Source organism: Mauremys reevesii, linkage group 23 (assembly GCF_016161935.1).
Source record: "Mauremys reevesii isolate NIE-2019 linkage group 23, ASM1616193v1, whole genome shotgun sequence".
NCBI classification, from domain to species: Eukaryota; Metazoa; Chordata; order Testudines; family Geoemydidae; genus Mauremys; species Mauremys reevesii.
The window spans coordinates 991,275-1,061,203 of record NC_052645.1 but is presented as its reverse complement, the minus strand read 5'-3'; the positions used below and the strand labels follow the sequence as shown (position 1 = coordinate 1,061,203).

At 52.9% G+C, this 69,929-nt stretch overlaps 11 non-coding genes across 11 annotated transcripts; 5 read left to right on the top strand and 6 right to left on the bottom strand.

Annotated features, from left to right (window-relative positions):
• Positions 1-4,209: 4,209 nt before the first annotated feature.
• TRNAT-CGU lies at positions 4,210-4,283 on the bottom strand. Its single transcript has one exon. It is a non-coding gene; the product is annotated as a tRNA-Thr (tRNA).
• Positions 4,284-14,635: 10,352 nt separating this feature from the next.
• TRNAF-GAA lies at positions 14,636-14,708 on the top strand. Its single transcript has one exon. It is a non-coding gene; the product is annotated as a tRNA-Phe (tRNA).
• Positions 14,709-44,649: 29,941 nt separating this feature from the next.
• LOC120389483 lies at positions 44,650-44,841 on the bottom strand. The gene has a single exon (XR_005590957.1). It is a non-coding gene; the product is annotated as a U2 spliceosomal RNA (small nuclear RNA).
• Positions 44,842-45,613: 772 nt separating this feature from the next.
• Positions 45,614-45,806, bottom strand: LOC120389507. Its single transcript, XR_005590979.1, has one exon. It is a non-coding gene; the product is annotated as a U2 spliceosomal RNA (small nuclear RNA).
• A 2,310-nt stretch (positions 45,807-48,116) lies between these two features.
• LOC120389500 lies at positions 48,117-48,302 on the bottom strand. Its single transcript, XR_005590972.1, has one exon. It is a non-coding gene; the product is annotated as a U2 spliceosomal RNA (small nuclear RNA).
• A 739-nt stretch (positions 48,303-49,041) lies between these two features.
• On the top strand, positions 49,042-49,203 carry LOC120389494. The gene has a single exon (XR_005590967.1). It is a non-coding gene; the product is annotated as a U1 spliceosomal RNA (small nuclear RNA).
• A 1,911-nt stretch (positions 49,204-51,114) lies between these two features.
• LOC120389450 lies at positions 51,115-51,230 on the bottom strand. Its single transcript, XR_005590925.1, has one exon. It is a non-coding gene; the product is annotated as a U5 spliceosomal RNA (small nuclear RNA).
• A 4,970-nt stretch (positions 51,231-56,200) lies between these two features.
• On the top strand, positions 56,201-56,362 carry LOC120389505. The gene has a single exon (XR_005590977.1). It is a non-coding gene; the product is annotated as a U1 spliceosomal RNA (small nuclear RNA).
• Positions 56,363-58,279: 1,917 nt separating this feature from the next.
• On the bottom strand, positions 58,280-58,395 carry LOC120389453. The gene has a single exon (XR_005590927.1). It is a non-coding gene; the product is annotated as a U5 spliceosomal RNA (small nuclear RNA).
• A 1,508-nt stretch (positions 58,396-59,903) lies between these two features.
• TRNAC-GCA lies at positions 59,904-59,975 on the top strand. Its single transcript has one exon. It is a non-coding gene; the product is annotated as a tRNA-Cys (tRNA).
• A 5,592-nt stretch (positions 59,976-65,567) lies between these two features.
• TRNAA-UGC lies at positions 65,568-65,639 on the top strand. The gene has a single exon. It is a non-coding gene; the product is annotated as a tRNA-Ala (tRNA).
• The last annotated feature ends 4,290 nt before the right edge of the window (positions 65,640-69,929 follow it).

Here is a 69,929-nt window from a genome sequence, read left to right as displayed (position 1 = left end):
ACCAAGAACTTTGCCATTACTAAATGTGAAGGGTTAAAATCCATGTGCATTTTACATAACAACCTGGTCTATGGATTGTGCCAGCTCTTTTCCAGACCCAAAGTCCAGAGTATGGTCAAGGGACCAGTGGCCTAGCAAATCGTGATCAGCTAAGAGAAAGCTGGGGTAAACAGAAAGCCTTGCCTGCTAAGATAGTCCTGGTCAGCAAATTGCCAGGTGTTGGAGCTAAGAACTAAAGAATTGTGTCTTATTCAGAGTTGCAGATTGAACAAAGAATCCTTGTTCCTATTGTGTTAGTCCCTTCTGTAGGGAGACGGTCTTCCCACAGATCCAGCCTTGAGTTTATGAGAAGTTGGCACATGTCAGTATAAGATATGGCATACTTCCACCTCCCTTCCCAGGAACCATGTAGTAAGTTTTTTGGCAGAAGGGGGTTGTAGTGAAAGGACATTTGAGAAACTCTGGCATAGAGGAGCTCCATTAATGAGCTGCAGTGACATAGACTCAATGTTTTAAATGTTGACTTGTCCTTAGCCTCTGAATACGTCTAGACTTGGCGCACTGTGGGTGATCTGACACTGAAAGTACAGCCATGAAGATACCACACACCAGCCTTGCCTTGCCGGCAAGAATCAAGCCTCCACAGAAAGACACCCATGGTTTTCTAGCCCAGCTCCCTAAGACCTCAGCCACAACCACTTAATACAGGGGCCTTTCTACACTATGGTTCTGTTCTCACTGAAAGGTCATTTCCAATTGTTTGCTCAGAGCAGTTTCCCCAGCACACTCACTGCTGTGCAGCTCTGTACATGTGGCCATGGCTGAGCAGCAAGAATTCCTGCCCATTTCCCTACTGGCTGGATATGGTTAGAGTGTGTTTGTGGTTAAAGATGTTGCTGTAGATTGTTCATTCCCTGCCTTGGCAAATCAGACAGTCCCTTTTCCCGTCATATCGCCAGCACCTCTGTGAGTCCAATAGCAGGGCAGGTTTTCTCTGGGCACTGAGATTTTGCAGGGAGTTGGTGGCTCCTTTCTTTCCTCACCCTGGAGTAAACTCAGCTTTTTATTCCATCCTTGATGACTCATGGAACAACAGCAACATGAAGAGGAGAGGGAATATCTCACTGCCGGGGGTGGGGTTGGGGAGAAGGTGGACATATCCCCTCTGTTTGAGCATTGCCATTGCAGGAGAGAAGGTTTCAATGGAATCGAATGCCCTGGCTCAGACAAGAGACACAGGGAGGTTTTGCTGTTCATGGATCCCTGCAAAGGAAATTGTGTGTCTGTGTGAAAATGGGGAGGGAAATGAAATGCCCACAGGGTGGTGCCTAAGGCAGAAGAGACCCCTATAGGATTAGAACAGGATAAGTTCTCAAGCAGCATGTTTCTTACTTTGCCCATCTGTCAATTTTGATTATCGATGGAAATATTTTGCCATTGGGTTGTGTGTTTACACAGAAATTGACATTCACCAACAAATACGTAATTCTTCCAAGCCTGCCTAGTCTGCTGGTGGTGAGTTTAGAGGGACAGAGTCAGTCTTCCCACTCCTCATGCCAGGCCTGTGCTCTCCAGAGTGTCAACTTCCCATACAGCTGGGATCCTTCCCTGATCTCCCTTCAGACATCTGCCCCCCATCCCCACTTCTGGGATCCCCTCCCAACACTGTCCAACTCCCCTGCTGGCAGGATCCCTTCCCATTCCTTTCATTTCCTGCCTCCCCTCTGAGCAAAAGCTCTAGACTGCTGCCACACTAGGAATTGAACCCAAGGCATCTAGGTAAAAAAACCAGGAATCCTGACCACTAGACCATATGGGACTTGTACAAGCAATAATCCATTTACACATTCACTAACACATTCACATTCATTAACATTTAAAAGTAGCCTTTCAAAAAACTTCAAAAACAGACTTCAAAGAGAAATTGCAGAGTTACAATTTATTTGCAAACTTAACACCATTAATTTGAGCTTGAATAGGGACTGGGAGTGGCTGGCTCACTACAAAAGCAATTTTCCCTCTCTTGGTATTGACACCTCCCCATCAGTTATTGGGGGTGGACCGCATCCACCCTGACTGAATTAGCCTTCAGCACTGGTTCTCCCCTTGTAAGGTAACTCCCTTCATGTCATGTTCCAATATATATTTATGCCTGTATCTGCAATTTTCACCCCATGCATCTGAAGAAGTGGGTTTTTGACCCACGAACGCTTATGCCCAAATAAATCTCTTAGTCCTTACGGTGCCACCAGACTCCTCGCTGTTTTTGTGAAATAAAAGCAAAACGCATTCTAAGCTGATCTTAACCCTTTCAGTGCCCTTACAAACTTAGATGCTTCTCACCACAGGCTGGCTGGTTGCTTTTCAGCCGGGGTCTCCCCTTTGATCAGCTCCTCAGTCGCTTGGTGTGGTGATGGCTGTAGGTGGAGGTGAAAGAGAGAGTTAAAGCATGGCGAATGACTCTCCTTTTATCATGTCCTTCCTTCCCCATTGGCTTTGTGGCCCTCTTCAGAGTCAGGTTAGCATCACTGTGTCTCTCCAAGCAAGGTTGAGCAATTCCTCTCATGTGGCCTCATGCAGGTGATGGCTGATTCCCCCAACTTACAGCATAGTGACAACCATACTGCACAATTCTCATAACTTCATATGCATGAATGGTGTACATAGATGGGTAGAGAAATGACTTTCAGCAGATCATATCCTTTCCCCTGATACCTTACAAGTCATGCTCTATATGTAATATCACGATTATATGAAAATGAGGAATATGGGCAGTACAGCTGCTCCCCCAAAGGTCTAGAATGTCACACTGAGATTCTATTTTCATTTAAAAAATAAACCAATTGGAGATATACCAATCTCCTAGAACTGGAAGGGTTATCGAGTCCAGCCCCCTGCCTTCACTAGGAAGAACAATTTTTGCCCTAGATCCATAAGTGGCCCCCTCAAGGATTGAACTCACAACCCTGGGTTTAGCAGGCAAATGCTCAAACCACTGAGCTATCCCTCCCCTCAGTGACCAATTTTGACCTCTCTGCCTAACACTTATAATCACTTCCAATCTATCTTTCTGTAGTTAACAAACTTATTTTAATGTTTTATACTTACTTGTGAAATTGTCCAAAGTGCTTGGGAAAGCTGCTCAGATTAAAAAGGCTGGTGCATGTTCACTTTCTTTTTGAGGAAGCGGTGAATTAATTAATGAGCTTGCACTTTTCAAGAGGTTTTGAGCAGTGTAAGATGGTATATTTCTGAGGTGCAAGGCTGAGGGCTGGGGAGATATGATGGTGTCCCTCTATGTATAATTGAGGAGTGGCTTATAGAGCATTCATGCAACTTAGTTGGGTGCATTGCTGCATGTTGTTGGCTGAGTGATCACAGCACATGAAGGGGGTTTTGCTGCTTGTCACTAGTGCAGCATTGTAAGACACAGCCCAGGCTGGAGAGATAAGAGGACAGAGCAGTTCCACAGTTTGGGATTGTACCCCATGGATCCCACCACACAGAGATCCTGCTGTGACCAGTCATGGTAATACTGTGCTTAGTGCTCTGCTTTGTAGCTTCAACAGCTGCACATGCAAGATGAGTTACAGTGACCTTGACCTTGTTTCCATGTTTATCCAAAGCCTCCTTTTGACAGTTGTCAGCAAAAAGACCCGTTTCTTTTGCAAGCATTTGTATGGCTAGCCAGAGTCGAGCTTCTCCGTTAACAAAAAAGATTGACCAAAAGGGGACAAGAGGAGGCACGTTCAGCAAGGCAGCACTGGATGCTGGATCCTGAATCTGCTCTTTATCCAGCAGCTCTCCTGGCAAGCTCTGCCATGGTGCCACGGTCTGGGACTTCTCCCCAAACTGCTCCATTTTTCATCAACAATAACATGAAAAGTGAAAGGATAGTCATTCTCCATTTCCTGCAAGCCCTGCAGAGAACCCTCTGGAAGGGGCTCTGTGCACAGATATCCCCAGCGAATCGCATGGGTGCATGACACAGGCTCTCCTGTCACAGCAAATTGCAGCCGGAGCAACCTCCTTGCCAATGCCAATAACCTTTTCATCAACACCAGACTGAGGATTTGATTCTCTCCAATGCTCCGTTGGAAAGAAGCCTTTTCCTTCACAAGCAATTACTTGGATTGTCAAGGGAGGTCTCTTCTGTTTCCTAGGAAGACACAGGAAAATGTGAGCAGAGGAGACAAAAGCTATAGAACAAAGCACCACTGGGAGTTGAACCCAGGATCTCCTGTTTACGAGACAGGTGCTTTAGCCTGCTAAGCCATGGTGCCTTCCCCAGCAGGCCCTTTGCAACCTCTCCACTTGATGGTCCAGGACTACACCTTCAAATTCCAAAGTAAAAATGTGCCCCATTTCCCTCAAGACTTGCAGACCTTGAGCAGGCTGGCTCAGTGCACAGAAAGCCACAGCTGAGCTGACAGAGGGCTTCTAACATGCGCTTCTACCACAAGCTGCTGTGATCAGATACTGATTAGTGCTCTGTGTTTCAGTCACAGCAGCTTCAGCTCAACTCTGAGTCATGGTAACCTTTCCATCAGCTCCAGACTTACCACTTAACACTTTCCAAGACTTAGCTGCAAGGAAGGGTCTCTGTGTCTTGAACAAGGATTGTGCAGTGAGGTCTTTTCTTTTCATTAGAAGAAATAAAAGAAAGGAGCCTGACAGACAAACTAGGTTCAGCAAGGAAGAACTAGCAGGATCTCCTGGTGAGTAGGAAGGCTCTTCAGCCAGCTCTTCCCAAAGATCACTATCCAGAGGCCACTTCCCACAGAGACTGATTATGGTTACAGACCCATCCTGAAATTAGAGCAGGATATTTTAAAGCTTATTCTCACAGTAAAGTAACACAATTCAGCCATGTCGGCACAGAGGAGAAAGCACTCCTTCATTTCATAGTTATTGCTACTGATCTCACTGACAAACTTCCTTTTCTCAGGGCTGCTCCCAGCACTTTAGGGAGTTTTTCCTCTTCTCCCTTCCAGCTGTGGTGATGGGACTGCAGCAGCTCCCAGATGGCCAGCTTTGCTCTGTCACTTACATCCTTCTCTTCTTTGGCTGAAGCTGTGTTTGCCACCAGTTTAATCCATAGCTGAGACCTCAGGTACCAGCAGCTAGTTACAAAGGCTCAATTCCCATCGCCATCAGTGGGAGGTTATCCAGGGCTGCAAGATTTGGCCCATGGACAGTCAAGGTGCTACAGCAGCTACATTCTTACATGGTGAGTCCTGCAGCCTATTACCAAACTGCTCTGCCATAGTCTGCAGGGGGCCTGACTTTTTGAGAATCTGGCAGAAGAGAGACCCTGGAGCAGAGAAGGAAAATGTCCTCAGCAGTCACAGCTGGCAGGAGCAGCAAAGACTGAGTATCAGACACACTTTTTCACCAGGACAATAAATGTGCACAACCCCCTGATATATTGTCAATTCACACCCACACCCAAGGAAGCCCTATTCTGCTCTATTACACTCTAATGGGATGAGAGGGAAGGTCCTCTCATGGGTAAATAACTGATTACAAGGTAGGAATAAATGATCAGTTTTCAAAATGCAGAGAGGTCAATAGTGGTGCCCCCCAGGGGGTCTGGGACAAGTACTATTCAACATATTCATAAATGATCTGGAAAAAGGGGTAAACAGCGAGGTGGCAAAATTTGCAGATGATCCAAAACTACTCAGGAAAGTTAAGTCCAAAGCAGCCTGCGAAGAGTTACTAAAAGAGCTCACAAAACTGGGTGAAAGGGCAACAAAATGACAGATTTGTTGATAAATGCAAAGTGATGCACATTGGAAAACATAATCCCAACTATACATATAAAATGACGAGGCCAAAAATAGTTGTTGCCACTCAAGTGAGGGATTTTGGAGTCACTGCGGATAGTTCTCTGAAAACATCCACTCAGTGTGCAACGACGGGCAAAAAAGCAAAGAGAATCTTGGGAATCATTAAGAAAGGGATAGAGAATAAGACAGAAAATATCATGTATCAGAGGGGTAGCCGTGTTAGTCTGGTTCTGTAGAAGCAGCAAAGAATCCTGTGGCACCTTATAGACTAACAGATGTTTTGCAGCATGAGCTTTCGTGGGTGAATACCCACTTCTTCGGATGCAAGCAGTGGAAATTTCCAGGGGCAGGTATATATATATAAGCAAGCAAGAAGCAGGCTAGAGATAACGAGGTTAGATCAATCAGGGAGGATGGGGCCCTGTTCCAGCAGCTGAGGTGTGAAAACCAAGGGAGGAGAAACTGGTTCTGTGGCTTGCCAATTACAGAACCAGTTTCTCCTCCCTTGGTTTTCACACCTCAGCTGCTGGAACAGGGCCCCATCCTCCCTGATTGATCTAACCTCGTTATCTCTAGCCTGCTTCTTGCTTGCTTATATATATATACCTGCCCCTGGAAATTTCCACTGCTTGCATCCGAAGAAGTGGGTATTCACCCACGAAAGCTCATGCTGCAAAACATCTGTTAGTCTATAAGGTGCCACAGGATTCTTTGCTGCTTCTACAGAAAATATCATATTGCTTATGGCCGACCACATGCATTGGTCTCCCCTCAGGCAGGGGACTTAGAGGCCCTTCTGCCAGTTGGTGTTGGCAGCAGCAAGGGATGGGTTCAATGTCTAGGGGAGGAGAGCAGCAGAGAGGGAGGAGGAGAGAGAGTCCCAAGAGCAGAGTGCAAACCAACCAGCTGAGGGTCTCACAGGAGTCCTGAAATAACAGTAGCTCCAGGTCCCATCAGGGCCGCCCAGATGGTGGAGTAAGTGGGGCAATTTGCCCTGGTCCCCGCAGGGGCCCCCACAAGAGTTTTTTTGGGCTCCTGGAGCGGGGTCCTTCACTAACTCTGGGAGCTCTGGAAAACTCTCGTGGGGTCCGGGCCTCCGGAGATTCTTCCACTCTGGGTCTTCAGCGGCAATTCGGCGGCGGGGGGTCCTTCATGAATGAAAAGTGACTCCATTGAAGTGTTGAAGTGCCTTAATGGAGAGAAAAGATTGGGTATGAAAGGGCTCTTTAATCTCGCAGAGAAAGGCATAACAAGACCCAATAGCTGGAAGGTGAAAAGAGACAAATTCATATTACAACTAAGGCACAAATATTCAACAGCGAGGATGATTCACCACAGGAACAAGCTACCAAGGAAAGTGGTGGATTCTTCATCTCTTGATGTCATTTAATGAAGACTAGCTGCCTTTCTGGAATGTGTTTGCCCCAAAAGTAGCTATTGTGTCATACAGGAGGCCTGTGATATGCAGGGGGTCAGATTAGATGCTCTAATGGTCTCTTCTGGCCATAAAGTCGACTAATTTCTGAAAAACTGAGTGTAACATTGGGAGCAGCGTCTGATGTTTTCCTGTCTAGCCGGCTTGCTGCCTAGAACGAACGCTCCTTGAGTGGGGTGATCTACAGGGAGTAGCTCAAACCTCCAAAGTGCCTGGCCAGGGGCAGGACATTAGCACAGCAAGGGAGGGGTGTGGCAGTGACATCACAAAGGCTTTTTGCAGGACCTCAGACTATTGGCCAAAGGTGGTGGGGAGGTGGTGACCTCACAGAGAGATGCTGACATGAGCCAGGCAGGACAGGGGCGAGGGGCCAGGGAAACCTCAGAGACCCCTGTGGCTTTGCTTCAGCAAGTCTCCTTCTCCAGGTCTCTCTTTGAGGACTGAGAGAGTATTCGGGTTCACGGACGTGAGCGCCAGGAGGAACCTCTTTCGAGTTTTCTCCTTCCCTCTTAGTGATTTTACTAGAAAACAGCCGTCCCTGTTTAGAAGGTAAGAGCCTCCTCGAGGGAAAGGGTGTCATGGGGGTGTCACAGTTCGGATGCCGGTGCCCCCCCCCCAACATGTAAGGAAGTTCCCACCACCCTGTTCTGTGTTCGCAGGGCGGGAGAGAGCAGCATCCACGGCAGTGATTTGCTCCTGGCTGCCGGAGCAGAGCAGCAAGCTCAGCTGTCAGAACTTCCCAGAGCGATGAAAGGGGAGGGGCCATGGCTCTGTAGCAGGAATGCAGGGCAGGCGAGTTCACGGCGGGCATTGTGGGATACTGGAGGAGGCCAGTTATGGTGATATAATGAACAGCAGCATCTACAGTGACACTCTGTCACTTTAAGTTTGCTGCAAAAAGCTCTAGACCTCTCATCGAAGTTGTTTTATTTTGTCAGTAAAACAGGGCAGTTTTGTCGCCAGACGTGGCATTGCAGTGTGTGCACCAGCCACAAGCTGCCGACCGAGAGAGCGTTGTGTGTTTTTCACACACCTGAGCAATATAATTCTGATGAAACAACTTTGTAGTGCAGACCTGGCCAAAGATTCACTCACACACAACTTGCAAGGAAAACCTCACCTGCTCCTCCGCTTTGCAGAATGCAAACACAAGCAAAGCTTGTCAGGCCCCGGTAGAGATGGCAGGGAGTCAGGTGTGGGCAGGGCCGGCTCTGGCTTTTTTGCCACCCCAAGCAAAAAAAAATGGGGTGGGGCCACCGGAGCAACAAAACAGGGGGGGGAAACGGCGCGGCTCGAGCGGCAAAGTGGGGGGGACATAGCACAGCTGGAGCGACAAAGCGGGGGGGTCACGGTGCGGCTGGAGTGGCAAAGTGGGGGGGCAACACAAAAATGGCAGGGCTGGAGCAGCAAAGCACGGGGCGGGGAGGAAAACAACGGCGCGGCCGGCAAAGCAGGGTAAAAACAAAACAAAAAACCCCACAGGGCGGCCGGAGCCAGTGGACTCCATGTGCTGCACAGTGCGCGCCCGGTCTAGTGGGGGGGAAGGGGAGGGAGCGGGGGGAGAGAGAAGAGGGGCGGCCAGCGCTTCAGCCGGACACTCACCACGCGGCCCCGACCGCTGCGCCGCCTGGTACCCTCACTCCTTCTCTAGACTAACCAGTCCTAATATACTGTAACATGGTTATATTCCACCTCCTTCACTGGTTTACACCCAACATAATTAATTATACAGCAGACAGAAACAATCACAGACCCAGACAGAGACCATGCAAATAAACATACAAAACAATACAGAAGGGAGGATTTCACAACTACATCTGTACAGACATAAGGGTTTTCCAGCTGTGTCTATTGATAAGTGAGTTCTTGCCAGACAGGATGCTACCAAACTAAGTTTCCCTTTCTCTGGAGGTGATGGAATATCAGGGCAGGATTGTATTCCTAACAGCCCAATAGCACCTTATTTCAATGTGACTAGTTGGGAATGTGAGGATGTGACCAGACACTTCCCACCTTATGGCTGCCTTTGCTGCTCAGCCGAAGAACCAGGCCTCAGACTGTCACAGTAAGAGAAGGCCATTACACAGACAGACAGTGATTTTTTATTCTGTCTTTTATATCTTTATAACTAGCTAAGTGATAAAAATACACCTAAATTCTTAAAGTACAGGCATTTGCAGACAGGCCTGAATCTCTGTATCCTAACAGTCCTCGAGGTCAGGCAGCCTCTGGGTAAGCGGGTGGGGACTCAGATCCTTCCACAGGCCAATTCCACCAGGGTCATGTATAAACCAGGGAAGTTCCCCACAATAGCCAGACCAGATGCCCCCTTTACACTTGTGCTCTGTCCTCATTGCTTCTCTGTCTCTCTTCCCCTCATCTCTGCTGCTCCCCCTCTGGGCTTTCTCAGCACCTGGCCCCACAGCGCTTCCTGGCAGCAAGAGACTGCGCTATCTGCAGCCTCTCTCCTGCTTGCTAAGGAAAGGAACATTTCCAGGAAATGGCCACAGCTTCTGGGAATCCCTGTGTGGCTGTGAACAGCGTTTGGCTCCTGGCACACAAGGCAACTTAAAAGCCGAGTACCCAGACAGGGGCTTGAACCCGGGACCCTCAGATTAAGAGCCTGATGCTCAGCCAACTGAGCTACCTGGGCTTATTAGAAAACAGCTTCACCATTCACCACAACAGTGATTATCCCAGTGTTCAGGCAAGAGTGAGCAGGCAGGCAAAAGAGAGGCAAAAAAAGTCCCAGGAACCCCTCCTCTTTTTCTGCACAGCCACTGCCTGTCAGAAGGATTCCTCCTCCTCCTCCGGGAGACTAAATCTCTGTGCCTAGACAGCCGGTCCATCTGCTGCACCACAATCCCCCATGCCCGAGCCTCCCTGCCAAAGCCCTGCCCCTGGCCCCATACAATTAAGTCTCACGTGTCGCTGGGAACTTAACTTCTTGTGCCCAGAGCGTCTCGGCCCCCTCAGCAGATGACCTGAGAAACACAGTGTCCGGCTTTTCCAAAGAAGTGTTTAGACCCCCTCATCATGTGGCCTAAAGGATAAAGCATCTCCCTGTGGATCGGATGATTCAGGATTTGAGTCCCCTCGTGGTTGTGCTCACTTTGTGCTGAAAGTCCTGCTCCCTTCAGGGCTGGAACCTCTTCTTGGCCGCTCAGGCCAATGCTCCGGCTTCAGCTAGAGCCCCGGGAAGGAGTTGGGGGATGGGTGTCACAAAGGCTGGGGCATGAGTCCCAGGTGCTTCCAGTCTCGCCTTTGCCCTTCCTGACTTGCCAAAGAAAATGGGCGGCTCCACTTCCAAAGTCAGCACCATGAGTGGGAACGGTCAGAGGCCCCACCAGGGGGCTGGCCCTGCTTTCCTACCCTCTTCTGATGTTGGCCACAGAGCATCAGCAGCCGCCCTGCATGCTGGTCTGTGGGTGGCCTTCAGTGGGGTTCAGCACAGCAGGGAGCAGGCTGGCCCTGTGGCTGTCTGCTGGCCACACACAGGCATGGTCCTCTCCTCCTCTTGCCCTGACCTCCGCTGCTTTTAAGCCTTCCCTTGGAGCTGTCAGCACCAGCTGCCTCTGCTCTAGGTGCGCAGAGGAGGAGAGGTGCTGGGCTCCCACCTGCCCAGCCCTGCTTCCTTCAAGCACAGTGGCAAGTGCCAGACTTGAGGGCACCAGGTGAAGCCGTGAGAATCCCAACCCTCAGGTGTCAGTTCTAGAGCCCTGAGCCATCCATCAGGAGGGGAAAAAAAGTGCTCTTGCAGAGCTGGAGACAGGGAAGTGGAGCAGTGTGAGCTCCAGGGCTTTACCACAAGGTCCCACGGAGATTTGAACTCAGATTGCAGGACTCAGAGTCCTAAGGGCTGCCCATTACACCATGGGACCAGCTCCTGCTGCTTTCTCAGGCCATCAGTGACCCTTACGGGGCTGGCTTGTGTAAGGGACTGTTGGCCCCTTACTAAAGCTTAGTGGGGGTTTTGGTTGTCTAGTTCCTAGTCCCAATAGAAGGGGGAAGGGCCAATGGGAAATCAGGACCCTGAGACTGACAGTCCCCTGGGCAATGGGGAGAGGCCAAAGCTCCAAGTTAGCCACACTGACAGGCCAGGCAGTTTAATGAGGGAGTCACCAGGCCAGGGGGTCCCATCCTCCGTGGGAGCTGGAACTGCCTGGGCCAGAGTGGGGCAGAGCTAAGGAGAGAGCAGGAGCCTGAGAAGAGCCGAGGAGCAGAGCTGCTCAGGTGTAGTGCCAGAAACTGCTCCCTGTAGGACTTTGCTACCTGCAGCAGTTAGTGAGACCTGAGCTTGTTCTTATTTGCTGACTTGTCCAAATTGGCTAAAACTTGACAGTGGTGGGAGATGGAAGCATAAAGGCTTCGTCCTCCAATCAACCCTGCCTGGTGTCCATCTGTATCTATTACCTCTTAATACCGAATTGTAAAAAATAGAGTGAGGTCATTTAAACATCATTTATTTTGCAGCTTCATTTACTGCGCTAACAATGTAGCATCCTGACACCGATACTTCTGCCCACGTGCCCTGTGGGTTGGATTCATTTTAGTGGGATGTGGGACATATGGAGGATAATTTAAACTCTTAATTTCCTTAGGGTTTCCCTTTAATATACTTCTATGCTGGTGCAATTTCTGACCATTGCACGTCTATTGTATTTATTACAATAGCACAAGTAAGTCACACAAGTGACATAGTCTAGGGGCTTGGCTACACTTGCAAGTTAGAGCCCATTAAAGCAGCCCCGGGTGCCCTAACTCCTGAGGTGTCCACACTCGCAAGGCACATGGAGCACCTGGGCTCTGTAGGTGGAGCGCTCCTGGTAATCCACCTCCATGAGAAGCATAAAGCTTGCTGAGCCCTGCTGAAATACCCGGGCATCAGTGTGGATGACGTGTTGCATCACTGCACTGTGTTTGGCCTCAGGAAATGTCCTATAATCCCCTGAAGTCAAGTGCCCACTCTGGTCATTGTTTTGAAATCGGCTGCAGGCATGCGGATATCCCCTTTCGAAGCTCCGTTTCTGACAGCCGGCTGCTTATCTGCTCTGGGACAAAGCAACCATTAGTGTGGAGTGCTGCTGTTGTGAGTGTGTATGAGGGGAGGTGGGGGTCTGCTGCTGTCTGAACACACAAGACAGCATGCTGACAGACTCTCAGCCCCCCCAAACACACTGTCACTCCCCCCACGTACACACAACACACTCCCTGTCACACTCCACCCCCGTCCCCCATTTGAAAAGCACGTTGCAGCCACTTGCACACTGGGATAGCTACCACAGTGCACTGCTCTCTGTGGCATTGCCAGAGCCGCTAATGTGGCCACTCCAGTGCGCTTGCAGCTGTCAGTGTGAACACACGGCAGCGGTTTCCCTGCTGTGGTTTAACTCCCAGCGCTCTACCTCTGCAAGTGTAGCCAAGCACTAAATTTCCCAAACCAACCGAACTCAGTAACTGCCCTCCACCACCACATGCAGGGAGTAGGGGCACCGTGGAGCACACGCCGCACTTACTGGCTCAGCCTTGTGCATGCTGGGGTGGCCACCTCCCCATTGATGAGACCTGGTCCCACCATCTCTGTGGAGCTCCAGTCTGCCCTGATGCCATCCCTGTCTGTGTTGTCTTCTCTAGCAGTTGACTGGAAGGTGAGCATTGGCTGCATGCCATGTAGCCGTGTTGTCTCAAAAGCAGGAGGAATGGTGCCTTCATAGCCCACCCAATATTCCATAACATAGTTAAGGAAAATATTTCTCAATGAATTCTCAGTAAAAGATCAGAAGCAGCCACTGTCCGCATCAGTCTACGAGCATTGGTATTTTCTTGAAATTTGTCAGACCAACCTAACTAACACCTAACACACATTTAAAGTTCTTCTTTTCACACTGTTGCTCATTCTCAGGTTCTGCTTTGTCTCCAGACAGATCCATTCTCTCTCAGGATGGCCTTGCTCTTTCTGTCTGTTTCACTCACTGAGGTGTCGGAGTAAACACTCCCCTTCCTTCTATTCTCAGAGAAACACTAGTATTAAGTGTTTGCTACTGATGGGTCTAGAAAGCATTTGTCAAGTGGAAGATGCTGTTTCTGGGGGATTGCTCCCAAGCTCCAGTACTTTGTGTTCAAATGTCTCCCAGCTTCCTTGGTGAAAATAACACCATGTTTCTTTGCAATATACAAGAAGAAAGGAATTTTTTACCCCAGATGGGACTTGAACCCACAATCTCTGTCTTATGAAACCAATGCCTTGTCCATTAGGCCACTGGGGCCCTAAAGAAAGGGGTGGAAATTCCCTCTCAGGATTGTACATTCCTCACATTCACTCAGAAGCCAAATACCCCATTTAATCCCCTTACAGAAACGTCTGCATCCCCTGGCAGCGAGGCAGCTGGGCAGGTCGCTGACAGAGCTGAGCACCACCTTTCTGCCAGCCATCTTTAGAGAAGAACCCCACCCTGGAGTCACCCCTCCCTCCTTCAGCACCTCCACGGCTGTGGCTCTGAGCGGCAGTAGGATGCTTAGGGGGAGAATCTGGGGCTTGAAGGGGGGTAAGGTCGGCCTGTAAGGAGGAACCAGGTGGGGCAGACCCAGGGGGAGGCTGTGGGCTGCTGGTTGGTTGTTAGGATCCGAGCTCTAGATCAAAGCTGCACAGTGACCTGACACCCAGGGTTATAGGGCCGACATAGTGACCCCCTTACTGGCCTCGGTGACCCCCAAACCCTTGTTACTAAGGGCATTGAGGAGTCTCTGTCCCTTAATAACTTCTGGGAGCTCCCAGCAGGCTGCGGGCGTCTGCCGCCTCCTGCCTCACAGGTTAGACTCTTGGTGCTGTGCCAGCCGCCCCCTCGCTTGCAGGCCCAGTGTAAGAAGCAGGAGGTGCGGAGCTGGCAGAAGAGGGTTTTGATTAATCGACCTCTGTGTTCTGGGCACAGGACGCTTCCACTCAGTAGCACAGCATGGGGGGGAGCAGGGGGAGCAGCTAAGGGAGTCGGGTTCCTCCGGTGGGGGTGTGGAGCAGCCGTTCGTTTTCCTGTTCGCACTCCTCTGCGGTGTGTGAAAATCGGGGAGGGGAGGCAGAAGCCCCACTTCCCTCCCGAACTGACGCCCAGTGGGGGAAGCCAGGACAACGGGGGCGGGAGGTGGTGGCCAGACTCTCACCCCCAGGGTCTAGTCTAGCTCAGGGTCCAGCTCAACTTCCTCCCCGCGCCACTGGCCCCCAGTCCCCTTCCACCACCAGGTCAACCCGGGCACTAGGGCAGGAACGGGATGAGGCAGCAAGTCAAGCTGAGCAAGGCAGGCAAAAGCGAGTCTTGTCTTCATGGGCACCTCCCAATGACGTCCTTTTTGTGTGCAACTGCTGCAAAAACATCCCAGACAGAGAAGCAACAGGCCAAAACACTAGCATGCAGCTGCCAAAGTAGCTCAGTTGGGAGAGCGTTAGACTGAAGATCTAAAGGTCCCTGGTTCAATCCCAGGCTTTGGCAGGTGCTTTCATCCTCTTTGTGCAGGGGCAGCTTGTTTTCTAGAAGCCCAGTGGTGCCTGCATCCAAGATGAGCAGGGTTTCCCTGGGGTAAAGCAATTTTGGGGGCCCCTTCCATTAAAAAAAAAGTGGCAATACTGTATTCTCACGGGGCCCCTGCAGGGCCTGAGGCAAATTGCCCCACTTGCCTCCCCTCTGGGTGGCCCTGAAGGTGAGTCTCTGCTGTAGGAAAACATAGAATGGGCTTCTGCCCCTATTTGGCCCACCTGACCTTTAAGGATGAGAGCTGTCTTTCCCAACATGGCAGGAAGAGAGCAAGGCAGGGTGACCCTCAGGAATGGTGCCAGAGGGCTGCTGGGCAGTGACAGGCAGGAATAGGGGATGAAAACTCCTCTGTGCAGCTGAGCAAGGGCAGTACCAGGGAAGGGGCATCTGTAAAAGTGGCCGTGTGGAAGGTGGAAGGGATTTGGGGGCCCAGGAGGAGGTGCTTGATGTTCAGTGCCTTGGAGCAGCTGGACTTAGCCATGGTGAGTGTTCAGGAAATGCCCATTAATAACTCTAGGGTAGCTCAATAGGCAGAGGGTGATTGGAGGAAGGGCCTCCTGGCCAGGGAAGAATGATGGGGCTGGAGTCACATTCGTGGTGCGAGTACAGAAGGTGGTGGAGCTCCAACCAGGGAGGGCATTACTGGTGGGCTTTGTGCTCTGTGGCACTGGTTACTGCTATATTAGTGTGTATGGTCCCCAGTTAAGGCATGAGAGGGAAGATCAAAGGCTCCCTTCCTCTGGACTGCATGATGTTCGTTGTTGTTGTTGGGGGGGGGGTTAATTATGTCAGCCGGCCTGAGCACCGCTGGTCCCGTTTTCCCAACCGTCAGAGGAAACATTTTCACAATGAGCACTACCTGGCGCAGGTCGGCTTAGAGGAGCTCACTCCAGCCACAGAGGGGGTTCACCTTTCTGCGGGGACAGACCAGGACTCACACTGACCGGATTTATGCTTAGCTTTTGTGTCTTTAGCATGTTGCTTCTCAGATTCTTTCTTGGCCTGACTTGTTACACTTTGACACTTAACAGGCCAGAGTTTGTGCACCTTCCTATTATCCTCACTAGGATCTGATTTCCAAATTTTGAGGAATGACTTTTTGCCTCTAACAGCCTCCAGTACTCGGCCGTTTACCTAGAGTGGCGTTCTGCTGGTCGTCCTATTGTCATTTCTGATTTAGGGCAAACGTTTCATCTGAGCCTCTAATTGCAGTGTTTTTAAACGGTCTGCATGCTGCTTGCAGGCACCTAACACTTGTGACAGCAGCTCCTTTTAATTCCCATCTAACCATCTGTATTTATGCCGATAGGTCGACTTTAGGTCTTTAACTTTGAGCGGTAGCTGAGAAGATGGTAAATCGGGCAGAAACCCGTTCGACAAACATCTTCATTTCCTTGTTATTTCCTGACTTCTTCATTCATCCCCTTTTCCTTATTTCCTGGCTGAGGCGGCGGCCTGCTAGGGAGCTCCCCGGCACCTCTGGCTGCCTGGGCTGAAGGCAAGAGGCAGGCCTGAGGGTGGTGAGGGCCTCCTGTCCTGGAATGAGGCTGCAGTGCTTCCTGGTCCCCTTTTCCCACCCACACCAGCAGGCGGCTGCTGCGGGAGAACACGAGGGAGGCTCTCGGGGCGCTAGGCAGCGCTGTGTGGCTGTCAGGGAAAAGACCCTTCTTCTCTAAAGATGCCTGGCAGAAAGGTGGTGCTCAGCTCTGTCAGCGACCTGCCCAGTAGCCTCACTGCCAGGGGATGCAGACATTTCTGTAAGGTGCAGAAAGAGGGTATTTGGCTTCCAAATTAATATGAGAAATATGCATTTAGGAGATGGAATTTCCATTCTTCCATCAGGGCCCCAGTGGTCTAATGGACAAGGCAATGGCTTTCTAAGTCAGAGATTGTGGGTTTGAGTCCCATCTGGGGTGAAAAACTGCCTTTTTCCTGTATATTGCAAAGAAACTTTGGCCTTATTTTCACCAAGGAAGCTGGGAGATGGTTGAACACAAAATACTGGATCTTGGGAACAATCCCCCAGAAATGGCACCTTGACAAATGCTTTCTAAACCCATCAGTAGCAAACAGTTAATACTAGTGTTTGTCTGAGACTAGAGGGAAGGGGAGTATTTACTCCAACACCTCAGTGAGTGAAACAGAGGGAAAGAGAAAGGCTGTTCTGAAAGAGAATGGATCTGTCTGGAGTCAAAGCAGCCCCACGTGCTGCCCCGATACCGGACGGGCCGCCCCTTTGAACTGGCCGCTCCAAGCACCTGCTTGCTATACTGGTGCCTGGAGCCAGCCCTGCTCCCGTGACAAGCAGGTGCTGGTGCAGAGCGTGGCAGGGCAGGGAGATGACATCTCCCCTAATGGCGGGGCCTTTTCACAGCAAGGGCAGCACCTCCCCGCAGGAGCACAGACCCCACCTGCTCCTCCTGCTTTCTCCTGACACCAGCACCACCCTTCCCAGCACCGCCTCATGGCAGCATCTGCTTCTGGACTCGCACCAGAAATGGGAAGTCTGGGCCGGGCCTGGCAGCGGCTGTCAGGAAATGGAAGCAGGAGACATGACCACTCCCATGGTGCCGTAGGGTTTTCAGGTGGGATGCCCCCCCCCATGGGTTGGGCTCCAGGGGAAGTTTGTCAGCTTAAGGGACTGGGTAGGGGGGTTGCTTGGAAGAGGTTTGAGGACCAACAGCGAAGGGGAAGTTGGACACTGGCCAGAATACCAGGGAGACAAGGCAGGTGAGGTGATACCTGTTACTGGACCAGCTTTGGAGCCACACAGGGTCTTCTTCATGCAGGGGAAAGGTGCTCAGAGCATCACAGTTCAATAGAGGGTGGAACGCTCTGCCCTGAACACCAGACATTCCCCTACTTCCTGGAACGGGGGGGCCTGTCCCCATTGTCCTGTAAACAGCCCCACCATGTAACCCAGAGGTGGCTGCATCTTAGCACCAAGACACCAGTGGTCACTGCTCCAGAGGAGATGGTACATACAGGCCACTGCCCTCCGTGGCCCCCAGATGTCACAGACTGTGCACTGTCTTAGCTGGTCCCACAAGTTACTGCCCCAAGAGGTGAGGTACACACAGGCTACTACTCAAACTGGGCACCTGGGGTCACTGCAGCAATGGTTGGGGGGGATACATGCAGGGCACTGCTGCACATGGCCAACAGGGGGCACTGCTGCAATGGTGGTGGTGGTGTGGGGGGATGATAAACAGGCCACTGCCTGAAGTGGCCGCTACCACAATGGTGTGGGGAGAGGGGGAGGGAGATACCAATAGGGCACTGCCACACCAGGGCACCACGGGGAGGTCACTGCTCCAATTAGTAGAGATACACATGGGGTAGTGCCCCAACTGGGGGCCCTACCCCAGAGAGAGAGGGGGCTGGGGAGAAAAGAGGAAATCAAAGGCCACTGCCTCACTTAGCCACCAGGGGTCACTACCTAAATAGGGGACACACACACAGGGCACTGCCCCACCTGACCAGCAGGGGTCACTGCCCCAATTGGGGGATATACAGAGGGTATTGCCCCATGGGGATGCCAGGGATCAGTGTCTGCCATACCTGGCACAGGGGTAGAGGGGATAGGGTGACCAGATGTCCTGATTTTATAGGGACAGTCCCAATATTTGGGGCTTTTTCTTATGTAGGTGCCTATTACCCTCCACCCCATCCCGATTCTTCACACTTTCTATCTGGTCACCCTGGGTGGGGGGGGGGAGAGGGAGGCGGCTACACACAGGGCACTGCCATACTTGGCCACCAGTACACATCCCTAATGGGGGAGTGACTCACACCAGGACCAGGGCTCACTGCCACAAAGGGGTTGGAAGATACCCAGGGCACTGCCTGACACGGCCGCCCAGGCACCCTGCCACCTTGGGGGAGGTGAAGAACTCACCTCAGGCACTGACTCCTCTGGCTACCAGTGGTTACTGGCCCAATGCAGGGGTTGGGGGGAGTAAATACACATAGGGGACTGCCCCACCTGGGCAACACGAGTCACCGAGATGAGAGTGGGATACGCAGAGGGCACTGCCCCAATGGCTGATATACATACAGGGCCCTGCCTCACCTACCCACCAGCGCTCACAGGCGCAATGGCAGTGGTGGGGTCACATAGGCAACTGCCCTCAGTGGCCACCAGGGGTCGCTGCAGCAATGCTAGGGGGGATACAAGCCAGGCATTGCTGCCCCTCGCCACCAGGAGTCTCTGCTCCTAGAAGAAGGCACCTACAGGACATTCCCGTGCCTGGCCAGCAGGGGTCAGTATCACTGGGGAGGGGCTATGGGGAAGCAGAGAAAGAGCAACTAACTGCAGTGGGGAAAATAGTCATCTACAGGGGAGAAAGAACGGACTCCGCTAGGACATCGCACCAACTCCGGCCAGGCTGGATACCAGCAATTCGGGGCTGGAGCAGCTCCAGCTAGAGGCTGGGCGGAGGCAGGTGACCTCGGTCTCTGTGCTGAGCAGGCAGCGAGGAGGGACAGGGAACCCCCCGGCCAGGGTCTTGCTGCCCAAGGAGGGGGAGATCTGTGGCAGTTTTGGAGTAGCTGGTTCAGCAGCCGTGAGCCGCATGCTTGTCCCCGCCTGAGCTCTCCAGGAGCACATAACACACAGGTGTGCACTGGATGTAGGCACCAGTGTAACGACAGGGCCAGACTCTGCTGAGTGCTGCCTGCAAGAGACAGGGGCAGAGTCAGACGGGCAGATGGGGGCAGGAGATGACAGGGCCAGCGGCCATGAGCTGAACCCATCACAAGTCCAGCCTGTGATGTCACCATCCGTCCCTGCAGCTCTCCATCTGTCCCGCTGTCCGTCCAACCCTCAACCCCCCATCCGTCCCCAATGTATGCCACACACCCCCCTTCACCCATCTGCCTCACACACTCATCTATTTCCTCATGCATCCTGCTGTCCCTCTGATTGTCCCTGCAGTGCCCAGCACAAGGAGGCATAGTGGACCCTGAGCGAGGCTTTTGGGTGATGCAGTAATGGAGCTAGCGGGTGATAAGGGGGGTTCTGGGCATCTCTAACCCTGTGCCCAAAGCCATGACTGCGAGCCCACCCCTCTCAGTCTCAGACCCCACAGCCCCAAAGACATGACTGGCCACTCACGCTGTGACCCAGTTACAGCAATGAGGTCTCCCTGAAGATAGGGGGTGGGAGGAGCAACCCCCTTATCCTGGCAGGCAGGACACATCCGTCCCAGTACAGCAGAGACCCTGCCCGTGGGCAGATAGACCCAGCTGAGCCCATAGGAGACTGGGGGAGGAGGAGCAGAGGAACATAAGAACATAAGAACATAAGAAAGGCCGTACCGGGTCAGACCAAAGGTCCATCTAGCCCAGTATCTGTCTACCGACAGTGGCCAATGCCAGGTGCCCCTGAGGGAGTGAACCTAACAGGCAATGATCAAATGATCTCTCTCCTGCCATCCATCTCCATCCTCTGACGAACAGAGGCTAGGGACACCATTCTTACCCATCCTGGCTAATAGCCATTTATGGACTTAGCCACCATGAATTTATCCAGTCCCCTTTTAAACATTGTTATAGTCCTAGCCTTCACAACCTCCTCAGGTAAGGAGTTCCACAAGTTGACTGTGCGCTGCGTGAAGAAGAACTTCCTTTTATTTGTTTTAAACCTGCTGCCTATTAATTTCATTTGGTGACCCCTAGTTCTTGTATTATGTGAATAAGTAAATAACTTTTCCTTATCCACTTTCTCAACATCACTCATGATTTTATATACCTCTATCATGTCCCCCCTTAGTCTTCTCTTTTCCAAACTGAAGAGTCCTAGCCTCTTTAATCTTTCCTCATATGGGACCTTCTCTAAACCCCTAATCATTTTAGTTGCTCTTTTCTGAACCTTTTCTAGTGCTAGAATATCTTTTTGAGGTGAGGAGACCACATCTGTACACAGTATTCGAGATGCGGGCGTACCATGGATTTATATAAGGGCAATAATATATTCTCAGTCTTATTCTCTATCCCCTTTTAATGATTCCTAACATCCTGTTTGCTTTTTGACCGCCTCTGCACACTGCGTGGACATCTTCAGAGAACTATCCACGATAACTCCAAGATCTTTTCCTGACTCGTTGTAGCTAAATTAGCCCCCATCATGTTGTATGTATAGTTGGGGTTATTTTTTCCAATGTGCATTACTTTACATTTATCCACATTAAATTTCATTTGCCATTTTGTTGCCCAATCACTTAGTTTTGTGAGATCTTTTGAAGTTCTTCACAATCTGCTTTGGTCTTAACTATCTTGAGTAGTTTAGTATCATCTGCAAACTTTGCCACCTCACTGTTTACTCCCTTTCTCCAGATCATTTATGAATAAATTGAATAGGATTGGTCCTAGGACTGACCCTTGGGAACACCACTAGTTACCCTCTCCATTCTGAGAATTTACCATTAATTCCTACCCTTTGTTCCCTGTCCTTTAACCAGTTCTCAATCCATGAAAGGACCTTTCCTTTTATCCCATGACAGCTTAATTTACGTAAGAGCCTTTGGTGAGGGACCTTGTCAAAGGCTTTCTGGAAATCTAAGTACACTATGTCCACGGATCCCCTTGTCCACATGTTTGTTGACCTTCAAAGAACTCTAATAGATTAGTAAGACACGATTTCCCTTTACAGAAACCATGTTGACTATTGCTCAAGAGTTTGTTTTTTCTATGTGTCTGACAATTTTATTCTTTACTATTGTTTCAACTAATTTGCCCGGTACCGACGTTAGACTTACCGGTCTGTAATTGCCGGATCACCCCTAGAGCCCTTTTTAAATATTGGCGTTACATTAGCTAACTTCCAGTCATTGGGTACCAAGCCGATTTAAAGGACAGGTTACAAACCTTAGTTAATAGTTCCGCATAACTTCACATTTGAGTTCTTTCAGAACTCTTGGGTGAATGCCATCTGGTCCCGGTGACTTGTTAATGTTGAGTTTATCAATTAATTCCAAAACCTCCTCTACTGACACTTCAATCTGTGACAGTTCCTCAGATTTGTCACCTACAAAAGCCAGCTCAGGTTTGGGAATCTCTAACATCCTCAGCCGTGAAGACTGAGGCAAAGAATCCATTTAGTTTCTCCGCAATGACTTTATCATCTTTAAGCGCTCCTTTTGTATTTTCATCGTCAAGGGGCCCCACTGGTTGTTTAGCAGGCTTCCTGCTTCTGATGTACTTAAAAAACATTTTGTTATTACCTTTGGAGTTTTTGGCTAGCCGTTCTTCAAACTCCTCTTTGGCTTTTCTTATTACACTCTTGCACTTAAGTTGGCAGCGTTTGTGCTCCTTTCTATTTGCCTCACTAGGATTTGACTTCCACTTTTAAAGGAAGTCTTTTATCTTTCACTGCTTCTTTTACATGGTGGTTAAGCCATGGTGGCTCTTTTTTAGTTCTTTTACAGTTTTTCTTAATTTGGGGTATACATTGAAGTTGGGCCTCTATTATGGTGTCTTTAAAAAGCGCCCACGCAACTTGCAGGGATTTCACTTTAGTCAATGTACCTTTTAACTTTTGTCTAACTAACCCCTCATTTTGTATAGTTCCCTTTTTGAAATTAAAGGCCACAGTGTTGGGCAGTTGGGATGTTCTTCCCACCACAGGGATGTTGAATGCTATTGTATTATGGTCACTATTTCCAAGCGGTCCTGCTATAGTTACCTCTTGGACCAGCTCCTGCACTCCACTCAGGATTAAATCTAGAGTCGCCTCGCCCCTTGTGGGTTCCCGTACCAGCTGCTCCATGAAGCAGTCATTTAAAGTATCAAGAAATTTTATCTCTGCATTTCGTCCTGAAGTGAAATGTTCCCAGTCAATATGGGGATAATTGAAATCCCCCACTATTATTGGGTTCTTAATTTTGATAGCCTCTCTAATTTCCCTTAGCATTTCATCATCACTATTATTGTCCTGGTCAGGTGGTCGATAATAGATCCCTAATGTTATATTTTTACTAGAGCATGAAATTTCTATCCATAGAGACTCTATGGAACCTGTGGATTCGCTTAAGATTTTTACTTCATTTGAATCTACACTTTCTTTAACATATAGTGCCACTCCTCCCCCTGCACGGCCTGTTCTGTCCTTCCGATATATAGGAAGGACAGGAAGAGGATGAAGGCAACTGAACATGACAGGTGTCCATGAAAGGAGAGAGAGAGTTTGAGTGTGAGTTGGCCAACACAGAGAGAGAAACCTCGGAGAAAGAAAGAAACTCAGAACAGGGAGTCACCCTCATGGATCCAACTTTCTGCTAGGGAGCACACACCACTCCTGGCCAGAGAGATGATCAGCCCTCGCAAATGGCAACATCATCTCCCTTGAAGCCACAGCTAGTTTGGAAACCCACATCCAAGTAACGGGACGCCCCTGCCTGGAGCCAGGGGGGCTCACGCGGGATTCGAATCCCAACGGCCGCAGCGCGCGCCCGGGGTGGGGGGGGCAGCGCAGCCTCGGGGCGAGGGAACCGGGGCCTCCCCCAACGCGCCGAGTCTCTGTCCCGCGCTCTCTCCGCCAATCAGGGAGCGGGGAGGGGCGCGGCGATGTGACGAGTTACGGCCCCTCCTCCCATAGAGGCCGCGTGTGAGAGAGAGAGAGAGAACTACGCTTCCCAGAGTGCACCAGGAGGGGGCGCGTTGTCTGAGCAACCGACCGTCAGTTCCGCTCTGAGACGAGCCAGGAACTACAACTCCCAGCCTGCCCCGGGGCGCCTCCGTCCTCTCCAGCCCAGGTGAGGGCGGGTCCCTGGTCAACCTGACACCTCCCCCCCAACGCAACTCCTCATCCCGCCCCGCCCCCAGAGAGCCCCGCCCCCCTCCAGCTCCTGAGGCGACTCGCGTGTCCCGGGGTCTTGGCCCGGCCCTGCCCTCCCCGCAGCGCAGTGCCCCAGCGCCCCCCCCCCCCCCCGGCCTGCTTCTCCCTTGGCCTCGTCTCTCCCCACCGGGGAGGGGGGCTGTTGGATGGAGCCATATGGAAATAGGGGGAGGGGCAGGGCTGGGAGCCAGGACTCCTGGGTTCTCCCCCAGCTCTGGGAGGGGAGTGGGGGAGGTGCGGGGCTCAGAGCCAGGACTCCTGGGTTCTCCCCCAGCTCTGGGAGGGGAGGGGGGTAGAGTGGGGGAGGGGCAGGGCTGGGAACCAGGACTCCTGGGTTCTCCCCAGCTCTGGGAGGAGTGGGGCGAGGGGGGTAGAGTGGGGGAGGGGCTGGGGTGCCTGCTGCCCTCGCGGTGACCAGCGGAGCCCCCCCCCTGCAGCTTGCCCCGCAACCACACGCTGGGTGTGCTGGTGCCTGGAGCCGCCCTGGTTCCAGCCCCTCTGCCCAGGCAGCTCCCCAGCCTGACACACACACACAGCCCCTGCACCCAGTGAGGAGCTACCCACGTCCTAACACCCGGTTCCCTCCTCACCCCAGGAGGTCTCATGCCGCCCCACCCACTGCTGCCCCAACCCACCCCCGTGTTCCTTGATGCCCCCAGGGACCCCTGCCCCATCCACCCCTTCCCTGTACCCTGAGTACCCTCTGCCGCCCCATCCAACCTCCTCTCATTCCTGATGGACCCCAGCACCCCTGCCCCATCCAACCCCTTCTCTCTGTCCCCTGACTGCCCCTGGAACCCTTGCCCTGACTGCCTCCCACCGCCCCATCCAACCCCTGCTCCTTTCTGACTGCCCCCAGGACACTGGCCCCGTTCAATCCCCTGTTCCCTGCCCTCTGACCCCACCCCCAAACTCCCTACCCTCTCCCCAACACCCCTCCCTGCCCCCTTCCCGCGCTGCCTGGACCTGGCTGGGCCGGGACAGGAGTCGCGCGGCCGGAGCCGGAGGATGCGGCGGGAGCCCGGCGACCGGAGCCAGGTGGCTGGCCGGGTGGAGCCAGGGAGGGCTGCGGCCAGAGCTGGAGCCGGGCAGCCGGGGCCGCCGCCACGCCCAGACCCGCGCTGCCGGAGCCCAGCCCCCTGGCAAAACAGCAGGGGCGGCTGGAGCCACAGAGCCAGGCTGGGCCGGAGGTGGGGGGCCGTGTCCAGAGCCGGGCATCTCGGTAGGTGGGGGCACGGCAGGGCCGGGGGTGCGGCCGAGCCGGGCAGCCTGGGGGGTTGGGGTCGGGAGGGTCGCGGCCGGGACGGACGCTGGCCTTGCCGTGGCCGGTGAGGGTCGGGCGGGACCCGCGTATGGGGGCCGGGTGGCCGGGCAGGGTGGCGGCCGGGAACGCGGGGGCCGCGGGGCCAGGGACGGGCGGGACCCGGGACGGGGTGGCCAGGCAGGGTCGCGCCGGAACGCGGGGCGGGGGACGCGCCGGGGCCGGGAGGGTCGGGCCGGGCGGGGACCCGGGGATGGGGTGGGGGCGGGGCCGGGTGGCCAGGCAGGGGCGGGGCCGGGAATGCGGGGGGGGGGTTGGGACGCGGCCGTGGCCGGGGAGGGTCGGGCGGGGACGCGGGGAGGGGGGGGGTGGTCGGGGACGCGGAGCCGGGTGGCCAGGGAGGGTCGCGGCCAGGGACCGGCCGGGGCACACCCCCCCCCTAGTTTCCTACCTTAGGGTCGTCTTCCTGGGCCGGGGAAGCCTGCCTGCTTCTCAGCCCTCCCAGGCTTCCCGCGCGAACAGCTGATTCGCGGGAAGCCCTGGGGGAGGAGAAGCAAGGAGGAGCTTCATGGCAGGAGGTGGAGGCAGAGCTGAGGTGAGCTGGGGCCGGGCAGCAGGGAGGGAGCGCTTGTTAAATTTAAATGCCCTTTTAGAACCAGTTTGTCCCACAGGTAACCGGTTCTAAAGGGGGCTTCTAAATTTAACAACCGGTTCACGCGATCCGGTGCGAACCGGCTGCAGCTCACCACTGCCTGCACCCGCCCCACCCCAGGGCTCCTCAGCCCAGAGGGGAGCCCCCCGGCTGAGTGGGGAATCAGAACCCCCCGAAATTACCCTGGGACCAGCATGATCTGCCTCTGCCCTACCCTGCTCCACATGTATTCGGAGTGAGTCAGTTTCCCTGTCCCAACATGTGTCCTGCCCTGTGTCTCTTCTCCTCCCCAGTTCCCTCCAAACCACCCCATTTCCCCTGCACCCCGGGCTGGGTCTCTGCTAACCCCCCTTCTCCCCTCCTGCCCCCAATATCTCCCTGCCCCTACAGGTCTATAGGGCTGGATCCCTCCCTCCCCCCTTCTCCCCTCATTTCCTGCCTCTGGGGGTCTATGGAGATGGGTGTCTCCTCTGCCATCCCCTCTCCTACCCCCCCATATCCCGCTGCCTCTAGGGGGTCTACGGGGCTGGGTCTCTATCCCCTCCATCCCCTCCCTGCCCCCAATATCCCTCTGGGCCTCTGTGGGGCTGGGGCTCTCTCCTGCCCCTGTGCTCCCCTGCACATGATGTCCTGGGAGTGACTCAGTTTCCTGGACCAACATTTCACACACACCCACCCCACCCCACATGTCTCCTCCACCCCACCCCAGTTCTCCTGCACCCCAGGCTGGGTCTCTGCTAATCCCCTTCTCCCCTCCTGACCCCAGTATCCCCTGCCCCTACCGGTCTATTGGGCTGGGTCTCTCCCTCCCCCCGTCGCCCCTCATTTCCTGCCGCGGGTGGGGTCGATGGGGCTGGGCCTTTCCTCTGCCATCCCCTCTCCTGCCCCCCCATATCCCGCTGCCTCTAGGGGTCTATGGGGCTGGGTCTCTCCCTCCCCCCGTCACCCCCCCTCCCTTCATCCCGTCCCCCAATAGCTCCCTGCCCCAGGCTGTCTATGGGGCTGGGTCACTCCCTGAAGCCCCGCCCCCAGCGCGGGGCTCACAGACAATCCCCGCCCGGCGGCTGTGACGTGCGCTGACGTGTTCACTCTCTGCAGGCGACTCATTCACTGGAGACCAAAACGACAGAAGGGGTCACGTGTGCATGGGCGGGGCTATGCAGATGAGCAGTGTCTGGCGGCAGGACGGGGAGCAGCGAGAGGAACCGAAGGAGCCCGGCGGAGAGAATTCTCTGCGTGTGGACAGAATCCGGTGTGGGGAGTTCGTGCTGTGGGTGCCTGCGCCGGAGTCACTTCGGGACAGTGATTGCATAGTGACCAAAGGCGTGTGACTGGGGTGTGGTGCCTGGCGGGGAGCAGCTCCTGGTGAAAAGAAAGCAGCAGATCCTGTCCTAGCAGTGGTTTGTGGGGGTTTCTTTGCAACCATGAGTGGGATTGTTGTGGGTGCAACTAGACCCCCCCCCTTCTCTGGGGGGGCGGGGCTTCTACTGTCTGCCTTGGGGAGGGAGGGGGAGGTCCATGATGTCACAGCCCATGGTGGAGGGGAGGTTGAATCATGTTTCTGAAGTGGGAGAGCAACTTCCCCCGCTGCCACTCACTCTCCACTAGGGTGCTGGGCTGGGATCTCTAGGGAGGGAAGCACAGGGAAAAACAGTCTCCCCTATGGAACCCAGGAGTCCTGGCCCCCAGTCCCCCTGCTCTAGACCCCCTCCACTCCCAGGACCAGGGATAGAACCCAGGGGTCCTGGTGCCCAGCCCCCTCCTGCTCTGACCACTCGACCCCACTCCCCTCCCAGGGTGGTGCAGGGGTCACTGGGTCTGTGTCCCAGCTCTGCTAAGGGCCTTGACTGATTTTCCCAAAGTGCTTCCTTCTGAATCCAGCACATCTGCCCCCCCGCCCGGTCACTGCCCACCCCCGTGTGGGGGCACCAGCACTGTGCCGGGTCGTGATGGGAAATTGTCCAAGCTGGCCCAGGAGAGACGTGTGTGTCCCTGCTGCCCCCTGCTGGTGGGGCTGAGCCACACTCTGTGTGTGTGTGTGTGTACACGTGTGGTGGCTTTGCAGGATTTTGTATCTTGCAGCAACTGACACACACACACACATTGACGCAGAAAGGGACTCTCAATCCCAAGAGCACTCACACACAACACACCCAGAGGGGCATGCTAGCCCAACCCCCAAAGAGAGAAACAATCACACCCCCAGCCACACTCACAATCACACACACACCCCAGAATATTCGCAATTGTGCTCAGAGACACAACCGCACACAGTTCATTCCCACTGCTCCCAACACAAGGACCTCCTGCCCCATATAGCGTGTGCCGAGGCCTGTGGAACTCACTGCCACTGGACAGCTACCAATGAGAATGCACCTTTCCAGGAGACCAATAGACATGGCCGTGGCGACAGAGGGGGCTGAGCTCCCAGGGTCTGACCCGGGCTGAGACTGGTTCTGACCTAGTGGGGTCTATCCAGCCGGGGGCAGCGTGACCCACACACAAACCCACCAGAAGTGCCTTTCTTAGCGGGTCTCCCAGGCCATCCCACACCCTGCCCCGGGGTGGGTAACAAAGGGGCAGTACGGGACTCTGGGCTGTGTCACAACCCGGCCCCAGCCCCCCACTCACACAAGCTGGTGAGTTGGGTAACTGCCGAGGGATTGCACGAGAGAGTCAGAGCCAGGGAGAGAACCCAGGAGTCCTGGCTCTCCCCCGACACACTCTAACCACTGGACCCCACGCCCCTCCCAGGGCTGGAGATAGAACCCAGGAATTCTGACCACCAAACCCGCCCCCCGCTCTGACCACTAGACCCCACACGCCTTTTAGATTTTAGTCTCGCTGCCTCTTCTATCCACCCACCCCACCTGTCCATCCCTTTGCTGCAGGTTTTTGGGGTGTCACCCCTGCTCTGCACTCCCCCAGTGCAGCCCAAGGCTTTTCCTCCCCCCAACTACACATCCTCTCCCCCTCGTGCTGGATCGTCTGCTTGGCCCCCTGCTCCCTCTCCGGGTGCGCTGTGCGGCATGGCTGGGGATTGTGCAATGGCCCAGCACCAGGCAACGCAGAACGGACACCACACACCCTGCCCTGCCTCACCTGAGCTGCTCTCCAGGTGCATCAGAGCCCAGTGCCCTGCACCTTGGCACTCCTGCCCCCAGGGGGTGAGCTGCAGCCCCCGCCACACTCCGCAGAGGGGAGAAGGGTCAGGCCGGCCAGCCCTTGTAACATGGGGAAATCACCACCGGGGTCGACGGTATGGGGGCTGTGACATACAGAGAAACGGTTGTTGCACCGGCAGAGAGCAGCAGAGCATGCACACACACACACACAATTGCAAACATACACAAACACATCCATGAATCCAGCCACACACACATACACAATTGCTAATATACACAAACACCCGCACAAATCCAGCCAACATCAACACAACTGCTAACAGATGCAAACACATGCACAAATCCAGCCACATGAACACACACACTTGCACAGCCAGAAACACAACACCCACAGCTGTAATACACACCCCCCCCACAAAACCCTTGCAGAAAACCACACATATACAAACACATGCAGAAATCCATCCATCCACCCCCCCACACACACCCCATCCCCATTCTGGGCACACACCTTGGGTCATTGTGACACTGAATACTTCAATTGGATGGGGGGCCCAGCACCATGGCTATTCCCTGCCCCCCAGGGCTCACAGGAGGCAGATTGGGGGCATAGGGGGCACGATCCAGTGCCAGCCAAGGGGGGATCAGAGGTGGGGATGGGGCCGTGGTTTCTGTACCACCCGGTTCCTGGCACAGGCTCCTTCTAGGATTTGCATTTCTTGGTAGTGTTCACCCCATCACCACTTCCTGCCCAGCCCCCTCCTGCTGTGCAAGATGGTTCGGGGGGGGGATGGGAAGAACCCAGGAGTCCTGGCTCCCTGCCCCACCTTTGCTAACGTACGAGACTCCACTCTAACCCCAGCACTGGGACTGGAACCTAGGAGTCCTGACACCCATCTTCCTTTCCTCTAACCACTAGACCCCACTCCCGCCCTTTTGGGGAGCCAGGACTCCTGGGTTCTACTCTTAGTGCTGCTGTGTGACACTGGGTCTCCTCCCACTTTTTGGGTATGGCGCCTGTAAACTCTCTGGGGCATGGCCTGTCTCTCGCTGTGTCTGGGCGGCGCCTGGCCCAACGGGGCCTAATGTCAGCTGGGGCAGGGACTGTCTCTGTGTCTGTGCAGCCCCTGGCACAAGCGGGGTTTGATTCTGCCCCGGTCTCTGTAGGTGCTGCTGTTGTTCAGATAAATAATCATGATACTAAAAGGTGTGGCAGTGCGTGAGTGCACCACCATTACCGTGCAAGGGCTAAATGTGATTCTTATCCCTGTGACCTCCGTGCACCCTTCCCCCCCACCGATTCTCCACCCTGAGCCCCTTGTGCCGCTGCCCTCGACAACGGCAGCGCAGGAAGCCACCCAGCCCTAGCCCTAAAACAAGAAGATGAGGAAAAAAAAAAAAAGCTCACACCAACAGGAAACCACCCCCAGCAGTTTGTGACTTCACTTCCTAAAATTAGATACACACACAGAACCCTGCTCAAACAGCCCCTTTGCCAATGCACCACCTCACCTCGTCCAGGAGGTCTAGGCGGGAAGCTCCATGTGGGAGCGGTGATGGACGGCACCATCAAGGTAGGTTCTGGAGATGGTCCTCCAGGAGCGGGCATCTCAGCTCCAACTGGCACTGGGCTCACACTGGGCTGTGTTCAGTTCCTGTCTCTGGTGTGCGCCCCGGCTCCACAAACGCCCCCGCCCCCTGCTCTTTCCTTCTGGTACAAAAAATATCCTCTTCCTTCGCCCCAGAGAGACACCCATGGTGCTGCTCAGCACACGCCTTCCCCTTCCCCATTCCCAGGAGCGTGCAGGAAGGAGTCATGATTGGGGAGGGGCGGGTATGGGGGGGCTTGCCCCCTCCTCAGAGCATGGGGGTGCCAATAGGCACCTATGGATGGTCCCCCCAAGCAGGGCCAGGATGGAAATGGGAGGCCTGTGCCCCCAACATGGAGAATCTGGGGTGCAACCTTGCTTAACAGGTCAGTCTGTCCTTTCTCTGACTCTCCCATTCCAGCTTCAACTAGCGCTTGTGGTTCAATTCGTTCTTTTTCATTCCTTTCCTTCTCTAGCTTGTATGTTCTTGCTTTCTTTTTTCCCCTCTACCTTTCACGCTCTTGCTTTCTTTCCTTCTTTTTCTAATATTTTTTCTCTCCCTTTATTTCTTTCTCTGCCTTTCACGTTCTTTTCGCTTGCTCGCTCACAAGTTATTTTTTTTTTACTGGCTCTTTTTCCTCGCTCCTTCCGAGCCAAGCAGGTTCTCCTCGCACACAGATTTTGACAAGTTTTCCTCCTGATCAGCAAGTGGATTAAGCACGTCTTCAGTGGGGGTTTGGCATAGCAGGAGCAGGCTGGCTGGGTGTCTTTGTGGCCGTCTGCTGGCCATGCATAGGCATGGTCCTCTCCTCCTCTGGCCCCACCCTCAGTTGCTCTGTAGCTTTTAAGCCTTCCTCAGAGCTGTCAGCACCAGCTGCCTCTGCTCCAGGTGCCCAGAGGAGGAGAGGGGCTGGGCTCCAGTCTCTGCCTCCCTCCTGCCTAGCCCTGACTATGAAGCCTGGCCCTGGCCCTCCTTCCTTCAAGTGCCAGGTGGACAAGAGGTAACATGTGTCTGCAAGCAAAATGGACAAACTTGTGGGCCTCATGTGAATCAGCAAGAATCCCAAGCACCTGGTCAAACCACAGGCATCAGGGTAACAAGTTCTAGAGTCCCAACCAATTTTGGCCATCACAACCCAAGACCTGGCTCCAGTGGGTGAGTCACCCAGCAGGAGGGGAAAGATTTGCTCTTGCACAGCTGGTGACAGGGAAGTTGAGCACTGGGAGCTCCAGGGCTTTACCACAAGCCAACACAAGGTCCCACTGAGATTTGAACTCAGATTGCAGGTTTCAGAGGCCTGAGTGCTGCCGGTTACACCATGAGACCAGCTCATGCTGCTTTCTCTGCACATTGGTGACCCTCACGGTGCTGGCTCATGTAAGGGACTGTTGGCCCCTTACTAAAACTTAGTGGGGGTTTGATTGGCTAGTTCCCAGTCCCAACAGAAGGGGGAAGGGCCACCTAGAAATCAGGACCCTGAGACTGACAGTCCCCTGGGCAATGGGGAGAGGCCAAAGCTCCAAGTTAGCCGGACTGACAGGCCAGGAAGTGTAATGAGGGAGTCACCAGGCCAGGGGGTCCCATCCTCCGTGGGAGCTGGAACTGCCTGGGCCAGAGTGGGGCGGAGCTAAGGAGAGAGCAGGAGCCTGAGAAGAGCCGGGGAGCAGAGCTGCACCAGCCGGGGAGAACCAGAGCTGATCTGTGCTGGGAGCTGAGCCGCAGCAGCACGAGCCATAGAAGCTGCCCAGGGAGCAGATCTGTGCGGGGAGAAGAGCTGCAGCAAGCGGAGCCAGAGGAGCAGCCCAGGGAGCTGGAGGCAGAGCCGCAGCAGCACTGGGGCTGGAGGTGGGTGCAGTGAGCAGCGTGGGAGAGCGAGGGGGACCCTGGGCAGAAGGCCCAGTGCAAGGAGATGCCACCAGTCAAGAGATCTTGCAGGCCAGACTTTTGGGGGTGGGGGGATCATATCCCCTACATGGGGGCTGACACTGGGAACAAGGGCCTGTCACCTAGAGCACGTGGCCACTGCCAGAGCAAGTGTCCAGCCCGCGGTGTCCCTGCAGCACAGCCAGGGCCTGGGGAGGAGGCCTGGGACATGTGAGGGAGAGACTGTGACCTGCCCTGACCCTCCAGAGACGCTGGTTGTGATCTCCCTGCGCCACAGAACAGGGTGACGTGTTTTCCTTTCCCATCTTTCCTTGTGTTTTACATTGATTGCTGGGTAGTAAATGGTGTTTGCTTGAAGCACATGCAATGAGGAGTGGGTCAGGGAAGTGCCCAGAGTGGAGACACTGTAGCCCCCGTTCAAGTGATCATGACAAGGTCGGGGGTCATCAAACCCCCCAGGATTCCTGGGCCCAGCCTTGTTGGGGTTACGAGGTCTCTGCCACACACCAGAGTAGAAAGAGCCTCCTTGGGGTCAGGCAGCCTCTGGGTAAGGGGGTGGGGACTCAGATCCTTTCTCCCGCCAATTGCACCAGGGTCATGTATAAACCAGGGAAGTTCCCCACAATAGCCAGACCTGAACCCCCTGTACACTTGTGCTCTGTCCTCATTGCTTCTCTGTCTCTCTTCCCCCCATCTCTGCTGCTCCCCCTCTGGGCTTTGTCAGCACTCAGGACTCTGAATCCTGCAATCTGAGTTCAGATCTCAGTAGGACCTTGTGTTGGTTTGTGGTAAAGCCCTGGAGCTCACAGTGCTCAACTTCCCTGTCTCCTGTTGTACAAGAACAAGTCTTTCCCATCCTGTTGGGTGACTCAGGTCTCTGGGTGGGACGGCTGCAGTGGGTCAGGGCTCTAGAACTGGCTACTGACACCTGAGAGTTGGGATTCTCATGGCTTCACCTGATGCCCACAAGTTTGGCACTTGCTACTGTGCTTTTCCTCTTGCCCACATGGCGCTCGAAGGAAGGAGTGTCAGGGCCAGGCTTCATAGTCAGGGCTAGGCAGGAGGGTGGCAGAGTCCCAGGCTGGAGCCCAGCACCTCTCCTCTTCTGGGCACCTAGAGCAGAGGCGGCTGGTGCTGACAGCTCCAAGGGAAGGCTTAAAAGCTACAGAGCAACTGAGGGTGGGGCAAGAGCAGGACCATGCCTATATGTGGCCTTCAGACAGCCACAAAGACACCTGGCCAGGCTGCTCCCTGCCATGCCAAACCCCCACTGAAGGCCACCCACAGGCCAGCATGCAGGGCGGCTGCTGATGCTCTGTGGCCAACATCAGAAGAGGGTAGGAAAGCAGGGCCAGCCCCCTGGTGGGGCCTCTTACCGTTCCCACTCATGGTGCTGACTTTGGCAGTGAAGCCGCCCAGTTTCTTTGGCAAGTCAGGAAGGGCAAAGGCGAGACTGGAAGCACCTGGGGCTCATGCCCCAGCCTTTGTGACACCCATCCCCCAACTCCTTCCCGGGGCTCTAGCTGAAGCCAGAGCATTGGCCTGAGCGGCCAAGAAGAGGTTCCAGCTGTGAAGAAAGCAGGACTTGCAGCACAAAGTGAGCACAACCACGAGGGGACTCAAATCCTGAATCATCCGATCCACAGGGAGATGCCTTATCCTTTAGGCCACATGATGAGGGGATCTAAACACTTCTTTGGAAAAGCCGGACACTGTGTTTCTCAGGTCATCTGCTGAGGGGGGCCGAGACTCTTTGGGCACAAGAAGTCGAGTTTCCAGCGAGACACCAGACTTAATTCTCTGGAGCCAGGTGCAGGGCTTTGGCAGGGAGGCTCAGGCATGGGGGATTGGGGTGCAGCGGACGGACCGGCTGTCTAGGTGCGGAGATTTAGTCGCACTGAGGCACAGGAGGGAAGAGGAGGAGGAATCCTGCTGACAGGCAGTGGCTGTGCAGAAAAAGAGGAGGGGTTCCTGGGACTTTTTTTGCCTCTCTTTTGCCTGCCTGCTCGCTCTTGTGGTGAACGGTGAAGATGTTTTTCAACACGCCCAGGTAGCTCAGTTGCTGGAGCATCAGGCTCTTAATCTGAGGGCCTGGGGTTGAAGCCCCTGTCTAGGTACCCAGCTTTTAAGTTGCCTTGTGTGCCAGGAGCCAAACTCTGTTCACAGCCACACAGGGATTCCCAGAAGCTGTGGCCATTTCCTGGAAAGGTTCCTTTCCTCAGCAATCAGGAGAGAGGCCACATCCACAGGAGCAGGTGCAGATAGCGCAGTCTCTGGCTGCCAGGAAGTGCTGTGGGGCCAGGTGCTGAGAAAGCCCAGAGGGGGAGCAGCAGAGATGGGGGGAAGGGAGAGAGAGAAGCAATGACAACAGAGTACAAGTGTAAAGGGGGCATCTGGTCTGGCTATTGTGGCAAACTTCCCTGGTTTATACACGACCCTGGTGGAATTGGCCAGGGGAAGGATCTGAGTCCCCACCCCCTTACCCAGAGGCTGCCTGACTTCGAGGACTGTTAGGATACAGAGATTCAGGCCTGTCTGCAGAGGCCTGTACTTTAAGAATTTAGGTGTATTTTTATCACTTAGCTAGTTATAAAGATATAAAAGAGAGAATAAAAAATCACTGTCTGTCTGTGTAATGGCCTTCTCTTACTGTGACAGTCTGAGGCCTGGTTCTTCGGCTGAGCAGCAAAGGCAGCCATAAGCTGGGAAGTGTATGGTCACATCCTCACATTCCCAACTAGTCACATTGAAATAAGGAGCTATTGGGCTGTGAGGAATACAATCCTGCCCTGATATTCCATCACCTCCAGAGAAAGGGAAACTTAGTTTGGTAGCATCCTGTCTGGCAAGAACTCACCTATCAATAGACACAGCTGGAAAACCCTTATGTCTGTATAGATGTAGTTGTGAAATCCTCCCTTCTGTATTGTTTTGTATGTTTATTTGCATGGTCTCTGTCTGGGTCTGTGATTGTTTCTGTCTGCTGTATAATTAATTTTGTTGGGTGTGACCAGTGAAGGAGGTGGAATATAACCATGTTACAGTATATCAGGACTGGTTAGTCTAGAGAAGGAGTGAGGGTACCAGGCAGTGTGGCGGTCGGGGCCATGTGGTGAGTGCCCCGCTGAAGCGCTGACCGCCCCCCTTCTCTCTCCCCCCACTCCCTCCCCTTCCCCCCGCCCCCACTAGACCGGGCGCGCACTCTGCAGCACAGGGAGTCCACTGGTTCTGGGCGCCCTGTAGGGTTTTTTTTTGTTTTTCCCCTGCTTTGCCAGCTGCACCGTTGTTTTTCCCCACCACCCTGCTTTGCTGCTCCAGCCCCACCGTTTTTGTGTTGTCCCCACCCCCACTTTGCTGCTCCAGCTGTGCCGTGTCCCCCCCAGCTCTGCTGCTCCAGCCCCACCGTTTTTGTGTTGTCCCCGCCACTTTGCCACTCCAGCCACATCGTGTCCCCGCTTTGCCACTTCAGCCGCGCCGCATCCCCACACACCCCGCTTTGCTGCCAAACATGCACCTTTGTATGCAACTGCTGAGTCAGTTGTGAACCTTGCTACCATTATCATTATCCCTTTGAAATAATGATGGTGATGGACACTTGGCTCTATATCCCAGAGTGCCCTGGACATCTACAGGCTGCATTAGCCAATCCAACCATTCGGCACTTACAGATGGGCACCTCTGTATTGTGCCTGAGTCTTGTACAGCTATGAATGGCTGGTAGATGCCGATATTTTCCCGTCTTTTTAACCAGCTCTAATACCAGGCCAGGCCAGGGCTGGGAAGAGAGAGAGAGCAGCAGGTTTCCCCTATTGTGGCCGTCTCGCTTTTTCTTGACTAGCTTCACCTCTGCACCAAGTTGTACTTTTCCTATGTGAGCCTGGCTAGCTCAGTTGGCAGAGTATCAGGCTTTTAATCTGAGGGTCCAGGGTTCAAGTCCCTGGTCAGATGAAAAACTTCTCACTGTGATAATAAAAGCCTGTCTTTCTGGAGTCTTGCTCAGTGTTACTCTTTCTCTCCAGGATTTTGCCTTTCCTAAGAAGGGCCTTTGGGGGGGGGTTGAAGAAGCAACTCCTTGACATCCCCTCTGTCCTTGCAGGCTGGAGGAATAAAGTCCTCTGGGCATATAGCATGTTCCTCCCCTGCACACACAAACACACAGAATATTCATAAGGAATTAGAATTAGAATCCACCACTTTCCTTGGGAGCTTGTTCCTGTCGTGAATCATCCTCGCTGTTGAATATTTGTGCCTTAGATGTAATATATGAATTTGTCTCTTTTCACCTTCCAGCCATTGGGTCTTGTTATGCCTTTCTCTTCTCGATTAAAGAGCCCTTTAATACCCCATCTTTTCTCTCCATTAAGGCCCTTCAACACTTCAGTGAAATCACCTTTCAATCTTCTTTTGATAAGCTAAACAGGTTGAGCTCGTTCAATAGCAAAGAGCCACCAAATGTTCTGAGGGCTGGAGAAAAATGTCTTCTAGGGAAAGTGGTGGATTCTCCATCTCTTGATATCATTTAATGAAGACTAGATGCCTTTCTGGAATGTGTTTGCCCAAAAGTAGCTATTGTGTCATACAGGAGGCCTGTGATATGCAGGGGGTCAGATTAGATGCTCTAATGGTCTCTTCTGGCCATAAAGTCGACAAATTTCTGAAAAACTGAGTGTAGCATTGGGAGCAGCGTCTGATGTTTTCCTGTCTAGCCGGCTTGCTGCCTAGAACGAACGCTCCTTGAGTGGGGTGACCACAGGGAGTAGCTCAAACCTCCACAGTGCCTGGCCAGGGGCAGGACATTAGCACAGCAAGGGAGGGGTGTGGCAGTGACATCACAAAGGCCTTTTGCAGGACCTCAGACTATTGGTCAAAGGTGGTGGGGAGGTGGTGACCTCACAGAGAGATGCTGACATCAGCCAGGCAGGACAGGGGCGAGGGGCCAGGGAAACCTCAGAGACCCTGTGGCCTTGCTTCAGCAAGTCTCCTTCTCCAGGTCTCTCTTTGAGGACTGAGAGAGTATTCGGGTTCAGGCACGTGAGCGCCAGGAGGAACCTCTTTCGAGTTTTCTCCTTCCCTTTAGTGATTTTACTAGAAAACAGCCGTCCCTGTTCAGAAGGTAAGAGCCTCCTCGAGGGAAGTGGTGTCATGGGCATGTCACAGTTCGGATGCCAGTGGTCCCCCTACACTGTCAGGAAGTTCCCACCACCCTGCTCTGTGTTCGCAGTGTGGGAGAGAGCAGCATTCACGTCAGTGATTTGCTCCTGGCTGCCGGAGCAGAGCAGCACGCTCAGCTTTCAGAACTTCCCAGAGCAATGAAAGGAGGGGCCTGTGGCTCTGTAACAGGAATGCAGGGCAGGCGAGTTCACAGCAGGCATTGTGGGATACTGGAGAAGGCGAGTTGTGGTGGTATAATGAACAGCAGAATTTAGTCTGTTACTTTCAGTTTGCTGCAAAAAGCTCTAGACCTCTCATCGAAGTCATTTTATTTTGTCAGCAAAACAGGGCAGTTTTGTCGCCAGACGTGGCATTGCAGTGTGTGCACCAGCCACAAGCTGCCAACCGAGAGAGCGTTGTGTGTTTTTCACACACCTGAGCAATATAATTCTGCTGAAACAACTTTGTAGTGCAGACCTGGCCAAAGATTCACTCACACACAACTTGTAAGGGAAATGTCACCTGCTCCTCTGCTTTGAGAATCCAAAGACAAGCAAAGCTTGTCAGGCCCTGTAGCAATGGCAGAGAGTCAGGTGTGGGCAGACAGTGTGTTTTAGTCTCTTACAGATACCATGGCTTAGCTGGCTAAAGCACCTGTTTCGTAAATAGTAGATCCTGCGTTCAACTCCCAGTGGTGCCTGGTTGTTGGGGCACCTGCTATTGGCTACTGTCAGAAGACAAGATTCAGAGCTAGATGGACCTTTGGTCTAGCCCAGTGTGGTTTTCCTTATGGTTTAAATAACACTCACAGGCACTGATAATAGAGTTACTGAGCATTTGGGAGTTAAGAGCTGATAGGTCAGTGGTCCAATCCCCACACAGATGACACCCTCCTCTGGGACAGGGGCAGGTCTGAGCTCTCACCCAAATGCTCATTGTGGCTGCTAGAATCTGTGGGCAGCTCATTTAGTTGACGTCAAAGGTTGAGTCCTGCTTTGTGCACCGTGTGTGAGAATGAAAATCCTAAACTGCCAGTTGAAATAACGAATGCAGCAGGACGTGTTATTGTCCCTGCCCCAAGCAGACAGACCAATGGAGAAATGCCATCGAGTCCAAGGTAATACTCCCTGCCATTTTACCTTTTTTGCTTGCTAAACTCCTTCTTATCTGCCCGGCCCAGGCTGTCCTCTGCCTCAGCTGCTGCTCCCGGCCTGCTCTAGAGTCAAACATGCAGGGCCCCCAGGGGAACAGAGGCTGGGACAGGGCAGCAGCCTGGGCTGGGCTGGGAAGATGCTGGGAGTTCTCGTTCCCTGAGAACTGGCCCGGCTCCCTTCTCAACAGCAAACAAATCAATACCACGTCCTCCCCAGAAAAACCAGCCTGGAGCCAAGGGCAGCAGGGGACGATTCCTCCAGTTCCCACCGAGGCAGGAGAGAAGCCAGGGTGTTTCTAGCAGAGCTTATGGAACTGACATGGGGAAACCAGCCTTTAATAACAGGCAGTTCCAGTTTAAGCTCAGTGTTTTTAACAATTTCTACAACATTAAATAACCCTTCAGTCCTAGTGTCACCATCCATAAAATTGCGTCAGCCTTATATGTTCCCAAGTGCACAACTAAACATCTCTTCAAATCCAAGGGAGTGGAGATCAGTCAGTGTTCAGAGTCATCCCACATAAAAGAACCATGTTGTGGTACATACTGGCTCCATCATGTGGCTATCGCCTTTCCCTCCTCTCTGTTAAAAGTTTTGGTATTTTGCACAGAAACTTTCTTCCCTCAGGAGAGACCTGGGATCCAGGGCTACCAGCCAGACAAATACCTTTAAGAGGAGGCGTCACCTTTCAAAAAATGATCTCCTTCTTCAATTCAGTGACAGCCTGAAATGCTACTTATCCCAGCAGAGCCAGAGGATTGAAAGCAGCTACATCAAACCCCTGTGTAGCTAGCAGGAATGAACACAAATGCTCCCTTGTATCTGAAGTGATGTTTAGTTTTACCCTTTGTTAACTAGAAGACTAAAGGGAAAGGCAGTGGTGGTGTCACATATAAAGAGTGAAACACGAGACAATCGTCATAGTTATGCCTATAGTGACTGCAAAATCTTTCTATATTCTCCTTATTATCATCAGTGTATTATTTTCTCTGGCATCTAGACATTAACTAGACCTTGACCAAGAAATTTGGATCTTGATAAAATAATCCACTATCCCTCGTTAAGATAATGGACTTGATACCCACTCAGGTGTCTCCACGCAGGTTCAAGTACTAACAACAGTGACTGCCTTTTAGCCATAGCTTTTAATCAGGGCAATAAATTGATACAAATTCCTGTTAAATAATTTCTCAGCCAGAGTCCTTCACCCACATTCCTTAGGGCATTGGGCCACATGTGGACGTTTCATTTCCCGTCTCAATTTCACACAGAGACACAATTTCATTTGCAGAGATCCATGAACAGCAAAACCTCCCTGTGTCTCTGGTCTGAGCCAGGGCATTTGATTCCAGTGACCCCTTCTCTCCTGCAATGGCAATGGTCAGAGAGAGGCGACGTGGCCACCTGCATCCCTGCCAGGGAGATATTGGCTCCGCTCTTTCTTTCTGCTGCTGTTAGTCCATGAAACATCAGGGATGGAATGCAAGGCTGAGTTCATGCACCAGCCCCCTGAAACATTTCAGTGCCCCAGAGAGATCCTGACCCCTGGTATTGGAATGATAGGGTGGAGATTGGAATAGGAAAGGGACTGTCTGAATTGTCAGTGTGGGGAATGAACAACAACCTATAGCAATGTTGTTAGCCACAAACACACTAATCATGCTACAGCTGGAAGGGAAATGGGCAAGAACTCTTGCTGTTCAGCCATGGACACACTTACACTAATGTACAACCGTGAGTGTGCTGGGGGAGCTGATCTGAGCAATTTGAAGTGACAATTTTGTGAGAACAGAATCATGGTGTAGTGCAGCAGCTGTACAACAAGTAGTTGTGGCTGAGTGGAGTAGACAGTTGCTTCAGTGAGGGGAGGGGTTTTCCATTCCTGTGATAGCTGCATTGGCAGAACAATCTTTCCTTTCATTTAGCACTATCTAACCACGGCTTAGGTCAGTTTAATTATACTGGTTCTGGGGTTTTTCACACCCTGAAAGACGTACTTGTTAGAGGGTTTATCCCATCATCCTCCCATTCCCTGGTCCTTCTCACGTGACCAGAGAGCAGCAATACACGAAGCTCAAAGGTGCAAACAATTCAATGTTTATTGGGGTAAACTTCCAGCAATCAATGATTCCAATTTCCTTCCTCAGTATCCCCCTTCCCAGCTCTGACACCACAGAGGCTTGCCTATGTCCCTGTTCCCATTCCCTCTTCCTATTCCCTCCCTTAGCAAAACATAATTCTAATTCTCCTACCCCTTTCTCATTCCCATTCCCATTCCCTTACTTCCTGACTGACTGCAGACTATATAGTAAAACTTGAGTTCTGCTTAGCTATACCCTAACCACTCATTTTACTGAAATGTAACTAACCAATCCTAACATACTGTAACATGATTATCTAACCATTTATACCCTACCCAGGGGCGGCTCTACAAAGTAGGCTGCCCCAAGCAGCGCGGAGCGCTGCGCCGCCCTTCCCCAGTCCCGCGGCGGGTCCCCTCTTCCCGCGGCTCCGGCATCCTGGGGAGGGCGGCATTTGGCTCCGGTGGAGCTCCCGCCGCATGCCTGCGGCAGGTCCACCGGAGCCCGGACGAGCGGACCTGCCGCAGTCATGCCTGCGGAGCTCAACCGAGCCGCTGGAAGACGGGACCCGCCGCAGGCATGACTGCGCAGGTCCGCTAGTCCCGGCTCCGTGGACCTGCCGCAGGCATGCCGGCGGAGCTCCACCGAGCCAAATGACGCCCTCCCAGGATGCCGCCTGCGGGCGCTGGGCCCGCTGGTGCCTAGAGCCGCCCTGACCCTACCACCTTAATTGGTTTACACCCAACAATTTAATTATACAGCAGATAGAAACAATCACAGAACCAGACAGAGATTATACAGACTAGCAATAGGAAAGTGGGGACTACAGTGATAGAACAACAAAGAAATGAGGATTTCACACCCCAGCTATTGACCAGTGAGTTGTTCCTAGACAGGATGCTATCCTGGTAGAGGTTGTGGGTGCTGGTTGCTTAACTTTCTGGGGAGTGGCGGCGCCTGGGGCTCCCGACAGGAGTCTCCCGACAGGCCGGGCGGCAGTTGCCCAGGCACTTCGCGAGGCCCTCCGGCCGCTCAGGAAGCGGCAGCCAGGGCAGGGGGCAGGGATCCCCGGCCAGAGGGGCGGCAGCAGGAACCTGCAGCAGAGCCCCTCGTGCAGCAGCTGGGGCGTGGGGCAGGTATCCCTGGCTGCTCCGGCCAGAGCATATAGCGGCTCCCAGGCTGTGCAGGTGGCTGGGGCGTGGGGCAGGGATCCCCGGCGGCTCAGCCGTTAGCGGCTGGAGCACGTAGCCGGTCACCCCAGGCTGCCAGGGCAGCAGCGGTAACCGGGACGAGGGGCGGCAGTCCCCCAGCGGCTCGGGCAGCGGCCACTGGGGCGCGGAACAGGAGTCCCTGGGCAGCCCAAGCAGGGGCGGCAGCTGGGGCTCGGTGCCGGGACAGGGGTCCCCCGGTGGCACGAGCAGCGGCAGCATGCTGCGGGGCTCCTCGGCCGCCCAGGCGGCGGTATCCGGGGCGTGGGGACGGGATCCCCCGGCGGCTCGGGCCGCGGCCGCCGGGGCGTGGGGCAGGAGTCTCCGGGCAGCGGCGGCGGAGACACGCCGCGGGGCTCCTCGGGCCGCCCAGGCGGCGGTATCCGGGGCGTGGGGCCGGGATCGCCCAGCGGCTCAGGCAGCGGCCGCGGGGGCGCGGGGCAGGAATCCCCAGGCAGCTCGAGCTGCAGCGGCGGGAGCGCGCCGCGGACCCCGGGAGCGGCAAACGGGCCGAGGGCCGGGAGTCCCCAGCGGCCCAGGCAGCGGCAGCGGAGCACGCGGCAGGGCTCCCGGACTGCCCGGGCGGCGGCATCCGGGGCGCGGGCTGGGGTCCCCGGGCGGCTCCGGCAGCGGCCGCCGGGGCGTTGGGCGGGATCCCCGGGCAGCGGCGGCGGAGGCGCGCCGAGGGGTTCCCGGGATTGGCGGTCGGGCCGCGGGGCAGGAGGCCCCGACGGCCCCAGCGGCGGCGGCGCGAGGCGCCGCGGCCCCGGGAGCGGCAAACGGGCCGCGTGCCGGGAGTCCCCCGGCGGCTCAGGCAGCGGCAGCTGGGGCGCGGGGCTGGGGTCCCCGGGCGGCTCGGGCAGTGGCCGCCGGGGCGTGGGGCTGGGATCCCCGGGCGGCTCGGGCAGCGGCCGCCGGGGCGCCGAGCAGGAGTCCCTGATCAGCGGCAGCGGAGGCACGCGGAGGGGCTCCCATGGCCGATCAGGCGGCGACCGCCGGGTCCCGGGGCTGAGATCCCCGGGCAGCGGCGGCAGAGGCACGCCGAGGGGCTCCCCGGGCCGATCAGGTGGCGGCAGCCGGGGCCTGGGGCTGAGATCCCGGGGCAGCGGCAGCGGAGGTACGCCATGGGGCTCCCCGGGCTGATCAGGCAGCCACCGGGGCACGGGACAGGAGTCCCCCAGCAGATCGGGATCAGCGATCGGGCCGCGCGGCAGCCGGGGCAGGCTGGGATCCCCGGGCAGCAGCAGCTGGGACGCGGGGCTTGGGGCAGGGACTCTTCCGCGCAGGGCCGCCCAGAGAATTCCGGGGGCCCGGGGTCTTCGGCGGCGGGGGGCCCCCGCTCAGGGTCGGCCCTTTCCCTGGGGGGCGGCATTTGGCTCCGGTTGAGCTCCCGCGGGCATGCCGGCGGCAGGTCTACCGGAGCCCGGGACAAGCGGACCTGCCGCAGGCATGCCCGCGGGAGCTCAACCGGAGATGCGGGGGCCCCTGCGGGACGCGGGGCCTGGGGGAAATTGCCCCTCTTGCCCCCCCCTCTGGGCGGCCCTGCTTCCGCGTCTCAGGCAGTGGCCGGAGCCCGCGGTGGGGCTACTCAGGCAGCCCCTGCAGCAGCAGTGCAGTGCAGGTAGCTCCTGATAGCGGGGCTGTGGGGGGGTCCCCGCGAGGGCCGGGGCTGGGGTGCAGTGGGGCACTTACCCATGGGGAGTAGCGGTTGGTTAGTGGGCGTCTCCTCCGGCAGTTGAGGCGGGCGGGAACGGGCTCCAGCTGGTGCTAGCGATGGTGAGGCTGTAGGTTCCTCCTGCGGTGGGGGGTGGCGCTCGGCAGTCAGGTCAGCTCCTTGCAGCTGCTGGTCATCAGGAGAGGTTTCTCGGGCTGTGGGTGTTGCTGAGTATCCAGGAGTTTGTCTGGCGGCAGGTGGATAGCAGGGCGGTCCACTGGTAACTGGGGAGCATGACGCCTGCTCCCCCGTGTGGGGGGGTCTTGCTCTGTCGGTCTTGGGATACGGGAGCTGATTGCTGTAGCACCTCGGTCTCCAGACTTCCTGGCTCGGCATGTCCCTGGGACCCTAGGGGCTACTATAGTCGGGAGCCTGTGCAGGGCAGCAGAGTGCTCCTGGACAGGGGGTGGCTCCCTGGGCTGTGGTTTAGGAGCCCCAGGGTCTGTCTTATGGGACATTATTAGGTCCCCTCAGTATGTATCTCATAATAAAAGAGATTAAACTGATAAGAACAGATTTAAATTTTATTAGAGAATATTTAAAATAAATGATACAAAGTGTTTGATGCGTCAGTTATTGTGTCATTGGGGGTTACATACAGATTGTGGGGGGATGTTGACATTTTGGTGTTAGGCAGCACATACATATACATAGTCTGTCATGTCCCCAATGCGGGTATACGGTGGGTCAGTTCAAGGTACAGCAAGTAAGCGGTGAGGGTACATCACTCATACAAACAGGTTACAGATAGTCATGGGCACGAATAAGCAGGCTGAGTAATGGGGTTGGGACAACCCTCACATGGTGGAGTATGGTTTGGTGGGTTCATGGCTTAGGGGATAGAGTCCAACGGGGGGGTCCACAGGTTCCGTCCCCCCTGTGGGTGTACAGAGTCACGCCCGCTCACTCCTGGTACTGGTGGTGGCCGGTGACGTGCTCCGTGTAAATGTCTCTGGACCAGCGGATAGTGTCCGAGACCATTGCTGCCCCATGAGCTGCGCTTAGCTCAAAGAGCCGAGAAGCGATGCTCGGGCTTTGCGGCACGCGCACACCCCCTGCCCCCACCGCTTTCTACCTCGCCGGGGCGAGCACTCAGCCACGCACATGGCAAAGTTAAGGTCTGTCGCACTTGACCTGAGCTCAACTACACTTGATCTTAGCTCCAAGGAGCCGAGAAGCACAGAGCTTTACAGAGCATAAAGAATTTTGATCTGTTTTTTTTAAACCAGTATGTTCTCCCTGGGGGAGGTGCACAGTGCCCAGAAGTATTGCAATACCAGGCTGATGCGTGGAGCGGATGGAGCAAGCTCCTATTCCAACTCCCTGTTCCAAAAATCAATTTAACATACAGTCCTCAAATAAAGGACCTATCAGATATTAAACTGATAAGACCAGATACTACGCTTGATCTTAGCTCAAAGAGCCAAGAAGCGATGCTCGGGCTTTGCGGCACGCGCACACCCCCTGCCCCCACCGCTTTCTACCTCGCCGGGGCGAGCACTCAGCCACGCAACGAACACCGTAGCGAGGTAACTCTCAGTGAGGCTCACTTCCCTAAAATGACTCCAGTGGAAGAATTCAAAGCAAGAACCCTTGACACACAATTCTGTTAAAAAAAAAAAAGAAAGAAAAAAAGAGACAGTTCCCTGTACGCTCCTCCTTTCCACAAAACCCACCCACTGACCTGCTGCCCCGAGCCGCCGCGCACCGCCCCGACACTTTTTTTTTCTTTAATTATTTTCCTTGAGTCACGCTAGGAATGTGACTCAAAGGGCCACAACCTTCCTCCTCTTCTGCTCCTATGAAGTAGCCCTCGTCTGGGCAAAACATTTACAGAGACTGTTTCCTAGGTTAAGAGGGTGGCATTTTCCCAATGGGAAAAGGGATGGAAATTTTCTTCTGTGGGGAGACGAGGGAAAGAACGAGCCAAACCATGCCATTAATTCTGGAAGGTATACTAAAGAGAGCAGTTTAAGAACCTACACAGAATAGACTAAGAAAGCAGCTGTTTAACTGACCTACAAACAACGACAAAGTAAAATCTGCAAGAGCAGCCTTTCAACTCAGAGGCTTAATCATAAGATGTAACTAATAACTGATGAAAGAGTCACAGATGACTCGAAACCATACTCTTAGTACAAACCAAATGGTAACACAGACAACACGACTTTTCTTCGCTGCTCTTCAACCACGATATTCTCCCCATAGGGAGGCCCACCGCTCCTGGAGGTTCAGTGCCGCAATAACGGGCGCTGTGTGCAGTGGATGGAGGAAGCTGCTATTCCGTCTCCTATTCCAAAAAAATCAGTGTAATAGCTAGTCCTGAGATAGAGGAAGTATCAGTTATTAAAGTGATAAGAACAGATTTAAAACTGTGATTCCAGCGAATGTTAAAATGATCTAAACTACAGGTTAATAAAAGTATTTCTAGTCCTCTGCACAGAATGCTTAAATTATCCCCAAATCGCAAGTTTGGGTTTAAAAAGTCATAAAAGGCACATCATCCAGTATCTGACACTTGGTGAAATCTCAGTCTAGAACGTACAACCATGTTGGGGGTTGTGCCCTGCTTCTCAACAGTCTGCCCTGAGGTTGCCACTCACAGTCACGAGCTACTCCAGACGGCTCAAACCTCCCTCTCATGGATCAGTAACTGGTTAGCAGATAGGAAAGAAAGGGTAGGAATCAAGAGTCAGTTTTTACAACTGAAAGGGGTAAATAGCAGGCTTCCAAAGTATGAGACGAGACTACAGACATTAGGGCTTGTCAGCTTAGACAAGAGATGACTAAGATCCCTATAGGATACAGCACCGGTTCTCAACCAGGCGTCTGCCAAAGGAAACCTGGGCTCGACCCACCTCCGCGGGCCACCAAGCCTGCCTGCCTGGTTTGCAGCAGGGGAGGGGCACAACAAAAAATTGCAGCATCACTGCCGAACACAAGAGAGAGCTGTCCCCCTGCCATCATCGGTAAGGGTTGCCTCCCAGCCACAAACAGGCAGCAGCTAGCCAAGGAAACACACACCACCGCTCTGTTCAAGGCGCAAAGTCCGACCCCATTCTGCTTTCTTCCCACGACGTGAGATAACAATCTCACAAAACTGGGGCGGAAACGCATAACGGTTACTCTCCAGGAAAAGCTGTGCTTGTGCTTTTGCTTTTCGGGAGCGGGGAAGCAGAGGGAGACAAAAGATTTATACCATCTGAAGAGAAACCAGAACAACCTGCAGAGGCACTACCAGGGGAAAGGCGCCTTCCGCTCAACTCGGAGTAACTACACCGACAGCCCCACTAAACCTCTCCCTTTTAGAGGAAATTTAATTGAACCGATTTAAATGCCAAATTGGCTCATGGGAACCGGGGACATTGGGAGCAAAACCAGCCCCTTGAGCAGCGACTGGCTTCGCTGCACGCAATGCACCGTGGGTATGGAAATGAGAGTTCCCCGCCGGCCTCCAGCGCTCAAAGGAGTCTTTTCTCAGGGCTGCGTTCCCCAGCTGGGCGGAGATTGGGATGCGGGGGAGGGGGAAAGCTGCTCTCCTGAGACAGTCCCGCTGACGCCCAGGCGCATGGCGGAGGGAGCCGGGCGGGAAGCCAGAGGGCACCGGCCCCCGCTGGGTTAGCAGGCTTAAAACCCAGGAGCCGACGCACACACCTTGCAAAGGAGCAGGAGCCGGGATCGCAAGCAAGTGTCAACGTAGGGGGGAGGGGTAGCTCGGGGGCTTGAGCATTAGCCTGCTAAACCCAGGGTTGCAAGCTCAGCCCCGGAGGGGGGCCCTTTAGTGGGGGATCAGTCCTGCAGTGAGCAGCAGGTTGAACCTCCTGGCAGCCTCTGATTTTACTAAGATGATGGGTTTTTTTTTTCATTTGTTTGTTTGTTTGTTTTTAAAAGTGTAGGCCACAGAGTTTAGGCGTAGAAGTTTCTGGTGGTCAGGGAATAACCTACAGATTGTCGAGGGGGTGCAAAATTCAGTTTAAGATCAGGTGGCATAAGGAATACATCATCTGCCATAGCCCCGATTGGGAGTAAAAGGTTAACGGGTCAACGTACAGACACTGAGATAGGAGGGTAGGTTGTTCATATGACGGCTATGTTCAGGTGTGGAGTATAACGAGTGGATATGATGATGGGGCTGGGTTGACCCTCATTTGGTGAGATTTAATGTTCAGTGAGTTTACGGTTCGAGTTCATACGGTCCAACGGAAAACGTCTCTCGGTCATTGAGATTGTATCTGCCAGCCGGGGTGCAACCCGGCATTGTACCTGCTGCTTGGTCTGCCTCTGCTACAAAGTAGCTCACCTGAGATCCTTGGGGTTCGGTGAGCTGCAGCTAACCTGACCTGATGCACGGGAGCAGCTTTAAACAGCGCCGTCTCTGCCTGTGCGTGCAAACAAAACAACCAACCAACCAACCAACCATCTCCCCAACAGCCCGGAAAGCCTTCATCCTCATACTAACGGTTGAAAAGACTCGCCGCAGAAAAAAGGATCCCAGCTCCTTAAACAATCCTCTAGCAAGACAAAGAACCTCACATATCTATCGACAGCCTCACAAAACATTAGACCCCAAGAAAACATAACAATATTTTATTGTAAAGAAGACAAGGGTTTCCAATCTGTTTTCAACAACTCGAACAAATCTGCTCTAAAGGGGCATCATTACAGTAAAATTCTTTCTGCTTTTCTAACCAGAAGATTCTCCCCAGAAGGAGAGGCACCACCGGTCCTGGAGGCACTGCAATACCAGGTCAATGCATGGGGTGGACAGAGCAAGCTCCTATTCCAGCCCCCTGTTTCAAAAATCAGTTTAATATACAGTCCTCAAATAAAGGACATATCAGATATTCAACTGATAAGAACAGATTTAAAGTTTATTAGAGAATATTTGAAAATGAACGATACAAAGTGTTTGAAGCGTCAGTTATCGTGTCAGTGGTGGTAACATACAGGGTGTAGGGGGATATTAGCGTTTTGGTATTGGACAGCATAGATTTAAATGTTTATTAGAAAATGTTTAAGAATAGATGATACAGAGAGTTTGTAACATCAGTTATTGGTCATCAGGGGTGACATACAGAGTATAGGGGGATGCTAGTACTTTGGTATTGGACAGCACATAACTTATACAGTGTGCAATGTCCCCAATGTGGGGTATACTGTGGGTGAGTTCAAGATACAGTCAGCAAGCAGTGAGGGTACATCACGCATACAACAGTTAAAGACAGTCGTAGGTATAAATAAGCAAGCCAGGTAATGGGGCTAGAATGACCTCACATGGCAAAGTTAAGGTCTGTCGCACTCGATCTGAGCACTACACCCCATCTGAGCTCAAAGAGCTGAGCACGCAAGAGCGGCGGCCCGGCGGGCAGGGGAGGGGCCTGAGCGGAGGGGCGGAGCCGTGAGCAGGTATGCAGATCTGTGTGTGAGCAGAGAATCGTGGAGCGGACGCAGGCTGCCAGGCAGGGCCCGACTTTGGCACCGGAGCTCGGCGTGGGAAGGGATGGTCTCCGGGGCCACGCCGGGCAGCTGTCGGCAGTGGGGCCGGTGTGGGCGAGGCCGGCGGTGGGGCGCGCGTCCGCCCGTGTTATAAGTGCGGGGCGAGCGAGGGCGGGCGGCGGCCGGGCAGCAGGAATTCATACTTACCTGGCAGGGGAGATACCATGATCACGAAGGTGGTTTTCCCAGGGTGAGGCTCATCCATTGCACTGCGGGTGTGCTGATCCCTGCGATTTCCCCAAATGCGGGACACTCAACTGCATAATTTGTGGTAGTGGGGACTGCGCTTGCGCTCTCCTGGTGATTGGTTTGAACAACCGACAGTGGGCTGCTTAGGCTTAGTGCACTGCAAAGCAGATTCTCAGGAAAACAGCTGTTATACTGGGTCTTTGGGAGTGCTCTTTTCCACAGGCCCTGTACTTCTAGGTATCTTTGTTACATGTTCCTCCTTGTAAGCAAAGCTCAGCTCTGAAACTTTACTTGGGTCTTTCTGTGTTCTTGGCTTTCCCTAGTCTTTTGCAGCTGATCTGCTCTCTAGTCTGCTTTTGGGGGGGCTTGGACCGGTGCCTTCCTTGGCTCTAAGGGGAGCTGCCTGCCTGCTCTGCTTCTTTCCCTGCTTGTAGCTTCTTGCCTGGCCCTTCTTCTCGGGCTCTTCCTCCTTTGACGGGAGGACGGCCTGTCCAAAACACCTGTCCCACCTGGTCTCCTCGTCCAACAGGCAGCCTCGCCCCCTGCCCTGGGGCCGCTTTGGCTTTCGCTGTCTGTTCCTGTCTCTTGGTGGCCACCCTGTCTGTGCTACGGAGACTAGGCTGTCACACCCCCATGCTGGAGGAGGGCTTTCCGTCGCTGAGGCCCACCCACCGCCTCCCCGAATGCCCTTAGCTACGCTGCGGGTTAGGCGGCGTGGCCGTGTCGCCCAGCAGCGGTTTTCCCTTTTGCACACCTCTGACGGACGGAGCTGTTTTGACTTAACTGTTCAGCACGCACCGACCCTCGGGCCTGGGCTGCACGGGGAACGTAAATCGGCGTGGCTACATCAGTCCGCGCCTTGGTCGGAAGAATTCTTCCGTCGACCTAGCTCCCGCCTTCGGGAGGTGGATGGCCGGCACCAACGAGGAAAACCCTCTCCAGGACCCTTCTCCGGGAACAGTGCCCTTCCGCTTGGGGAGATTATGCTGCTTTAAAAAAGAGAAATTGTTTAACTGCCTTTCTCTGAGGCAAGGTTGATTTGTATTGCTTCCTCGTGGCTCCTTGTAGCAGTTGTGTTCTGAAATCTTTAGGGTTTGACTTCATTTATGATGAAATCTTGCTGTAACTTTATTCTAATTTTCAATGAGTAACTAGACCTGAGCTGTTTGGTGTGTTAGTGGAGGATTGTTTAAAACCTGGGATTCCACTTTCGGCTGCCTTTCCATTACATTTCCTCTGAAAGCCACCGAAAGCCTCCACTTCCCACATAACTCTCTCAAACCTGCAGCCATCAGGCATACAGAAGATGCTCACAGTTTCACTCCATACGAGTCCAGTTCCTTGCTGTTTCCTGTCTAACCACTGCACACATATGGTATCCTCCCTACCCGGAGCTGCTTCCTGGCTTTTGCGCTCAGGACAGGAAAACGAGAATGGAGAGGTAAGCTGTGCAGGGAACTCTTCCTCAGCTCGCACTCCACCCCCCAAGGGCCTTTCGAGGTCTTCTACGGACTTCAGGTTTCATTTGATTTCCAAGGTTTATGGGCTCATTAATTAGCCATCTCTCCTAATGCAGGGATCCTACGGGTCAGACCAAAGATCGATGGCCCAAAAGAGCTAAGAAACAGAAATAAAGGTGAGCGCTAGGCGTTACATTCAGATGAGCATCCAGAATCTGAGTGTGCCCTGGCATGTTCAACGCTGCCGAAAAGAAGGAGCTCGTCAGGTCCCTCTGCTAGCACCCAAATCTGGTGGCTAGTCGGTCTGCTGGGAAATAAGGAAAAGGAAAAGAATTAAAGGAGTCAGGCAATAACAAGGAAATGAAAAGGTTTGTTGAACGGGTTCTGTCTGATTGACCGTCTTCTTAGCTACCCATCCAAGTTAAAGACCTAGCCCAGTATCCTGTCTGCTGACAGTGGTCAATGCCAGGTGCCCCCACTATACTTTTTTCATACTATAGAAAAGCTTCAGCCAGTGACACCAGCTCAGGGAACACTCTTCTGTTTTTCTCACAGCAAGCAACAGCCTTGCCAAAGCAAAGCCTTAAAAAATTGGGTACAAACTCATCAACATTCCTCTCCACGGAAATCTTTAGTAAAAGGCGAAAGATTTATACGAACTGAAGAGAAAGCAGAGTATGTAGAACTTGTGGCAGAGGCGCTGCCGGGGCAACCGCCACGCTCCCAAAAAGTCAGGGTGACTACTCTCCCAGCCCGCTACACCGCTAGGTTTCAGAGGAAATGGAATTGAACCGATTGGCAGCCCGAGTTGGATCATCGAAACTGGGACACAGGGAGCAAAACCAGCCCTCGACCAGGACTCGCTTCGCTGCACGCAATGCACTGTGGCTATGCAAATAAGATGCTCCGCCGTCTCTGGCGCTCAAAGGAGACTTTTCTCCCGGCTGCCTCTGCTCCTTCCCCGGCTGGGCGGAGATTGGGATGGGGCAGCTGCTCTCCTGAGACAGTCCCGCTGATGCCCAGGCGCATGGAGGACGGAGCCCGGACGAGAAGCCAGAGGGCACTTGGCCCACAGCTCAAACCCGGAGCAAACGCACACACTTTGCAAAGTAACAGGAGCCGGGATCTCACACATGAGATTCTATCTGCCGGCCGGGGTGTGACCCCGCTGTACCTGCCGCTGGTCTGCCGCTGCTGCAAAGTAGCTCGCCTCGCTCAGATCCTTGGGGTTCGCTGAGCTGCAGCTCACCTTGATACACGGGAACAGCTTCAAATCATGGAATATCAGGGTTGTAAGGGACCTCAGGAGGTCATCTAGTCCAACCCAATCCCCAACTAAATCATCCCAGCCAGGGCTTTGTCAAGGCTGACCTTAAAAACCTCTCAGGAAGGAGATTCCACCACCTCCCTAGGGAACCCATTCCAGTGCTTCACCACCCTCCTAGTGAAAAAGGGTTTTCCTAAGTTCCAACCTAAACCTTCCCCACCGCAACTTGGGACCATTGCTCCTCGTTCTGTCATCTGGTGCCACTGAGAACAGTCTAGATCCATCCTCTTTGGAACCCCCTTTCAGGTAGTTGAAAGCAGCGATCAACTCCCCTCATTCTTCTCTTCTGCAGACTAAACAATCCCAGTTCCTCAGCCTCTCCTCATAAATCATGTCTTCCAGCCCCTAATCACTTTTGTTGCCCTATGCTGGACTCTTTTCAGTTTTTCCACATCCTTCTTGCAGTGTGGGGCCCAAAACCGACACGGTACTCCAGATGAGGCCTCACCAACGCCGAAGAGAAGGGAACGACCACATCCTCGATCTGCTGGCAATGCCCCTATGTATACAGTCCAAAATGCCGTTAGCCTTCTTGGCAACAAGGGCACGCTGTCGACTCATATCCAGCTTCTCTTCCACTGTAACCTCTAGGTCCTTTTCTGCAGAACGGCTGCCTAGCCATTCGGTCCCTAGTCTGGAGCAGTGCACGGATTCTTCCGTCCTAAGTGCAGGACTGGGCACTTGTCCTTGTTGAACCTCATCAGGTTTCTTTCGGCCCAATCCTCCAATTTGTCTAGGTCCTCTGTAGCCTATCCGCATTCTCCAGCGTATCGACCGCTCCTCCCAGTTTAGCGCCATCTGCAAACTTGCTGAGAGTGCAGTCCACACCATCCTCCAGATCCTTAACGAAGATATTGTACACAACCGCCCCAGGACTGAGCCTTGGGGCACGCCGCTTGAGACCGGCTGCCAATTAGACGTGGAGCCATTGATCACTACCCGCTGAGCCCGAGGACCTAGCCAGCTTATAGTCCACCTTATAGTCCATTCAACCAGCCCAAACTTCTTGAACTTGCCGACAAGAATACTGTGGGTGACCGTATCAAAAACTTTGCTAAAGTCAAGGAAGAACACATCCATTGCTTTTCCCTCATCCACAGACCCAGTTCTCTCCTCACAGAAGGCAATTAGGTTAGTCAGGCGTGACTTGCCCTTGCTGAATCCATGCTGACCGCTCCTGATCACTTGCCTCTCCTCTAAGTGCTTCAGAATTGATTCCTTGAGGACCTGCTCCATGATTTTTCCAGGGACTGAGGTGAGGCTGACTGGCCTGTAGTTCCCCGGATCCTCCTTCTTTCTTCCCTCTTTTAAAGATGGGCACTACATTAGCCTTTTCCCAGTCATTTGGGACCTCCCCCAATGGCCATGAATTTTCAAAGATAATGACCAGTGGCTCTGCAATCACACCCGCCAACTCCTTTAGCACCCTCGGATGCAGCGCATCCGGCCCCATGGATTTGTGCTCATCCAGCTTTTCTAAATAGTCCCGAAGCACTTCTTCCTCCACAGAGGGCTGGTCACCTCCTCTCCATGCTGTGCTGCCCAGAGCAGCAGTCTGGGAGCTGATTTTGTTCGTGAAGACAAAATCACGAAAGGGGAGGGTGGGGAAGCATTGAGTACATTAGCTTTTTCCACATCCTCTGTCACTAGGTCGCCTCCCTCATTCTGTAAGGGGCCCACACTTTCCTTGACTTTCTTCTTGTTGCTAACCTCCCTGAAGAAACCCTTCTTGTTGTTACTCTTAACATCTCTTGCTAGCTGCAACTCCAAGCGTGAGTTGCCCTTCCTGATTTCACTCCTGCGTGCCTGAGCAATATTTTTATACTCCTCCCTGGTCATTTGTCCAATCTTCCACTTCTTCAAACGGCGCTGCCTGCCAGTGCACTCAGCCTCACTTGGCAGGTAACAAAAGGGATCGAGTGGCCGTCCAGTTTCTGGAGAGTGGCTGACAACACCCGACCTTCTGCCCTGAGGAGAAACTGACGTGAGACAAGGCAGGAGGTCACTCTTGTATTGGACCAACTTCCGTGGGGAGAGAGCGAGAGAAGCGAAATGCAAGCTGCACTCTTTCCCCAGCAGCAGGTGGGCCACGCTGCCTCTCTGATGGCCTGGCTTCCCGGACGGACCCGCTACAACTTAGATAATTTTTACCTCAAGGTTCCCAAGACACAGACAAGGTTTTCATCTCGAGGCCAAAAGACCAAAAACATCAAGACACTTGATCACGGCCAAGCACTTGGATCGGCCAAGATTTAAAAGTTTATTAGAAAATATTTGAAAATGAACGATACAGAGAGTTGAAATGTCAGATATTGGTCATCGGGGGTGACATACAGAGTATAGGGCAATTTTAGTTTTAAATGTTTATTAGAAAATGTTTAAGAATAGATTTAAATTTTATTAGAGAATATTTAAAATAAACGATACAAAGTGTTTAAAGCGCCAGTTATTGTGTCATTGGGGTAATATACAGGTTGTGGGGATGTTAGCATTTTGGTGTTAGGCAGCATATACATATACACAGTCTGTCATGTCCCCAATGCGGGTATACGGTGGGAGAGTTCAAGGTACAGCCAGCAAGCAGTGAGGGCACATCACTCATACAAACAGGTTATGGATAGTCGTGGGCGTGAGTAAATGAGCGGACTGGGTAATGGTGATAGGTGCCTCACGGGCAGAGTTCAGTTTGGTTGGTTCAGGGCTCAGGGGATAAAGTCCAACAGGGAAGTTTACAGGTCTCTTCCCCTTGTGGGTGCAGGAAGTCACGCCGGCTCACTCTTGGTATTGACGGTGGCCGTGACGTGCTCTGTGTAAATGTCTCTGACCACCGAATAGCGCCCGAGACCATTAGGCATCTCATGAGCTGCGCAGTAGCGACGGCCCACCCCACAGGTCCGCAGCACGCGCCGTTAAGGGGGTCCCAGGCGCCCAAGGCCCCAACGATCAGAGCGCCGGTGTAGACCTCGTAGCCCTTTGCTCGCAGGGTGTCGGCCAGGGGAGCGATTTTCGAGTTTGCGGGCTCGGGCTTGGCGGAAGGCCGTGGTCCTATTCTCGAACGGGATCGCCACGCCGACGAGGATGATCTTTTCCGGTCCTCATCCGTGATGACGATGTCCGGCGCAGCAGGCTGTCTGTGCCGGGATGGCGCGATTGACAGCGATCTCTCCCAGGTGCGGGCGATGGCCTTCACCAAGCGGTCCTGGACGGCGCAGCGGCGCAGCTGCCAGGCTCTGCCGTGGGGTCTGCAGCTGCACAGGACGTGGGGCAAGGTCTCCATGGCGCACCCGCACCTCCGCAGCGCTTGTCCGGTTCCCGTGGCGGATGGCTCCGCTGAGGGGGACACAGTTCAGCCGGGCGCGGTGTATGAACCGCCAGTCGGCGAAACGGATGAAGCTGCCTGAGGGGAGGAAGTGGTTGCTGGAGTCCCACTTGCTGGTGACCTCGAAAACCTTGTCCTGGTCCGGCTTTTTCTTCAGGGTGTCCACGTAGAGCGCGTGGACGGCGGCCTTCAGGGTCTTCTCTAGCATGCCTCTGGCTCCAGGGCTGACGATGGTGTTGTCTTCCGTCCCGATCCGTGGTACCAGGACTCCTGGCTCTCGCCGATCTTCGCCCATACCCAGCGGCAGCCCAGTCGCTTTCCCAGTCGGCGGGTGGCGCGGCGGGCGGGACCACAGCGAGGCGACGTCGTCCCTGAACCGGCCGAATTCTCTTAATACAGAGAGTTTGTAACATCAGTTACTGGTCATCAGGGGTGACATACAGAGTATAGGGGGATGCTAGTACTTTAGTATTGGACAGCACATAACTTATACCGTGTGCAATGTCCCCAATGTGGGGTATACTGTGGGTGAGTTCAAGATACAGTCAGCAAGCAGTGAGGGTACATCACGCATACAACAGTTAAAGACAGTCATAGGTATAAATAAGCAAGCCAGGTAATGGGGATAGAATGACCTCACATGGCAAAGTTAAGGTCTGTCGCACTCGATCTGAGCACTACACCCCATCTGAGCTCAAAGAGCTGAGCACGCAAGAGCGGCGGCCCGGGCGGGCAGGGGGAGGGGCCCGAGCGGAGGGGCGGAGCCGCGTGAGCAGGTATGCAGATCTGTGTGCGAGCAGAGCATCGTGGGAGCGGACGCAGGCTGCCAGGCAGGGCCCGACTTTGGCACCGAGCTCGGCGTGGGGAAGGGACGGTCTCCGGGGCCACGCTGGGCAGCTGTCGGCAGTGGGGCCAGTGTGGGCGAGGCCGGCGGTGGGGCGCGCGGTCCGCCTGCGTGTTATAAGTGCGGGCGAGCGAGGCGGCGGCCGGGCAGCAGGAATTCATACTTACCTGGCAGGGGAGATACCATGATCACGAAGGTGGTTTTCCCAGGGTGAGGCTCATCCATTGCACTGCGGGTGTGTGCTGACTTCGCGATTTCCCAAATGCGGGAAACTTGACTGCATAATTTGTGGTAGTGGGGATCATGCTCGCACTCTCCCCTGGTGATTGGTTTAAACAACAGACAACTGATAGTGGGCTGTTTAGGCTTAGTGCACTGCAAAGCAGATTCTCAGGAAAACAGCTGTTGTTCTGGGTCTTTGGGAGTGCTCTTCTCCACAGGCCCTGTACTTCTAGGTATCTTTGTCACATGTTCCTCCTTGTAAGCAAAGCTCAGTTCTGAAACTTTACTTGGGTCTCTCTGTGTTCTTGGCTTTCCTAGTCTTTTGCAGCTGATCTGCTCTCTAGTCTGCTTTTGGGGGTTTGGACCGGTGCCTTCCTTGGCTCTAAGGAGCTGCCTGCCTGCCTTCCTGCTCTGCTTCTTTCCCTGCTTGTAGCTTCGTGCCTGGCCCTTCTTCTTGGGCTCTTCCTCCTTTGACAGGAGGACGGCCTGTCCAAAACGCCTGTCCCACCCGGTCTCCTCGTCCAACAGGCAGCCTCGCCCCTGCCCTGGGGCCGCTGGCTTTCGCTGTCTGTTCCTGTCTCTTGGTGGCCACCCTGTCTGTGCTACGGAGACTAGGCTGTCACAACCCCATGCTGGAGGAGGGCTTTCCGTCGCTTGAGGCCCACCCACCGCCTCCCGAATGCCCTTAGCTACGCTATGGTTAGGGCGGCGTGGCCGTGTCGCCCAGGAGCGGGTTTTCCTTTGCACACCTCTGACGGACGGAGCTGTTTTGACTTAACTGTTCAGCACGCACCGACCCTCGGGCCTGGGCTGCACGGGAACGAATCGGCGCGCTACATCAGTCCGCGCCTTGGTCGGAAGAATTCTTCCGTCGACCTAGCTCCCGCCTTTCGGGAGGTGGATGGCCGGCACCAACAAGGAAAACCCTCTCCAGGACCCTTCTCCGGGAACAGGGCCCTTCCGCTTGGGGAGATTATGCTGCTTTAAAAAGAGAAATTGTTTAACTGCCTTTCTCTGAGGCAAGGTTGATTTGTATTGCTTCCTAATGGCTCCTTTTAGCAGTTGTGTTCTGAAATCTTTAGGGTTTGACTTCATTTATGATGAAATCTTGCTGTAACTTTATTCTAATTTTCAATGAGTAACTAGACCTGAGCTGTTTGGTGTGTTAGTGGAGGATTGTTTAAAACCTGGGATTCCACTTTCGGCTGCCTTTCCATTACATTTCCTCTGAAAGCCCACTGAAACCCTCCACTTCCCACATAACTCTCTCAAACCTGCAGCCATCAGGCATACAGAACATGCTTACAGTTTCACTCCATACGAGTCCAGTTCCTCGCTGTTTCCTGTCTAACCACTGCACACATATGGTATCCCCTCCCTACCCGGAGCTGCTTCCTGGCTTTGCGCCAGGACAGGAAAACGAGAATGGAGAGGTAAGCTGTGCAGGGAACTCTTCCTCAGCTCGCACTCCACCCCCCCAAGGGCCTTTCGAGGTCTTCTACGGACTTCAGGTTTCATTTGATTTCCAAGGTTTATGGGCTCATTAATTAGCCATCTCTCCTAATGCAGGGATCCTACGGGTCAGACCAAAGATCGATGGCCCAAAAGAGCTAAGAAACAGAAATAAAGGTGAGCGCTAGGCGTTACATTCAGATGAGCATCCAGAATCTGACTGTGCCCTGGCAAGTTCAACGCTGTCGAAAAGAAGGAGCTCGTCAGGTCCCTCTGCTAGCACCCAAATCTGGTGGCTAGTCGGTCTGCTGGGAAATAAGGAAAAGGAAAAGAATTAAAGGAGTCAGGCAATAACAAGGAAATGAAAAAGTTTGTTGAACCGTTCTGTCTGATTGACTGTCTTCCCAGCTACCCGTCCAAGTTAAAGACCTAGCCCAGTATCCTGTCTGCTAACAGCAGCCAATGCCAGGTGCCCCCTATTATACTTTTTTCATACTATAGAAAAGCTTCAGCCAGTGACACCAGCTCAGGGAACACTCTTCTGTTTTTCTCACAGCAAGCAACAGCCTTGCCAAAGCAAAGCCTTAAAAAATTGGGTACAAACTCATCAACATTCCTCTCCATGGAAATCTTTAGTAAAAGGCGAAAGATTTATACGAACTGAAGAGAAAGCAGAGTATGTAGAACTTGTGGCAGAGGCACTGCCGGGGCAACCGCCACGCTCCCAAAAAGTCAGGGTGACTACTCTCCCAGCCCGCTACACCGCTAGCTTTCAGAGGAAATGGAATTGAACCGATTGGCAGCCCGAGTTGGATCATCGAAACCGGGACACAGGGAGCAAACCAGCCCTCGACCAGGACTCGCTGCACGCAATGCACTGTGGCTATGCAAATAAGATGCTCCGGCCGTCTCTGGCGCTCAAAGGAGTCTTTTCTCCGGGCTGCCTCTGCTCCTTCCCCGGCTGGGCGGAGATTGGGATGGGGCAGCTGCTCTCCTGAGACAGTCCCGCTGATGCCCAGGCGCATGGAGGACGGAGCCCGGACGAGAAGCCAGAGGGCACTTGGCCCACAGCTCAAACCCGGAGCAAACGCACACACTTTGCAAAGTAACAGGAGCCGGATCTCGCACATGAGATTCTATCTGCCGGCCGGGTGCGACCCGCTGTACCTGCCGCTTGGTCTGCCTCTGCTGCAAGTAGCTCGCCTCGCTCAGATCCTTGGGGTTCGCTGAGCTGCAGCTCACCTTGATACACGGGAACAGCTTCAAATAATGGAATATCAGGGTTAGAAGGGACCTCAGGAGGTCATCTAGTCCAACCCAATCCCCAACTAAATCATCCCAGCCAGGGCTTTGTCAAGGCTGACCTTAAAAACCTCTCAGGAAGGAGATTCCACCACCTCCCTAGGGAACCCATTCCAGTGCTTCACCACCCTCCTAGTGAAAAAGGGTTTTCCTAAGATCCAAACTAAACCTTCCCACCGCAACTTGGGACCATTGCTCCTCGTTCTGTCATCTGGTGCCACTGAGAACAGTCTAGATCCATCCTCTTTGGAACCCCTTTTCAGGTAGTTGAAAGCAGCGATCAACTCCCGCCTCATTCTTCTCTTCTGCAGACTAAACAATCCCAGTTCCCTCAGCCTCTCCTCATAAATCATGTCTTCCAGCCCCCTAATCACTTTTGTTGCCCTCCCCCGGACTCTCTCCAATTTGTTTCTGTAGTGGGGGCGGGGGGTGAAAACTGGACGCAGTTCTCCAGATGTGTCCTCACCAGTGCTGACTAGAGGGGAATAATCACTTCCCTCCATCTGCTGGCAACGCTCCTACTAATCCAGCCCAATATGACCAGTTACCCATATTGAATGCAGACACAGCAATATTTAATACATTGGTTGCTGTCCATTCAGGAGGTTCTTTCCCACCTGTTCATAAATAATGAAGCTGCTCTAAGCGGAGGGAGAGAGCTGTCCTGTCCGTGCAGTTAACCCATCTCCCCGAGAGGTGGTAGCTATGACAGTGGGGGGAAGCTATGTTGGTGGGTGTTCAAGCTGTGGTGTCTACATGTGTATATAAAGTTTAATCAAACCCCATTTTTTAAACCCCTGTGGTCTGGGAATAGAAAAGGAGCTCTCTGAGGCAGAGCCCATCCTTCAAAATCCTTAAGGTCACTGACTTGCCTATGCAAATGTCATGGGGTATAGCTCAGTGGTAGAGTGTTTGACTGCAGATCAAGTGGTCTTTGGTTCAAATCCAAGTACCCTCTCACAAACCTGTTCCTTCAGTAAAAATAATTCCATTTTCAGGAGCTCCACTAAATGGGGATCCCTGAAATGAATGGACACACTCAATGTTTTCCTGTGCAAATGCATAAAAACCTAGCAAACATGTCCCCCAGCTGAAATCAGTTCCAATCCTCTAAGTGTCTAGGTTTGTTTTCATCAATTGAACAAATTCACATGAAGACACATTTGCAGGTCCTTGGCCTCCATGGGCTACAATGTGCAGAAGAACAAGAACCACATCCACTTGGGAGGCATGGACTAGTCTGTATTACATTTGTAAGTAAGCTGCCATTGGGACTGAAAACTCTACTGGGGGTGGACAGGAGCCTGTTACAAAACTAAAATAACCAAGATTTACCAAACTCCCTGTTACTCATTCAATCCTCTGTTTGTGCACACGACATCAACTGGGGCTCTTATAACTGGCAGCCTTCCTTTAACACAGATCGTTGTTCCTTGTGACTTTCAGATACATTCGAATGGCAGCTGTTCAGAGGTCATGTGCTGCTAGTTCATGAGCAGCAGCAGAGTCTCTGTACGTTTCCCAACCGTAGAGCTGGGTGTGTCTGCATCCAAGTAACTGCAGAGTCAGTGTCGTCCCAGACAGTTAATTGCACAGTCTCACTTTCTGGTCTCATTGATCATTTGGGTAGATACAGCAACGGTTTGGTGGGTTTTGGTTTTTTTTCCCCTTCGTTTTCTCCTAAGGAATGTGTGATCTTGAGCATGTTAGTTTAAGTTCCCTGTGGGTCAGGAAAATTCCATCTCCTTGAAATACCTGGGGAAGTGACCTGTTTGTATAACCTAGAATAAAGGAGCTTTTAAAGAAGACATTGCTTTACAATTATGCTGGGATAAAAACAGTAAATTTCACAGCCAGACACCAGGCCAGGATCAATGGATGGGGCCAGGGTCAATTAATTTCAGAAGAAACAAACTCTTGGGAAGTAGCTGTAATTTGTCCCCAAACCTTTCCTTGTTCTCATATGCTATCAGGATTCTCTTCTAGAGGGCAGAGTTAAGGTTATCTAGGCATGTACTCTCACTCTGTATTCCCTGTTTTTCCAGAGTTTGAGTTTTACTGAACTCGATGTTCTGGAAGGTAAGAGATATTCACTGTCAAAGTTAACTCTGTGTTAACAAAGGTTTTGTTAGTGGCAAAAATGTGACTAATCCTCACTGCGGTAATTCCACTGACTTCAGTGTACTCTTTCCCCATTTCTAGTTCCAAAAATAAGCAAATTAAAACAACCTTGAGACCTAAAATGCTGTGAGAAAATGGAAATTTTAGTAGCTCAAATAATTCAGTTTCTTCTGTGTCTTGTGTGTGTGTAAATGGCACAACACATTAATTTATAAGCACATCTTTCTTAACTTCTTTAAATATTCTGTAGTACATTGACTAGATCAGGTGGGTTGTTCAATGCAGTGAGGTTTTCATGCATTGCCCAATACATATTTTTCATATTATGTAACTGAACACAACTCATTGAACACAAAATTGTGTATTTCATGCTGTGAACTGTGTTGGTAGCTCAAATTAATAGGTTTATTTTCTCTCTCTCTCTCTCTGTGAGGCACAACAAAATAATTTAGTGATGCTGAAAATGTTCCCTTCTCCTCCAGAACTGCCTTGGAATCACCTTCCCTTTGTAGATTAATCTGCCCCTGTGTCTCTACAAGGAAAATATAGTTTCTATGAAAAAAACACAATTTTTTAATTAAAGGGGCTGAGACAGAATAGCCACATGATGGTGACACATCAGGAATGCAAAGCAACAGGTTTGTTGCCAGCTCAAAGAGCCTGAGGCAGAGCAACAGCAGGTTCGTTGCCCGGTGTGCGTAGCACTAATTGACACACCAGGGTGGAGAAGCAAACCACGTTTATTTGAGCTCAAAAAAAGGTGCCAGGGAGAAAAAGCATCTCAAATCCTGCACACCCGCGCGCAGGCAGGGTCCCAGCATTTATACCCCACTTGTTTGTGTAAGCCTTTTGTTTGGTTTCCCCCCTCACCCCTCCCTTCCCAACAACAGTTACTTTAAACATTACATCTCAGCGTGTTAGAAAAGTTCCCATTTGCATATTTATCTATGGCCTTCACAGCACAGACGCATGCAGATTTTCCTCCCCCCTTTCCCCTCCTCCCCGCCGCTTTTTGCTGTTTCAAACTGTCCTGCAGCTGCAAGCTGAGACAGCTGACAGTTACACATTTTGCTTGCTGTTTTGTTAGCATCTTAGGCTTTGGCTACACTTACACTTCAAAGCGCTGCCGTGGCAGTGCTGCCGCGGCAGCGCTTTGAAGCGCTAAGTGTAGTCAAAGCGCCAGCGCTGGGAGAGAGCTCTCCCAGTGCTGTCCGTACTCCACCTCCCTGTGGGGAATAACAGACAGTGCTGGGAGCCGCGCTCCCAGCGCTGGGGCTTTGACCACACTGGCGCTTTGTAGCGCCAGAATTTGCAGCGCTGGAGAGGGTGTGTTTTCACACCCTGCTGCAGCGCTGCAAATTTGTAAGTGTAGCCAAGCCTGGAAGAACTTGGGTTCACTCAGGCCCAAATTCACAACTTTGGTTTACTTAGGCCTAGTGACACCAACAGGTTCCTGGTTTGCACATTGATGGTGACAAGGGATTGAACTCGACTCCCCTCTTTTCACAGACACATTTGTTTTATTCTCTGAGGTCAAACATAAGTTTAAATGTTGTACTTAGTCCTCTGCCTTGTAGCTTCAACAGCCGCAGATGCAAGATGACTTACTGCAGAGCAAAGAAAGGTTGGGTCGGTCACTAGGTCTCTGTTTCTATTGCTCGTTTGCTCTCTCCCCTTCCCTGATAAGGAGCAATGGTAAGAGAAGAAGAGGTTAAAACATGTGCTAGGTGGTGGCTGGGTTTGGATGACAAATTTAAAACCATCTCAGCGCCCTCTAGTGTGACACTGACACCATCAGCTTCTCACCTTTCACTCACACTTCATTAATAACAGTTTCCCTGAACTACTTTGCTGTGATTATTTCAATGGCTCCGACACCGATACCTGCTGCCCCTTCTGGCTGGTTAATTGCACTATTTGGAACCTGCTCCTAAAATTACACCCTTCCTGGGAGCAAGATTCAGAACTGCCCAAGGAAACCCCATTGGGTTTCAAGGGCAGCCCAGGCAGGATGGCAAGACGACAGCACAGGGGTCTCAGAGCTTCTTCTTCCTCCTCACAGAGAGAAGGTTAAGGGGGGCCACCAGTTATGACTCCTGGGTTTTAGTCCTGGCTGTGGGAGGAAAGGGGTGTTTAGTGGATTAGAGTTGGGGGCTTAGGAATCAAAGAGGAAACATCTCCCTTTTCAGCTTCAATGCACATTGAACAAGAACATGGCTTCTCATCTCTTTGGTTTCAGAGGAGCAGCCGTGTTAGTCTGTATCCTCAAAAAGAACAGGAGTATGTGGCACCTTAGAGACTAACACGTTTCTTAGGTTCTGTTGCCATCATGTGGCCATTTCATTTCACTTCTTATTGTTAAAAAGTTTGGGTACTTTGCACAGAAACATCATCTCCTTGGGAGAGACAGAGAAGTGGAAGCTGCATTGATTTAATCCTCTGAAAAATAGATAAGGATTAAAATATTCCCCAGACAGCTCAGTCCCAACCGTCCTCCCTCACTGCTGCCAGTGAAGCTCAGTTCTGTCCCACGGCCCCAAGAACTGCTGGGTGCAAGTCCTGGGCCTGATGTGAAGTCAATGTAGGGGTGACTCTGCCTGCCTAGACTGTTCTGTAGAAAAATTCAGACACAGTCCATGTCTGGTGAAGGAGAGACAGATGTGTTGTTTGATTGTTTTTCTCATTTTAAATTTACTTGATCATTTTGATGGCAAAAGTATTTGTATGAGACCATGAAAAAAGGAAGAAATCATAAAAATACCCATAGGAGAAAGGGGGTTTCTGAGAGCCAGGGTAGATATGGAGATTTTTATGAAAGGGGGAGAGGCCAAAGTAGGGCCTTTAGCTGGAGCAAAGGGGGAGGGTTTTTTGTGCAGTTTCATTTTAACCAGCCTCACATCCTGTAGTCCCTACTTCCCCACCCCATCAACAAGTGACCTAGCGCCTCCCACTGGCAAGGCCACCTCTGACTCCTGAGACAGCCCCACTGGTCTGGCCCTCCTCCCCACTGCAAAAACTGCAGACCCTTCAGCACTCCCTCTCCTAGCTGGACCCCCTGGCAGCCAGAGCTCTCCACAGAACTGCCATGGTTGCTTTCCTGGGTGGGTGTCTGGTCAAGGACGGCTACCAGCTTTTCCTGAGAATGCAGTTGAGAAATGACTCACCCTTCTCTAGATTCTCGCCTGTGGGCTCTGAGAAGCCGGATGGGCTCTATATGATAAAGTCCATGTAACATTCCTCACATCCCAGCCGTGGTATGTCACCAGTAGTGGCTGTCCCTGGGTAGCAGCCAAGGATGTTTCCCACCATTCAGGAGACCCCAGCCTGGGACTAAAGTCAACTTCAGGCTTCTTCTCTCTCCCTTCTTGGAATCAAGTTCATGTTTTTGCCAAGAGTTAAAGCAGCCCGGACCCCCAGAGTCTGGATCAATGTCACAAATTCCCAGTGTCTTCATGGAAGAGAATTTGTTAAATCCCAGATGAGTGGGGTTAAATCAGTTCTCAGCCTGAGTCCTTTGCTCTTAATCCTGAGGATATTGTCCCACCATGGGGCCATTTCCCGCCTCTTTCCTAGGGAAGCACAATTTTCCTTGCACAGACGCAGGAACAGCAAGATATTTCTCTGTCCCTTGTGCAAAGCAGGGGGCCAAATTCCATGGAAACAATGGACAAGCAGTGAGCCCTGGGCACATCCATCCCTGGCTGTGAGATGTTCCTCCCTCTTTCTTTATGCCCCTGTTGTTATTTCATGGAATGTCTGGGATGGGGAAAGCTGAGTTCACTCCAGGTGGAGGGGAAAGAACCCTGAAAATCTCAGGACCCAACCCTGCTACCAGTATCACTGAGGTGCTGGGAATCTGCATGGGAAAGGGACGGTGTGAATTGTCAAGGCGGGGAATGAATAACAATCTACAACTAGATCCACCTCATTAATCACTGACACAGGCTAATCCTGCCGCAGATAGAAGGGAAACTGGGAGTGATTCTTTGCTGTCAGCCATGGAAACAGTGACCCAATTGCACCGCAGTGCATGTGCTGGGGAAAGCTGGACTTTACAGGCAGGTGGAAATAGTGGATCCTAGAAATACCTGGAGTCCCCCACACCATTTCTGCCACCAGGGTGAGATGTTGAGCTACTCACAGCACCCCCCCACCATGACTTTGCAGCATGGGGTGGCAGCACCCCCCACCCAATGCCGGGGAGAGGGCTGAGTGTATCTCTGCACCCTGAGCCCAGGGCACCCACTCTCTCTGCCCCACACATAGAATCTGGCCCTGCTGCAAAGTGACCCCTAAGAACCAGCAGCCTCCAGGACAGCAGGTTTGACCCTCAGAGCAGGGAATGTGTCCACCATGCTGCTCTTAGGCCACTGGGTGCTCTGGAAACAAGAGGGCTCTGAGTGTAACCTATAGCATATATGGCTGATCTGGGAATGTAGCTCAGTTGTAGAGCATATGCTTTGCATGTATGAGGTCCTGGGTTCAATTCCCAGCATCTCCAAGTTCTTTTCACCCTGCTGCTTTGCTTATGCCCAGAGGGGATGTGGCCCAGCAATCTCCCTGCAGGAATTTCAATCCTGCTCTGTGAGGGGTAAGTGCCATTTGCATGGAAGGTTGTGGGGGGGGTTCTGTGCCTAAGTCTCCTCTGTACATTTAAGGGCAGGTCTACACTACAGTGGGGTCGAACTAGGGTATGCAAGTTCAGCTACGTGAATAGTGTAGCTAAACTCGAAGTACCCTAGTTCGAACTACTTACCCGCCCACACGCTGCGGATCAAGTCTGCGGCTCCTGTCGACTCCGCCACCGCCTTTGCAGTGGTGGAGTACCGAGTCGACCGCGCGCCCGGAGTTCGAACAATCGCGTCTAGATCAGACGCGATAGTTCGAACTCCGAGAAGTCGAACTCACCGCGTCGACCCGGATGGTAAGTGTAGACTAGCCCTAAGATTCCCACCAGCTGTGTTGTTTGGGACAAGGGTAGATGAGAAAGGAGAATCCTCCAGGACTGGAGGGAAAGGTCCCATCTGCTCAGACTGAGAGGCAAAGACTAGACTTATTTCTTGTCTGGGCCCAATCTTTTCACCTGGTATAGCCCTTGTTCCAGCTCAGGTGGTAGCTGGGGGATGTCTCATGACTGCAGCCATGTTTGTTCAGTTCCACCACCTTATACAGCTTTGGTACAAGGCAGGAATCTTTTGTCTCTCTCTCCTGGGGAAGAGCCCCAGGTTTAAGATGGATTCCTGTACCAGGTGACATGGTCACATGTCCTGTGAGACCCCCCCGCAAGCCTTCATTCTTCCTGGCCTGACTCACAGATGGTGCAGGACAGAGCCATCTCCAGTCAATTGTCCTGGTTAATGGGAGCCATAAAGAGTCCAAACCACCATTAATGGCTCTCACTTTGCATTATTACAACAGGACCTCAGAGTTATAGTTCATATTTCTAGTTTCAGATCCAAGAATGATCGGTTCATACAAATAGGATGAACACACACAGTAGATTATAAGCTTTGTAATGATACCTTACAAGAGACCTTTTGCATGAAGCACAGTCCAGTTACTTTATATTCACACTCATTAGCATATTTTCATAAAACCCTATGGAGTGCAACTTCACAGCAGGGAAAGGGTTTTACTGCAGCACCTGGAAGCAGTTGAGTTTCATGTTCAGGCTGTGGTATGAGTTCCTCCAGGTTTCTTGTAAGCACACAGGGACCTTAGTGGGTGCTTTTGATACAGGAATGGCCCAGACATGATAAAGTGATGGGAATTGCATTGTCCTTTTTTTATTACTGTATTTCCAATGACATTTCTGTTTGTGATTTCGTTTTGCTTTGTATAACTGTGTTTTCTCCTGGATTTGATATTTAATGAAAAAAAGAATAAGGCCTCAGGGTGCTGGATGGAGGAGCAGGCTGGGGCTAGGACTGCTAAGAGAGTAAGAGTAGCAGGTTTTCTGTATTGTTTCCAGCCCTCATTTTTCTTGACTAGTTTCTCTTCTGCACGAAATTTGTCTTTTTTTAAATGTGAACCTGGCTGGCTCAGTTGGCAGAGCATCAGACTTTTAATCTGAGGGTCCAGAGTTCAAGTCCCTGGTCAGGCAAAGAAACACTTTACCCCCTGTGACATCCCCAAGGATTTTTAGAAGGACTCTCCTTGACTTTAGTTTTTCCTTTTCAGGACATGGCCTTTCCTAGGAAGGGCCCTTTACTGCCTGGGACTGAAGGTGCTACTTCCTCACCTGTCCACTGGCCTCACAGTCTGGAGGAAGAAAGACCTCCGGGTCTGCAGCAAAGTGCTGGGTGCTGACTTTTTGAGCAAATGCAGGGCTGGCCAGAGAGGCATGTTCCCACTGAGTCCTCCCTGCCAGAAAAAATTGTCCCCACAGACAGGGGCAGCTCCAGGGCCCAGCACACCAAGTGTGTGCTTGGGACAGCAAGCCGCGGGGGGTGCTCTGCCGGTCGCCGTGAGGGCGGCAGGCAGGCTGCCTTCTGCAGCGTGCCTGTGAAGGGTCCGCTGGTCCTGCGACTTTGGCAGACCTCCCACAGGCAAACTGCCAAAGGCAACCTGCCTGCCGTGCTTGGGGTGGCAAAATGCCTAGAGCCACCCCTGCCCACAGAGTCCTCCCTGCTGGAAGTCTACAGTAATCAACAGGTGCTGTGCTGGTCCCATGGTGTAAGGGCCAGCACTCAGGACTTTGAATCCTGCAATCTGAGGTGAAGTCTCAGTGGAATCTGAGAACAATTCCTGTGCCACAAACCCTGCTGGGTCTTCCAAGGCTCTGTCTTGCTTTCTCAAAGGCCATGAAAGCCACTACAAAAGGGTTTTTTTTTCCTGCTGATAATAGCTCACCTTAACTGATCACTTTCGTTATAGTGTGTATGGCAACACCCAATTTTTCATGTTCTCTGTGTGTGTGTGTGTATATATATATATATATATATATATATATATATATATATATATATATATATATCTTCCTGCTGTATTTTCCACTGCATGCATCCAATGAAGTTGGTTTTAGCCCAGGAAAGCTTATGCTCAAATAAATTTGTTAGTTTCTAAGGTGCCACAAGTACTTCTTGTTCTTTTTGCAGATAAATGAATGGAGGTTAAGTCCATGAATGGCTATTAGCCAGGATGTGTAAGGAATGGTGCCCCTAGCCTGTTTGTCAGAGGGTGGAGATGGATGGCAGGAGAGAGATCACTTGATCATTACCAGTTAGGCTCAGTCCGTCTGGGGCACCTGGCATTGGCCACTGTTGGCAGATAGGATGCGGGGTTGGATGGACCTTTGGTCTGACCCAATATGGCCATTCTTATGGTCTTATGAAGAGAGGGGCAGAGCCCTTCAACAGTGTTTCTGTAGTGTAGTGGTTATCACGTTTGCCTAACACACAAAAGGTCCCTGCTTCAAAACTAGGCAGAAACATGAGGGCTTAATTTTCCCAGCTCCTACTGGCCTGCCCCTACTGTAGTAGGAGTAGCAGTGATTTCTATGCTCAAAAGGTCTGTTATACTTCTCCTGCTCCCACTTTTGTCTCTTCTCCCTCTTTGAATGCCTGTGAAGTGGCTTTTCCCCTCCCGCTCCCCCCTGGAATGCTTGTGGGATGAAGGGGCTGGTTGAAGAGCAGAAAAGCTCCCAGGTAGACAAGGTGTCTGGGACGCTAATTAGGCAGTGATCACCCAGAGCATGGACACTGCCCAAGGTGGAGTGTGACCAACCAGATGCAGCCAAGTCATCTCTAGTCGCAGGCCATGAGGTGCAGGTCCTTAAAAGGGAAAGGGCCCTGTGCTCAGGAGAGCACTCATAAGCTTGTACCTCCAGTGAATGCCCTTTGCCCGGACCACCTGGCCAGTGGTTCACAGCGTTGCATTTCATTGTGCCTCAGGAAGACTTACCTTCATCACACCGTCCATAGCTGCGCTGTGGGACACTTACCTTGCAGAATCCAGACATCTCCAGTGCCATGCCTGTCCTGGGAGTGTGAGTGTGACACCCTGCCCCCGCTTCTTTTGAACTTAGCTATCAATATAATAAACGTGCTGATTTCTGCCAAACTCTGGTGGGTCATTAGTGCTCCCTATGCTGACTAGCTGGCCCAATTTTCGGTAACACCTGCAATAACCCCAACCCCTGCATGGCAGAGGGTGGTGAAATGAGCTGAGAAAAAGCCTTGGCATCAGCAGGGGAAAGCTAGAGGATCTTGGCCTATCACCTTTTGAAGCCTTGTGGTTTGGTCTCCTCTGCCCTTGGAGATTGGCCTATGGTGGCCGGCTCTTCTGCGTGACTTGCCAAAGGAGGGACTGAGGCAGGAATCGTGCAAAGGAGGAAAGTCGATCTGAGGAAGGCAGGGCAGAAGCTAAGCGCCTCCCGAGTGCGGCTACGTGGGGTTAGTAGAGCACCACCAGTCGTTCTGCAAAGCCTGAGGAGGAGTGCGGTTGGCTGCTGGGAGGCAGAATCTTGTGCCTGCCTCTCTTGGCTTCCCAGGGATGGCTACTTGCAGCCCAGGATACGGATGGGTTCTAGGTGAAAGGAAGACAAGCAAAGCTCTGGGAGGAAATTTGGGTGCGGGTGCTGGCTCTGCGCTGGGGAGGGGGTTGGGGTGCAGGAGGGGTGGCGCTTACCCCGGGCACTGCAGCTCCAAAGTGAGCTGGTACACACAACCTGCGGCAGCAGCTCCACAGAGTGGCGAGGCCCAGGGGGTCTCCGTGTGCTGCCTTGCCACTGCGCAGCGCGCATCCCAGAGCTCCAATTGGCTGCAGTTCCTGGCCAATGGGAGACTGCGGA